A 72,089-nucleotide genomic window follows, 5' to 3' on the forward strand; every position below is an offset into this window, starting at 1 on the left:
TAATTGCCAATAAAACTGACATATAATGTCTTATAAGATAGAAATAAGCAATTTTGAGACATTTTTTTGGCTAACGGAAGCCTCTATTTTGCTCATGAATATTCATAGCCTATGACGCTGCTGTGCTGAACCAGAGTCTATATGGCTCCTGTTGCTATTATCTGAAAATAATAAATTGGATCTTGCTGTTTCAAACTTCATTAATGTTATAACAGTATTTACAATAAATTGTATATGAAACTTTTATAAATTAAATCCAAACCTGATTTCTGTAACTATTTTGATAAAAACCATGCTTACAATTGGTTTTGAAACAATTTCAGGGATGTAGCATGGGGAGTTATTGCACTATCGAAAGCACGCATTGTCCCACGTGCAATATAAACATCTCTAATTCAGGTCAGTCGGCCAGCATAACAGGGGTCATTATTCATGACAATCCCTATGAACAAGTTTGGTAATTTGTTTCCTGATGATGAACAAGTTTGTTGATTTGTTTCAAACATTTTTGGATCGTCAGTGTGATATAACAGGTCACTTGAAAGCATTTGTACTTGTTGTGACTGTCCGCTGGTTCCGCCGGGATCGTAAATACTAAATGGCTATAAACAATCCAGAATTCGACAACTGCTATACATGCTGAGTGAATTGAATCAAGAAGCGAATGGCCTATCCAGTGAATTTAAACACTTGATTTATTTCCCTCACCATTTCAGCAGTAAAAAGAGAATATAATAATCCATGTAAAGTCTGCAGAAGTGTAGACAAAACTCGGGATACCACTATCGTTCTCCACGATATGCATAGGGCCTGCTATACATTTATGCTATGCATAAATCGCCGGCTAACTCACACCTTTGGTATCGGGTCGATGACTTCCGTGACTAGTGAGTATAAATTCATCCGGGGAAAATCATGCCTGTGCATGGACTGAATTTTCTTCAAAATTGGTTGGCATTGTGTGGATTGAAAGAAAGATGTGGTATTGGAAGATCAAGTTGTCCTTCTTACTAATTGCTCATTTCAACAACTTTATCAGTAAAAATGAAGTTGAAAAGTTCATAGGCAAGTTGTTTACATTCACAACTTCAGCACTCGCACGCAGTCCGACACTATAGTAGAAACACTGGCGTAGTCTTGTTTTAAGTCTTCCGATACCCTGAACAATATATTCAAAATTCCATTAATTTTATCCTATAAATACTTATTTTGACCTATTAAATGATATGATACTAATTATTTTGAATTATTTTTTGTCATTTTGGAGCAAATAAATTTAAATTAATCTTGGGAGTGGTTGGATGAAATGCTAGTCTTGATCAAGTCTCCGATAAATGAATCTGTTTTTGCGTAAGGTCAGTCCACTTTTGCCCGGCACTTTTGATCAAATATATTACTACTTTTTGCACAAAATAGCTGCAAATTACTGAAAAAATGGGATTTCAATCTTGATTTATAGAGTCAATTTATCACTTTTTGCATTGGGACTGCTCCTACATTTATTTTATGACTGCCATGCCATGGCAGTTCACCTTTCAGTCTCTCGAGCTCTCAGTGAAACTAGTATACAAACTCAACATGAGCATGATGAGCTCAAGGCCCTTTTAGCACAGTGACGTCATAATTCCATCCCATAATATTTGCCCCTATCCCATCAGCACCTTCGGCGGAAGTGGCAAATTTGAAATATTACCGGGCGAGGGAATGTTGTTTTTATTCATATTTTGCCTTAATACGATGAAAAACGCGTTTTTGAATAATCAGGCTATGCTTGATAAATATTTTAGAATCATTTGATATAAATTTGTTTCTTCACTGCAGTTCTCCTTTAAGGGTGTAGTTGCAAACAGCTTAGGGTACCAGCTTATTTGATGCATCTTGTTGTTCTGAGTAATTTGACACCAATTTTATTGAAATCGGCCAAAAATTGAGACAGTGCCGGCCAAATAACGACACACAAGGGGGGGGGGCAGATTTGACCCCTATTTTCTAGTTTTAAGGGAATTTTATCACATTAAGGATTATGTAATGCATTCTTGGTATCTACTTACATAGTTTTAGGTCCAGGAAGGTCATTTATGCACTTTGTGTCAAATGAAACTTTTTAGTGTCCTTAAAATTAACGGTTTTGGGTAAAATTAGGCTGTGAGGGCGCTTTACCTTTTAGCAACACCTTTCGCAACCATTTTTTATTTTTAAGTTAATTATACTAGAGATAATCATCAATCATCCATATTCTGAAATTTTCAGCCATTTATCACATTTGGTGTGGCCGTGGCGCTAATTTTTAATACAGGGGTAACCTGCCCATAGCAATATACAGGGGTCAACGAACTTTGTATCACGTGTAAGTCAATGGAAGCGTCTCTACACATTTTCAAATGGGTACCACGCACAAGTGAAATAATTTTGAGAGTTCAAATTTGGACAGATGCTGTTATTTATCAGTAACTTTGATTTGATAATAAGAAATGATAAAATTTTAGTAGGGGGGATACGTAACAGCTATTAGGCTGAACAGCGCCCTCGCATCCTAAAATGGCTCTTAAACTTGCATTAAAACATACGATTTGTGTAAAAATTGCATAAATATATCCAGGGGACCCAAAATCATGTTAATAATCATTAGAATCCAACAAACAGGCAAAGAAAATGCCCATAATTGTCAAAATAGTGAAAAATAGGGGGGGTCCCAAGAAATCCCCCTTATGCGTAGTTTTTGGCCGGCACTGTCTCATTTTTCAACCGATTTTTTTTAAAAGGTGTCAAAATGCTCAGGAGGATCAGCTGCTTCAATTCAGCTGGTACCCTAAGCTTTTTGAAACATCACCCTTTTTTTTGGGCTGTACAGCCTATTAATTATTGAATTACATAAGCTATGTCAATTTTGTGTTCATGTTAATTTTTATATGGATTTACCTGTGTTGATTTTAAACTGTTGTGAACGCGGAGCTACGCAAACTGGCAGGCGATTACCCACCATGCAATGCGAATACGAAAACGATCCAGTTTAGGATGCATCGCAGTTCCTATTGTGTAAACCAGGCGTAAACCGCCCATCCAACCTGATCGTGTGCACAGGATTTGTGCTGGAGGCTAGTTAATGCGCACAACCAATGCGCAGAAGAAGACCTTGATACTAGGCGGAGCTTACGTTTCACAAGAATGATTGACAGCTGTGAGTAAGTGAAATTCTGTTCTGTGATTGGTACAAAAATATGGTTCTCGTATAAATGAATATATTATCCATGGCTTCAAAATTAGGAACTGTTTCTTCCACAGAGCCCTATATATAGGGCTCTATGGTCTCTACTCATCATACACGACCGTCAGAGAAGATCTGGCAGCGACGACGCTTGCCAATCAGGCTAGCTATTTGTGCGGCGTGGCCTCTCATCCTTTTTATTATCTCTGGTCTTGTCACGCTGGTAGATTCGCCCACCTGTGATTACTGACCTGGATCTGACAGAAGATTGTGGAATTTACGATTTTCAGCAGCAGGATTTTATGAAACTGCCAATATTTGCAAGTATTCTGAAGGATCGGTAATAATTAAAATATTTTTCATGGTGTCGGTACTCGGTAGTGCAAGTTGAAGTTAGTGAATTTGTGGTTTTGTATGTTATGTGCAAGAGTGTTTTCAGGAAGCGTAAATAGGCAGGCCGTTATGCTAAGCTCTCCATCTTATATGTAAGTTCGGCGACGAACTGGACACATCACACGGTAGTGTGATGTGTCCAGCCTGGATATACTGTCTCCCTAACACCAATTTGTTGCAAATTGTTTGAGCATATTTTACACAGTAACATATATAATGCGCCATTTGGACAAACATAAGATCTTAACCAACAAACAACATGGATTTCGATCTAAACACTCGTGTGAATCCCAATTGATTCTCACAATTCATGATTTGGCTAAATCCCTGGACTGTCGAACGCCTTCGGATATGATCATCATGGATTTCTCGAAGGCGTTCGACACGGTCCCACACACAAGACTTCTCCATAAGATTCAGACTTATGGTGTTACAGGCAACACACACAAGTGGATCACAAATTTTCTCACCAAACGTACTCAGAGAGTTGTTGTCAACTGAGATCATTCAAAGTGGGTTCATGTAAAATCTGGTTCTGAATTCTGGTACAATACTCCAACAAAACGGGTTCCCGCATCACGTCAGCAGAGGTGGAATTTGATCGAAAAGTCTAACTTCGAATTTGCTATTATTTGGTGCACCTTAAACATGTAAAAATGAAAGGATGAAATCTCTAGATTGAACACTACAACTATTCTGACATAAGTAGCAAATTTGTTGGTTATATTTACCCGAAAATTGGCTGTAATTTTGGCTATTTCGTTGCTCCGTGTTCAACCGGAAGTGCTGTTTCTCACACGTTCGCGAGGGTCAAAGCTAGACTAAATCCTCCAAGTCCTTCAACATCTACGCACGGTCATCGGGTTGTGCTGATGGTGAGGACTGAATCGTTCAGCAATCCAATATTGGTGCAGTGAAAAATGCTAAAATATGAATATTTAGTAGATTTTGATTACGTCATTGCTTTTAGCTACTATTGTGCCCCATTCTTCGTTCATGATGCTACCATGGGAATATAAAGACAAACGGAGCCCTGATTAAAGCCCGACATTTGGCTGATTTGGGTAGCTTTTGTTCGCTACACATAAAGCGAGCTTGAAAATAAACAGCTGAGTACCGATGCAGGGAATAAACCTCTTTGCCAGCAAATTTGGTAGCTGATGTTTAAAAAAAAATTTCTGTTGCGTCCGCCATTAGTAGTTTTTACAATTTTCCCATTTTTAAACCAAAATAATCAACTTTGCACGATTTTTTAGTCATCATGGTGAAACTTTTGTGGTTTTGTAACATATTGAGTCCATTGCACACCGTCAGATCGCAATATTTAACTTGATTTTGAGAAGGAAAGACGGTCGCCACAGACCCCGCTCAGACCACAGTGACATGGATGCACTGACGTGCCTATGCACAGCCTCGGCGTTCACGGTGCGGTGCAGTGGCACTGGTGGTAAACAATGTAAGTATAAAAGCTGAAGTTATTTCAATTATTTTCACGTGTAGTGTGCATGGTTTTAATATAAGGCCATCTTTTACACCGTAAACAAGAGCAGTGTCGTGACTCATGACTGATTCACTCTTATATTGTAGGCTAGGGGCTAGGCCAGGCCGAGATCAGGCCACGAAAAACATCAACAACCTGTATCAATGACAATTGATTTGATATGGCATGCACGCAGTTGAGCGCCAGGCATTGCTGTCTAGATTTTAAAGCCGAGTGGTTGATGGTACGCGAATGATGGTACCAGGCCTGGAAATAAGTCGGTCTGAACCAGGAGCCAAACATTTGGAAAAGCGGCTCCTGGTCCTGTAATTTTCTAGTGAACCAGGAGCCATTTTCAAAGAGCCAGGAGTCATTTTTCTTAAAGTATCAAAATGCTTATTTTTGTTATTTCTACAGCTTTCGATGCTCACCTGAGACTTTTAGATCCATGTTATTTGTTATTTAACTTATTATATTATTAATTATTGTCACAAGTTAACAAATAACAAGTTATACAATGAATGTTATTATATCTGAACAGACCAGTTGAGTCTTATTTTATTATTTTATTTTATTTTATTTTATTTTATTTTATTTTATTAATTCATTTTATTTTATTTTATTTTATTTTATTTTATTTTATTTTATTTTATTAATTCATTTTATTTTATTTTATTTTATTTTATTTTATTTTATTTTATTTTATTTTATTAATTTATTTCATTTTATTTTATTTTATATTTTATTTTATTCATTTTTTTTTTAATTCATTTTTTTTTTTTTTATTCAATTTGGCCTTTTATTTCGTGATTTTAGGAAAATTTTAAATATCTAGAAACAATGTCGCCAAAATTCAAGATGGCCGCCTTCATGTTTAGCGATCGTGGTGATCACCTAACCTGAAAACAAGGCAAAATACTGCCAAAATTATGAGCCCTGAAGGCAAATATCAAGGAAAATTGGTGAAATATTAGGTAAAAGATAAGTTTTGGCACTGCATTTTGTTGAAAATACATTGAAATGGCTAATATTTTGAGCGGAAATGAACTTGCCTGACGAAGTTTTACTGGGCCATTTCCTGAGCACTGATACCGGGCGCAAAATACAGATTTTCTCTGGCGCCTGGGCATGTAATTTTGGTTGGATCCAGGCGTTAAAACTCAGTAACCGTAGGGTAAAAATCGCTCGGCGCCTGCTTGTTTCCAGGCTTGGATGGTACGCGAATGGTTGAATTTTCACAATACACTTATTGGGGTATATTCAAATAAGAGTTTCGGTTTTAAAATTCACGTTCAAATGCACGCGAAAGGCACTAATATTTGTACCTTTCTAAATCGTTTTAACACTTAATTCGCTGGCTGATTTTGTGAGATTCGCAGCTTAGTACCGTAATATTTAGTGTCCATGGCGCAGTGGAAAATCGCTCACTAGAAATTTTTGGGCGGCGGTGGCAGCGATCGCTCACCAAAAAAAAGTCAAACGGCAAGGCCTGGGGTTCAATAATTATAGGTAATTATGAATGCGTATTACTTACTGCTCGAAAAATAATGCATATGCGCTGATGCTGGTGCGTCTAATGCATGAGCCCCAAAGGGGAAGACAAAATTAGACGAATCGACATCAGCGCAAGTGCATTATTTTGCCTAATTTCTCGAGCAATAGGGCCTAAGTAATATGTGTTTATTAATCTATTTCATACAGTGGCGTAGGGCCTACCGTGGCGCCCCAACCCCGGGGCTGAAGAAAATTAAATTTTGCTGCCCCTTCCTCAACAGCCAGAAAAGGTTGACCCATTTTTTTCCGGTTGTTTGAAAAAGTGAAGAGCAAAAAAAAAAAAAAAGATTTCAGGTGCTAGCACCCTAAAAGCAACACATTTTGATGTATAGCAACATTTTTTCAAAAATTTGTATGCTTTATCAAATTTTTCTGCCTTTTTTATTTATTAATTCTTTTTGCCACCCCCTTTGTTTTTGTTTTTGCCGCCCTTCAATTTCGCTGCCCCCAAAGCCCCCCAAAATAAGCGCATGTCATACACGACAAGAAAAAAAACACATAATTTTAACTTTTTTATGTAACAAATTATCACTCAAAATGTTGGAAATTAGAACCAAATATAAACCCGCCCGAAAAATGAATCAATCCTATGTGACACGAACACGCATGAAACACTGCCGTAGACTACGCAGAATGCACAATATACACAATCAATGCATGTTTTATACTTTTCTGATTGGCTGCTTTGATAGGAGTGTATGAATGCTTTACGCTAGTTGTGCGTTGTGTAATGCAGGACTGGCGCATGATTATGTGCATTTACGCGAGAAGTCTAGAGGCCCCTCTTGTAAAACTTTTCTCCATTTTAAGATATTATTTCTTTAATTTCCCCAACTAGGTGATACTGATGTCAACTTGATGTGAACTGTACAGTTGCAGCAACTGCTTTCAGGAGATGGTGGCTTTTAATGAGAATGTATAGTGATGAACTCAACAGTACTACTGGTGCTGTGGTGCAACAAAAAGCTGGTATGTACAATGAGTAACCAGGGACTGCCTTTTGAGGAGAGTGACATTCATGCATTTAAATTGGGATGCAGACAACCCCGGGCGGACAACATGATCTTTGAGGGCACCTTAAGTTTGTTCGGTTTTTATAAGGTGGAACAAATAAGACTTGTAACAAGAAACAACATGGTATTGATATATGTGTATGTAGAATGGCATGCACGCACTGCCATGCAGGTGGTCGCAAGCAATGCTTAAATCAAATGCTATTTGTGCGAAATTGACAATCTCCAATGTTAAGGCGTAAGGCTTTTTTTGTGAAAATTTTTTATCGCAAAATTAAAAAAAAAAAAAAAAGCGGAATTTGACATTTGTAAAGCGGAAAATTTTGGGCTTTTTTTTATAGTTAGTCCTGACTCCCATCTCACACATGATGATGAGCTGATCATAGTTTAGCCTTTAGGCATGAATGGGCAAAATGCCAAATTGCAATACGTGTGCTACGTGACACTACGGATGCACCACCATTGATCTCCAACACAACTCGCATGCCATACAAGTCACACACAGATGCAATGATCAAATTTTTATCTAAAAGGTGCGCAGTAAATCCGCCGTTTACTTTTGTGTGCAAATAAATGGTAAAACAATTTCCATAAATATATTTTGAATTGGTACCGTGCTTAGGCCTCCCATATATGTAACTCTGGGGCTTGCAGCATGGAGCAGCCCAATTTCAGAAACCTGGAGGCACAGTGAAACATGCTTGTTCTTGTAAAACGTTTCTCCATTTTAATATTTTGTTTCTTGAATTTTCCCAACTAGGTGATACCAGTGATGTCAACTTGATGTGAACTGTACAGTTACGTTGCAGCAACTGTTTTCAGGAGGTGGTGGCTTTTAATCAGAATGTATAGTGATGAACTCAACAGTACTGGTACAACAAAAAGCTGGTATGTACATGTACTATGATTAACCAGGGACTGCCTTTTGAGGAGAGTGAGAGCATTGCTCTCTACTGCTCTCTTAAGAGTACTACACCCCTGCCCAATTCTGTGCATATTTTTTGCATTTTTCTCAAAATTATAGTGCATTTGTGACAAGTAAGATATGTATATTATAGGGGCAAGGACTACAACTACTGCACTGGAAATTTTATTTCAGCACAAACAACAGTTGTGGAGTTACAGTCAAAAATGAGGGAAAACCAGTATTTGATCAATAAATCAATAACTACTTGCCTTGAGTTGCTGAATTTTCAGTGCAGTACCGTAGTTGTACTCCTTGCCCCTATAATATACATATCTTACTTGTATCAAATGTGCTATAATTTTTGAGAAAAATGCAAAATTAGGCACTAAATTGGCCAGGGGTGTAGTACCCCCTTAAATCTGATATAGGAGAGTGATGTTTGACATGTGAAACGGCTCTCCTTGAAGGCCCATGAAGAGCTATTTATTGCTCTCCTTCAAGTTCCAAAAGACAGTCCATGAGTAACTGCTATATTGGTTGATGAAAGGATTAGGCCATAAGGCCTGGCTTAGTAACTCAGGCCCCAAGATAGTAACTTCAAGCCCCAGATAGTATCTGACTTAGTAGCATGGGCCCCTTATTAATAGTCAGGCCCAGGGTTGTCACCACGCTGGACTGGGCTGTCTGGCACTCACTAAATTGGGGTTTTTTTTAAGTTTTTTTTTTATATATATTTTTTTTATATTTCCGGAAGTGGATGATGATATTTCATCATAAAAAGAGGAAGAAATTTTTTTTTATGGGGGTGGTAACCTCAAAGCCTATTCCCCGATCCCTAGCGTTCAACTAAAAAGATAGTGCGAGGCGCGAGAGCTTCGCTCGCTATGCTAACCAGTACTATTTGGGTCCTGGTGACAACCCTGGTCAGGCCCGTGCTACTAATTCAGGCCCAAAGATATTTTTTCTTTCTATGTCACTTTTGGGGATCTGTAGGTTGTTCAATATTAAAATCTAAATATTTTAATTGATATTTTGGTTATTTTTCTTTACAGATGAAATATGAACTTATTGGAAGGAACCACCTGCAGCAACAAGCTTAAGCAAGAGACAGGTAAATGCTCCATAGCTTCAACGGCACTTCAACTAAAAATCAAGCGAATTTAACTTCGAGGGGAAAACTATCGACAGAAAAAGACATTGTCAACATATGGCTGTTACGGCCTACGCCTCCCTATCAATTAGGTTTAGTGGACTAGCTGGCTGGTAGCCACTAGCCATCACTGTTAATTTGGAACATGTTTTACCACACAGTGGAACTCATAATATATAATTATGATAATGTGGACTACAATTAAGTCAACAAATACTGGACACAGTGGTAACTACTAGGCGAGTTAAAAAAAGGCGAAGTTAAAAAAAAGGCGAGTTAAAGAAAAGGCAAGTTACCCCCCCCCCCAGAGATTAGGGTGTGGTTTTTTTCAATTACCCCACAAAGTAAGCTAAAGATGAGTTACGACAAAGCCATCAAAGTCCCACCAGCGAGTTACGGCAAAGCCATCAAGTCCAAATGGCGATTCACGACAACACGATCAAATCGGCGAGCTACAGCAACGCTATCAAGTCCTGTAAGAGAGTTACAGGAATGCCGTAATGATGAATGGAAAATGGCTTTCACTATAGAAAAATTATCAAATTTGTGTACATCGTGGAACATACTCTTTGCGTGGCTGTGCGTAGTAAGCAGTTGTACACAGATAGCCTCGCTAATATGGACGCGTAGAGTAGCATTGTATGCGCGTGTAGTTAGCATGATTAGTTGCGGAGTAACAAGCGTAGTTGAATGTTCCACGATGTACACAAATTTAATATTTTTTCTATATTTGAGGTTCATGATGATGAGAAAAAATCCATTTTACCCTAAATCAAATTGTAATCTTAACTTGCTGATAAGACTTGCCATAACTTGCTGATGGGACTTGCCGTGAATTTTAACTCATCGATGGGACTTGTCGTAACTTCGTCTGCCAAAAATCTTAACTCAATGGCGAGACTTCCCGTATTCTCAGCAGGATCAATCTTTAACCTCTGCAGGGACCAGGGGATATTAAACTTATCTGACTTGCCATTTTCTCTCGCTCTTACTCACCCATTTTTAACTTGCCAATAACTGTCCCCTTACCCTGTTAAGCTACGTATGACTTTTGTACATGTATGTACCCATTTTACAGACTATGAATTATAGTTATAGGATGTGGTGTAGGTTATACATGTACCTGTATGTATTAAACAGTGGACAATAATTAGATAATGTTAATTTTCAATTTTAGTGATCCTAGCATCCTCTTTTTATATCATTTTTAGGTAGATATCCCCCAAAAAAGGTTATTCCCAAAATTGCAGTTGATTCCGATTTTGCATTTGCGAGGTATGCATGATTATTTGTTGTAATTTTGTTCTGGTGTACCAGAACATAATTCAAATTTCATGATATTTCTGCTGAACAAATTAATCTGCAAGAAATTCTTTGTACATAAACATAATGTTGCCAGAGGTTTCCAGTGGTATAAAAATCCTTTTTTGAGAAAAGTGTGGGGGGGGGGGGTATGATGCTGTGGATCACAATCACAAAATGCCTTACTTCCAAAAGCAGCAATTTCAACTGCACTGACTACGGTACTACACCCCTGCCCAATTCCAAAAGCAGCAATTTCAACTGCACTGATTTTGTTCTGGTGTACCAGAACATAATTCAAATTTCATGATATTTCTGCTGAACAAATTAATCTGCAAGAAATTCTTTGTACATAAACATAATGTTGCCAGAGGTTTCCAGTGGTATAAAAATCTTTTTTGAGAAAAGTGTGGGGGGTATGATGCTGTGGATCACAATCACAAAATGCCTTACTTCCAAAAGCAGCAATTTCAACTGCACTGACTACGGTACTACACCCCTGCCCAATTCCAAAAGCAGCAATTTCAACTGCACTGACTACGGTACTACACCCCTGCCCAATTCTGTGCATATTTTTGCATTTTTCTCAAAAATTATAGTGCATTTGTGACAAGTAAGATATGTTTATTATAGGGGCAAGGACTACAACTACTGCACTGGAAATTTTTATTTGGTTTGCAAGAATCAAAATCCATCCTAGTCACTGCACTTACTGTATGATACAAAGAGAGATTTTGATTCTCGCACCCGACTCTTCCAAGAATCATTACGCGAATCGATTCTGTGATGCTCGTTGAAATCTAGGCCCTGACAGTGATGAGTGATGTACAATTTCATGAAAAGGTGTTCAGAATTGGCTAGGCCTCTTTGGTCATAGTTTATTAGGGTTGCAGATTGGACAAAAGTTGGGGACGTGGCAACTTTCAAAAATAAGTAAACTGAGTAATCTGGATATCAGGTACTTCATGTTAAAAGCAGTTTTATTTCCTCCAATTTTTATTGATTTTTATTAATGCAACTTTTCTTAGTGTATTTTTCAATTAAAATAAATTGATGTTTGTTTAAACATTATTGACCATATCAAGTTGTTATCCTTTTTGTATCAGTCATGTGTTAGAAAAATAAAATGAAAAGAAATATAACATGTGCCGGTATCTGTGTGTTTTCAGGACTAATCAATATTTGATGTATTCGGTGATACGTTTTCCAGTAAAAAACACAAACTTGTAAATGTTAGAATTTATAAAATGAAACACAATTTTTCATTAAAAGAATTAAAATGTGCATGCCTTCTGGTACATCTTACCCCGGACTTTTACCCTCAATTTTGTTACCCCGGCCTCCGCTATTAAGGACTGGTTTTATTCCCTTTTAGAACCCAATATTTTTGATCCCCCACATTTTACACCCCACCAAAGAAGTCATGAACACTCCCTAAGAACATAAGGTCATGAAGACGTGTTTACATGAAAAACTCTGCCAAAAAAAAAACATTTTTAAATGTCAAAATATTTGTATTTTTTTTTTTTTAAAGTTCAAAGTTGAATTTATTTATTAAAACGTTGAATGCCCTTTATATAAACCCGATTTTTTTGCGGTTGCTTTTGAGAAATCTTAATGAAGGCATAGGGCAAAATTCTGCAATCAGTTTTGTTGCAATATTTACAGACTGATATGAAACAACATCCCTGGACCCTGGTTGAAAGTAGTAGGACTACAGCGTGATTTTTTTTCTGGGTTTTTGGGGAATCAGTTAAAGTGAAAGTCGAGAGAACGGCATTTTGTGATTGGTTTTCTTTTTAACCAAAAAGTAAAAAATTAATTTTGCAAAAGTATAAAAAGAAAGTCCCCAAATATCACAATTTGTGAGCGTAACAAGCCAAAATTCAAGTTTTTAACTTTTGGTCTAAATAAGAAGGTCCAAATCCGGGGTCCAAATTTTAGGAAGAAAGTCCACTTTTCACAACCCCCCCCCCCCCCTTGGAAAAAGGTCTACTGATAATGGTAATAAGAAGAATATTAAAGAATAAGAATGATAATGATTTGTGGCAATGAAAGTAAATTGAAAACAAAAATATTAAACTTAAAAACTTAAACTGTTGCTTTTCCAAAAATCCCGCAAAAATCAATTAATGCTGTCTATACACCGCTGGCTGCAGTTATGATTGTCCAGATTTCGACAATATGCAAGCTATGACGCAAACTCATTACTTATTCATGACATAGTCTCCTCAACCCGGGCCTCAGCTGCAATGGTTTGAGCGGAACAAAACTGGCGGTGTTGGAGACTATGAGAAAAAGTTTCCTACTGCGCATGCTCGTGGAGCCAGAATTCTGGCTCCAGACGAAAAAAGTGCACCAAAATTTTTCATGTTACGAATTCAGGCCCTGAATAAGGCAACGTGAAGGATTGTGGGTAATATAAAGACGCCGCAATTCTGGGCCTGGAAGGATTCAGGCTAGGTCAAAGCCGTGGTCAAAGTTCATTGTCTTGTACTTGTATTCCAATAGTGACTTGCACTGTTGAATAAATATTTTATGACGTAACAGTGAAGGCCAACAAAAAAGAAAGTTATGTTATCCTCATCGTAGTCGGTAAAGAATTTCGAACCGGGTTTTTTTAATCGCTCCAATATTTTCAGTGTTCCGAAAAAAAATAGCCATGTTTCGGCCTAAGTGGATTGATTTTGACACATTTTGGAAGAAAATTTTTCAAAATAGCTTTGCAAAAATGTTTAAAGAAAACGATAATGAGTGGGGGAGAGTGGGGAGTGTTCGCCCTATTTTTTTTCTGACCAGCCTAGCGATGTCAATTTTAAGGTTAGGGATGACCTGATTAACCCATGTGAAAGCCCTATGTCTTAGCTATATACGGCCACAATCCCAGAACTATAGGGCTTACAATAGCAACAGGATAGAGCAAACAAAAAAGTTTTGCAAAGTGGCGAACTTGCCCCATATTGGGGCAGGTTCGCCCATATGGTGGGGTACGGTAAGTTCACCCTAATCCCCAAAAAAGGTTTAAACATTGCATAACAATAACATATTCAATGCAAACATTTAGCAAGGGTATACAGGGCATTCGTTCTCTTCTGGGGAGTCACTAAATTTGTTGCAGGGATCGGGTCAGGGTAAAATAGGGGTCCAAAGTGAGTTTAAACGTATCATGTTTACAACTTCGGGGAGATTATGGATTAGGAAATACTCCGGTGGTATGAGCAATACTGATACCACATAACTTTAAAAAACATGCTTTTCAGTTGTTTTACCTTGTTTAATGGTATAATTATCAATATTTTGCATAATACGCGGATGGGGCAGGTCCGCCCTCCAGTTTGGGGTAAGTCCGCCGGGGAAGATATAGGGCGAACATGCCCCATCCTCAAAAGGGCGAACGTGCCCCTTGTGCACATTTTTGTATTTTCTTAAGGGTATGCAAAATACAAATCGAATAAGGAGTTTATAACTGCATTTAATCTTTGACAAATCCCATATGTTCCCAATACAGATTTCCATTAAAACCATCTGTATTTATGTATCAATGATAATACAACATTATTAATGCAAGAAAAAGTTACGTTTTGGTGTAAATTTTTTGTTTTGGCTGCAGTTCGATGAACACGTCCCTATATATCACGTAGCTAATATGAGAAGTTTGTATGACCTTTGTCACCTAATTTTGCCATCACCAAATTCCCCGATAGCCGTAGTGCTGAGAAACAAGGGTGGGCGAACCTACCCCTAGGGCGAACACTCCCCGCTCTCCCCTGCTCATACAATATTGTTGAAGGTTGTGATTTTGAATAGCTTTGAATATTCACCAATCTTAAACTATAAAGTAGCCCCCGATAGAGTGCGGGCCTGGAGAATGAGGGAAACTCTATTGCACTCGGGAACTCGGCCCAAACTCCGAGGGGGGATTTACGCCAGATGGAATGGAGGAGGTGAGGCACATGTGAGGGAGAACACGAACAAAAATCTGTAAAGACAGGGGGAACATGAATTTTATTATTAACAGAAGGGTGGAACATGAATCTTCTTTTTCACCAAAAAAACCCTTTTTCATGATTTTTAACATAAAATATGCAAACTTCGGCCAAAATTTGAAGACATTTTCAGTGAATGCCCTTAGTTATGGAAGCCCGTCCAAAAAAAGTTTATGGAACTACCCCGAATGACCCCTTATCTATATTCCAGAAGGCACAAGTAGGCCCCATATGCCAAGGCCTCCATTGTCATATTTTAGTGCCACTTCCTGAGGTTTTTTCACTTCTAACTTTTCAATTTTCTCCTCACGCGGAAAACACATGTATTTTTCTTTGCCTAAATAGAAATAACGAATTAATGATCTATGTTAAGGATATCCATCCATGTGTCTAAGCTCCATAGCCAGGGGGAGGGGCATCCCGCGATCCCGGCCCTTTGGGCAACCCCCTATCCATATAAAATTCCAAATATTTTTCGGGGCGCATTTTGCAAATTAATAGTAGATTTATGAGTTTAAAAGTTGCCAATATCGCCAAAATTGCTCTATATTTTGTGAGCTCATTCCAAAAAGACATTTACTTAAATTGGTGAAACCGATACCAAATGATAAACATTTTCACTCCCCACACTCAAAACAAAACAAAACTTTTGAGGGCCAACCAGGAATCAAATTTATAGAAGAGAGTCCTTGATTTCCTGAAATCCACCCTCCCCCCTACCCAAGTATGGGCCAAATGCACCTATTTCTGCCATGAAGATATCGGGGCGATGACACTGTGCATCCCCGGTGTGCATCGCGGCATCGCATGATCAGTTAAAAGGGCATTTCGTGATCCACAGCCTCATCCTCCCACTTTTTTTTTTTTTAAGTTGAGATTTTTATACCACTGGAAACTTCTGACTACATGAATTATGTCAACAGACACACAAATGTTAGTGAAATGTGCCAGATTTCGACTAGACCATGTTTACGGGTAATTTTGTAATTACATCCTTATTTTAAGCAAAGGCTCTCTTGCCAGAAATGCCAGAACAGTGGTCTATCCTGAACATATAGTACCTATACCCAAGTCTGGAGTCTACAGGGGAATCAGCTTAAGTTCGATAGTGGCAAAGACCTTCAATAGGATGATCCTCAATAGGATCAGACCAGAACTCGATGAACACCTAAGAAACAATCAAAATGGATTCCGAGTTGGAAGGACCACAGTCGGCCATATTCTTGCCCTACGGAGGCTCATCGAAGGGATCAAAGCTAACAACCTTCCAGCAATAATTACCTTTATTGACTTTCGAAAGGCTTTTGATACCATCCACAGGGGCAAAATGCTGAAAATCCTGAAAGCCTATGGGGTTCCTGAGCAGCTTGTTAAAGCCATTGGCAATATGTATGCAAAGACAAAAGCAAAAGTGATTTCACCTGACGGAGAAACAGACCTCTTCGAAATACTAGCCGGTGTACTGCAGGGCGACACTCTTGCTCCATATTTATTTGTAGTGGTACTGGATTATGCCCTGAGAACAGCAATAGAGGGTAAGGAAGAGGAACTTGGATTCCAACTGGAAAGAAGTAAAAGTAGGCGTATTGGTCCAGAGGTTGTCACTGACTTTGATTTTGCCGATGATATAGCATTACTGTCAGAGGAAATAGATCAGGCAAACGAGCTACTCAGCCAGGTGGAAACATCAGTTGGAAAAGTCGGACTGAGAATGAATGCTGGCAAAACCAAGTTCATGGCATTTAACTATAACAAAGGTATCACAATTAAGACAAACAGTGGAACACAGATTGAGGAGGTCCCAGATTTCAAGTACCTAGGAGCGTGGATGGAGAGCTCAGAAAAGGATGTTAAAATATGAAAAGCAGCAGCCTGGAGAGCTTGTAATGGGATGACCAAAATCTGGAAGTCGTCGCTTTCAGCAAGATTCAAACAGCGACTATTTACAGCAACAGTTGAATCGGTACTGCAATATGGGTGTGAGGCATGGACAGTCACTTCCAAACTGGCAAAGGAGCTGGATGGCTGCTATACCAGACTGTTGAGGTCAATGCGTAATGTCCACTGGAAACAGCATATGACAAACAAAGAGCTGTATGGCGACCTTCCAAAGTTATCGGACAAGATCAGAGAGAGAAGGACTCGGTTTGCTGGTCACTGCTATAGAAGCAAGACAGAACCTGTATCTCAACTGGTGCACTGGATTCCGAAGCATGGAAAAAGGAAACAAGGAAGGCCTGCCCTAACATATGTCGACATTTTGAAACAAGACACCGGACTTGAAACAACTGACATGACAACAGCAATGCAAGACAGGACGATATGGAGGGCCATCACAGTTCGAGGACACCACTCGACATAGGCAGGTAGGCAGGCATCTTGACGTGGAAATAAGATAAACAAATTATTGAACCACTCGATGATTTCTTCTCATATAAAACGTGTTTTAAATTCTACGAATGCTGCGTCATTTATATTTTAAGACAGCGATTATAGGGTTAGGGGCAGTGGCGGTGTCCCCCCAGTTTGCCCCCCCGGTTTTGAGGCAAACCCCAAATTACGTAAATTACCGCTTTTTGCGGCAATTTTGCGCAAAATTTGTCGATTTGCCCCCCCCAAGAAATTCACTCTGCCACCCCCGAAAGCATAAATTGCTGGCTATGTCCAAAAGAGGCTGATTTTTCATGTTTTTGGTACAATTGTGAATAATTATAATCAGGCGGCGGATGACATGATCGAGCCGGCAACTTGTGAAACCGCTTGGCCGTATGGCATTTTCCATATACTCGGTTAGTTTTGTGGGGTTCATTATCGAACCCCAACGGTTTTAGCTTGTATTTATATTATTTATCAACATAGGCCTATTTGTTTGTGATATTTCAAGCGTTTTAAAATTTCAAAATAATCCCATTCAATTACACGGTTGACGATGAAAATTTACTGAATTTAGGGAATGCATGTCATACACCACCTGATTATAATCACAATATAGTATAGTGCCCTCTGTTGACTGCAATTAAATGCTGTTATATGAAGGTTACATCCTGTTACATGAATGTAGTTGCAAGTCTTTTCAGTCAGCGATTAGGATTAGGGTTAAGGCTATATGTGTGTATTAATTAAGGTTATGGATTAGGGTTAGGGATAAGGGGTATGATTAGGGTTAGGGTTTAGGGTTAGGGATTAGAGATTCGGCCTAGGGTTAATGGTTAGAGTTAGGGATTAGGGTTAGGGATCATGAGGGTTAGGGTTGGGGATAGGGTTAAGGATTAGGGTTAGGGTTGGTGATTAGGGTTCAGGATTAGGGTTGGGGGTTAGGGTTAGATTTCAACAGCATGAAATCAAGGTAAATGGACTATTTTCCCATAAATTTCCGTCAATAACCTTAATATTTACCCCGTAATTTCCCTCATTCTTCACCTCTATCGGGGCTAATTTATAGTTTAAGCTTGTTGGATATCCATATTTCGCGGTTAGTGGTTCTTGTTTTAACAGTCTTTTAACACAGGTATGGGGGAGCCCTCAAATGATAATTGATTGATTGAAGTTGTGAGGTACGGTACAAAGTTACTCAGATTTCCCTAGCCCTCCGCATGCCAAAAATCGCGGAGTTATGTATAAATGGAAGTGGGAGGGAAATAACATGTTAACTGGGTGGTATTTGCCCACCCAGTAAATTAGTTTGCCCACCCAGTAAATTCAACTTGTCCGTTGCCCAAAAGTGCCCATGCACCCAGCAAATTATTTTGCCACAAAAAAACCATGGTAGGCTACATCTTTTGAAATCAACTTGCATTTTCAAAGTGATGTTGACTAATGAAAGTGATGTCTTTTCTTCACTTACGCTTTGCAGATGACATTGTCATAATATCAAGCAACCTAAATGAACTTGAGACAATGCTGCGGAGTTGGACGAGACAAGCAGGGTATTAAACCGGACTAAAAATGAATTTGAAGAAAACAAAGGTCATGACAGGAGAAACAGTCCCAAAGATAGTGAAAGTAAAAGGGTTGAAATCGAGCAGGTCGAGGAATATGTATATCTTGGACAACGCTTCTCTCTTCGACACAAAAACCAAGACTCTGAAATTCGAAGGAGAATTAAAGCCGGGCACAGTGTTAATACCCTGTATTATAAATGTTTTTTCCATACAGGTCCATACTCCGTTGAAATCAATATTCTATTATTGACACAGATAAAGAAAGTTTACATATGCATTGTGTTATAGGACTTGCACCTGGAACTTAACTGAATGGGCTAAACGTGTTCCTTTATACCTATAAAGTATAATTGTAATTCTCAAATTTAATATATCACAATTTTACTTTGGATTTCAAAATCTTTACTTATAAAATGCAGTAAAAGATATCCACAGCAAGCTGCAAGGCCCCGCTAATTATAGTGTATTGCTTTTCGAGTTAGTGTACTGGAAACAAAACCCCGGTTTTACCTGAAAACAAATCGATTTTTCTTGTAATAGAAACATCACATGGGGCAGTAGAGCATGCACAAATCGTAATAATGTGTAGAATATAGAAACTCTGTGGTATCTCATATGATAGTCATGGTATGCTTAGCCTGAGTCGCGCCTATCTCGAACAAAATCGCCATGCGTAGCTGTTGAAAAACGAGAGGATTCGCTGTACTATCACGGCAATTTTGACACTAAGATATAGGGATGATGACGATGTGCCGGGTGGCAAGCCTTTGGAAGATACAGCACCATCATGAAAGGCAATCTTGCCTTAAAAGATACAACCAATGCATTTGACCTAAATTTAATTTTGATGCGGAACGGCGAAGGTTACAAAACCTCCCATGATGCAGTCATGTCTATACAGTAGAATTCACCACGACCTTTGCAGGACTTAAACCCCATTAAAAGCTATTAAACCAAGATAACACTCATTGAAAACAGCTCAACTGATCAAATCAGATCTTCTCTGGTTAAATCTACACTACACATGTTTCTGTTTTACCTGTGCAATGAGCAATGAGCTGGTATTATAGTTTCAGTTGGGTGAACGATTATAAAGCGAGCGCAAGCTAATAATACTGTGTGGGCTTTTGTTTACGAAACGAGACAATAGTGTGCTTATTGTTAACCAGCGTTCTTGAAAATGAGAAGCATAATGGTTTGCAGACTTAACACGGTTTGGAAATAATTTCTTCATATTTTTTGGTGTTATCTGTCGTTTACATATCCTTCCTAAAAGACAAAAGTGTGAATATTTCAAAACACCTAACTTAGCTAAAAATTTAGAACATGTTACAAAACTATATTTTCTAGAATTTCAGAGAATACTTTAAATATTGGCCGGTTATTTTTCACACAGTGACGTTAACTAGGCAATGTCCTATTAGGCCTACCTATAACATACACTAAAACACCAAAGTGCGAATATTTCCAAACACCTAAATTAGCTTAAAATTTAGGACATGTTACAAACTATATTTTCTAGAATTTCAGAGAATACTTTAAATATTGGCCGGTTATTTTTCACACAGTGACGTTAACTAGGCATTTGCCTATACTTCTAACATACACTGTACGTGTCAATTGTGAGAGCTCTGTGTATTGTGTATAGGTAAACGGACAGTAACTGCAGTATGCTGGATTTTTAAACAAGACAAAACCATATTTAGGCCTATTGATGGAGACCCTGCTTCCTTGATCGACAAAGCAATTTTTTGGATCAAGAAATCAAGTTCTTTTAGATCAATACTCAAGGTTCTTCACCGAACCCAGTCTTCTCTGACAAAATACGTGCCCGATACGATGATACAAGTGAGCGGTTTTCCGGGCGGTTTTCCCGGGCGGTTTTGCCGTGTTATCCAGTAAATGCTGCCGCACACTACCTGGCTGGATCAAGACAGGCGGCATAGGACACGCAACACGGACGTACGAGGCTGGCGAAGATACAGGGCTGACAGCCCCATTCACAGTACACGGTTAGCGATTATAAATGGACAATTAACATACTTGCAGTGGGGTACTTTGCAGAACCCCAACGGTTTTAGAGTAAGATAATTTTGCTTTGACACCACATAACAAATTTAGAATTGTTTGTGAACATTTCATGATTATGTGTTAATCCAATGGCGACGTCAAAAATAGCGATATCGCATCCACCATCATCTGGATCAAGATAAAATCTTAACTTGCGCCATCTTTTGTTGACTCAACATACTAGTAGTTGAGAGTTGAGCAAATGTCTAAAAGCACGAAATGTGTACAGATGTCAGGAGCACGCCGTGTCAATTCAGTAAACACAACCGCTCATCACACAGGAGATGTGACTGAGGTATTTGTGTGTATGCCATCTGTCGTCTGCTACAATCGCAAACAACTTCACTGACATTACTTCGTTTGCCTGAGGAGCAGTCTTTACTACACGTGAATACTCATCATCATCATCATCAGTCAGCAGTTATCAGTAAGGATATTTTATACTTCGTGCACTTTGGACTTTGTGTTCATTATTTGGTAACATCTTTATCAGCGTTTGGTGGGTGAAAGTGTGTGGTTCAATCAGCTCATCGAAACAGGTGCATCATCAGTGTTATCAGTGTGTCTATGTTTACATCGACGTGACTGGTGTGTCGTGTGAATATAAATATTCTTGCCAGTTTTCTCCTATTTGGAAACTATACCTACCATATAAGCTCAATGAAGATGGCTCATGGACCTCCACGGGCTGATGGGGAATTATCCATGAAATTGGACGTAAAATTGCAACCTGCCCCACCGGGGGTTCCACGCGGTTTGCCACCAATGGGTATGAATATGAAAGTCCCAACTGGAATGGTAAATAATAATATTCGTGCAGGTAATCTTATGGTAACGATGGATCCACCAGGTTCCAGAATTACCCCAGTGGGTGTTCCGCCGGGTGCAAGTTGTGGCCCTAGACAGATGATGCAAGCGGTTAATGTTGCAAGAGGAGGAGCTGCGGATTTTAAATCAAACCCACCGTTCAAAGTTGTGTCCACAGGGTGTGAAACTAATAATAATAACAGCTTCAATGCTGTTTCGAGCTCTGCAAGTATGGGGAGCCTCGTCAAAGGAGTCCAGTCAGGAGTGCCCCCTACATCAACAAATGATAAGGTAAGCCTAACGGTGTAAAATGTTTCAGTAGGTTCATTTAGCCCAAGAACTTTAAATTTAAAAGAGTTGTAGACTCCATGCCTACATAAAACATAGATTTTTTGTGGAAGATGCTTCAGAGTCCTTGGGTTCATAAAAAAACATGTTAGGCCACACAAAAATAATGAAATACACAGTGAATATAAAACATAGGGCACATGTTGTCAACATGTAACCTGCAGGCCAGATTCAGCCTGTCGACCTATTGTGGTTGGCCCTGGAACAGGCCTGAAATGTACAGTAGGCCTAACCATAGTAAAACAAGGTGAATTTGACCCTCATCATGCTCATATGGCAGCAAGCAAACATAGAGATCCTGCAACAATAATTCAATCCATCCCGATACACCAGACCCAAACATGGTCCACTTTTCAGGGGGAAATGTAAAAATATACTCAAAAGGCAAAATTGTAATGAAAAATTAACAAAGGGACCCTTTTTCATGTTTTCAGTTCAAATTGGCCTGATGTTTCATCTAGAGAAAATCCACCTGTTGAATGTAATTTAGGATACATGTCCACTTTTGGAAAGACAGCACCCCTCAAAATAACCTGGCTGTGAGCCTATGTGATGTGAACTGTGAAAACCCTTCACTGCACATTGTGATGTTTTTAATTTTTGAGTTTTTTTAGAAAAAAAAAATGGAAATTTAGAAAGTCTCTTTTCATTTTGTATGAGAAGGAGTAAACAAAATAAAGAAATAGGTACGAGGGTTAGCCTTAATTTATTATCTTTATAAAACAAGCCCTGGATGACCCTTCCAAATATAGCATTTTTGTAGCACAAAATATGTGCAGTTTTGAAAGAACCCTCATTTGGGCAACAAAATTTGCAAAATCCATGCTTTTTACGGTATGCCTCATTCCTGCACGAATCAGCACTAATCGTATCACCTCAAGCACCTCATTGTTTCCAAATGCCACATGTCTGTGTACATATACCCGGTAAAATGGATATCCAATGCCTTGTGAGGAAGAAAAGAGTTACTGTTTATAATTTGCCCAAATATATTATTTTACGATAGGTTCAGATTTGAAAAATAAGACAAAAAAAAGAAATCAACAGTAATATTCAATAAAAAGGTATAAAAGTCAACTATATTTTGACATTGACTATTTGAGTGTAAATTATCAAATCAATTGTCCATGCCTTTTCAAGGGTTTCATGTCCACAACAGCTGTAGCGTGAGAAATAAAATGGATTGGAACAATAAGAGCCGCTAGCTATATCGATAAATTGATGTCACCATAGTACAACAACAGAACATCATGACTATGGTATTAGATGAGCTTATGTTAAAATTAAATAGGTAATATTTTGATAATTTAATTTTCACAGTTCAATATTCTTTTTAAAAAGAATTTTTTGTGTGAATGTTTAATTGCTCATATTTAAGCTCCTTAGCTGCATCAAAATCTACACACTGAAGTATGTTTATTTGCTTCCTCAATGTGTTTGAAAAGTGTGAAAATTACATATGAATATTCATTTTTTTACAAGATCTCATCAGTCAAATGTCAGATGTTAATTGGAACCTAATTTTTAGGAAAAGGAATAGCAGTAATGTAAGAAATATGTCTGTATGAGAGTCACAGCTGCCCTAAGTAAAAAATGGAGGCCAAAACCAGGTGCATATGGGGTAAACAGACAATTTTGGCAGACGTTAGAGGATTTAGAAGGAGGAGGTTTATGGAGGAGGGGTTGATGAGTAGTGGATCCATGGTTTTTTGTGACTATTTTCAAATCGTGGACCCACCATTGATGATTGTCCCTACCTGATAATGTTGAATTTAATCTACATGACATTTGAGAGGGTAGAAAAAAAAAACCAATCAAATTTTAACGACTCCGCACACTTTCTTTGCTCTAAAGTTTTGGTGCGCTTCTCGCCTTTCTTCCGCTATGAATAATTTGTCTTGAGTCTGTGTAGGCGGAAGGGGTGGTCATAAAAATTTTGAGGTCGTATTTTTGCCCTTGATGGGGGGGTCATAAATTTTTTAACTGTACAACACAAAACCACAGTTCAAAAAGCATAGACACAGGCAGGTATCCCACATGATATGATTGCGTCATCATGCGAACAGTCATATGGTCGCTGAAAGCTTGGCCAGGCAAAGTACACCCCGTGGCAAGGTAGGTCCGTGCATGTGTCTGGCACTCGCTGGCACCAGAGTGGTCTGTGGTTCAAAACCGCACCCGAGAAAAAAAGTTTTCTCTTCTTCTTTTCTTCCTTCCTCCTTTCCTTCCCCCTCACCAAAAAGCAGATATGGCGTTAGGGTTAAGAACACCTTAATTTTCCTCCTATGTGTATCTTAATTGCCTGTTCTGATGGCAGCTATTGTATGGCATGGTGGTTATGTATGCATAGAAGACAAATCAATAGCAAACATGTGCTTTGTTCTTCCAAGTATTAAACTGGATAACTGATAAATTATTTAATAACCAGGTCATTAGTCAGGCACAATGTCATTCATTTCATGTGCACCATTTTATGGAACATTGTCATTACGGTATATAAAGTGTGCAATATCACTATAAATTAATGCAGGGCAGTTCATATCAATTCATGCAATATTTTGCAGGACGGAGGTTAAAAATGTATGTAAACAATGTCATTTCTTGCAATTACCCCAGGAATTACATTATATCATGCAATATAATTTCACCTGTCTGCAAAGAATCCAGGGTAGCTTACATTAGGTATAGCCCCACAGCACACTATACTCTGAGAACTGCTAGCGCCCAATAACCGCTCCACCCAAGAAAAAAGGTAGCGGAAGCCGCAGTCACTGGGTTTAGCAGTTATTGGATTTTGCAGTTCTTTGGGATTGCCACGGTCAAAAGGCCCTTTATTTGGGCTATGTGATACTCAAGAAAAATGTACAGGTGACTGAGGTGAGAAAAAAATGATGTGTTGAAATAATCATAAATAATACTGTAGGAAAAGAAGACATGGATATGGGTAAAATAATAGGTATGAGATCTTTCATTGCTAATTTTGTATTTTCATTTTAATTGCCATATATATTTGCATAACTATTTGAAAAATATGTACCACAATATTTCAAAGTTTTGAAGCCAACACACAATTAAAACACAAAAAGTTTGTTTTTGATGTTTAATGCTACCCGATGTACTGATTATATTATGCAAATCAGTGTTGATTCACATAAATAGATGTCATTTCTTTTCAGAAAGTCTCTCAACCAGAACTATTGCTTTTACCAGTCCATGCAACATAAGTATGTGAGCTAAGTGCTCCATGAGAAAATCATCTTTTTCAGAGGAATATTATGATAATTCTTCTCAGAAAGTATTTTAAACAAAAGATCTTCAAAGTATAAGTATAGTCTCATATTTTTTGAGTGAAGTGTTCCCAGCGGACAATGATAATCAAAATACAGAAATGAATCTGAAGTGCATCTGATTACAGCTGCCATCATAATCACTCCATGCTATAGAGTTTTTCAATACCGGTATGTCCATTGGAAAAAATCTGAAGTAGCAGTTCTGTGTAGTATTTAGTGTTAGACACCTTGAATTAGTTCTCTATCACTCCATATTATAATGCATTTTGTTGTATTCTAATCCTATTTATAAATGCAATATAGAATCTGGTAGTAGTACAATGGGTGTTACCTCATCTATTGTATAAAGTGTGTACTTTATTTCTTTGAGCTTGTATGCAGTACAAATCACTGGTTTCTCAAGTGTGTTTAATCAGAAATGGGACATTATGTTTGTCACTTCCTAAGTTGATCAAGCAAAATGAGATGCTAAGGCTGCGTTCACATAGAAGTATACTATTCGGGTATACGGTGCACGTTTTGCAGGTTCACGCGTATAGCTTAAATCGAGCAAGGCAATTTCATAGTACCGGGTCGCATAAGGCTACGATCGCATAGAAGTATACTATTCGAATTATCGATGCACGTTTTGCAGGTGCACGCGTATAGCCTAAATCGAGCAAGGTAATTTCATAGTACCGGGTCACATAAGAGCTATTCGAAAAGACCGTATACCTGCGTTTAGTATAGTATAGTGGGAAACGAGAGTGTTAGATTTTAGTGCAGCGTATACAGAAAAAAAAAAAAAAACCTAAACCATATGTGGGTAAATTCATTTTTTTTAATAGATGCACTATCTAATTCTGCACATTATGACACCTCATTGAATGCAATGTGACCTCAAGAAGTAAAGTTACAAGCATTTGATAAGACGAAGAAAATGGGTAAACTGACATACTAAGCTGTTAAGCTATCATGAAATACGCTCATTCGATCAGGCTGAGTTCACATAGTATACTCCTATATGAACTCAGCCTGATCGAATGATAATATTCATATAGCTTAATACCGTGATACCGTATACTTCTATGTGAACTCAGCCTTAGGAAGTAAATCTTCCAATAAATCTATACTGAATTCATTTTAAAATCCATGAGGATTGTTTGTTTGTTTGTTTATTTCTTCTTTATACTGGGTCCATATTCAGGGGAAAATTTAAGTATTCCCCTGTTCTTCCATATGGCCCAGTTATTACATACAAAAATACAAATAAATAATTACAAAACACTTAGAATAATTTACTATATTAACTTAAATTATGTGAATTACCTAAATTAATTGGGTACAACAATAATATTAAAAGATAGGTAAAAAATAATACATAGCACACACTACATGTATATTGCATTAATTAGACTACATTTTCAAATACATTGACAAAATTAATATTATTATTATTTCTTATTGCACTATGAGAATTTAAATTTTAAAATGATAAAACATTATGCCAGCATAATAATTTAAAATCAGGATTTCAAAATACAACAAACTACATTCAAATAATCAAGGAAATGGATAAAAACTTAGTGGTTAGGATAGAACACAATTAATCAAACAGCAAATAGAAAAATCAATAAAAATTTAAACAAAAGAAATTTGGCAAAAGTTGATCCTGTAACAATCATTGCAATGCCTATTATTTAAAAATACTCAACAAAAGAGCCTAAAATTTGAGCCTAATGTTTGGTGGCAAGAGAAATTAATAGACCTACTATTTTGGATAGAATCTTGATTTAAAAACACCAGTACTGGTTGGTAACAGATAAATGATTGAATTGTGGAGTTGATTCCAAGCAAGAGCCCCCCTATATTGAAATGAGCACCTGCCATATTCAAGAAAAGGCCTAATGGGTCTAATTTTCCCGTGAGCACTCGAGCGAGTATTGAGAGTGTGTGAATTACCTACAAGTGAAAAATGATTGCACAAAGCATTTGGGACCAGCCCAGAAAGACATTTAAAAACAGCAAGATTGAGATGGTAATTTCTGTGCTTTTCCAAAGTTTCCCACCCCATCTTTTTACGAAGATACTCATTACTTGTGCGAATTGGTTTCCTTACAATAGCCCTGGCTGATCTTGTTTGGAGGCGCTCTATTCTGTCACATAAATGCTTGCTGCAGTTGCCCCATGCAATATCACAGTAATCAATTCTTGGCAATAAAAGGGAATTGTGTAAAATGGTAAGACTTTCCCGAGACAGATACTTTCTTATTCTGTAGAACAACCCAATATATTTCACCACAGATTTAATAACATTATCAACATGAACATTCCAGGATAGGGTTTGATCAAAATGTAAGCCAAGGTATTTAACTTGAGGTTAGAGAAATGATTATTCAGTGTCATGATGCTGCAAAATAGAAGCTAACTAGCCATGCGCGTATTTTTTTGGGGGGGCTTTGGGCGCCTAGCCCCCGGGTCAAAGTAGAAGGCGGCAAAAACAAAGGCGGCGGAAGAAGAAGAAGGCGGCAAAAGCGAGGCGGCAAAAACAAAGTGGCTGGCAAAGCGAATTAACAAAGAAAAAAGGGTGCAAAAAATTGAAAAAGCATAAAAATTTTTGAAAAAAGGTTGCTTTTAGGGCCCTAGCACATAAAATCCTTTTTTTTTTTTTTTTTTTTTTGCTCTTCACTTTTTCAAACGACCGTGAAAAAAATTGGGTCAATCTTTTCGGGCTGTTAAGGAAGGGGCGACAAAATTGTTTCTTCTTCAGCCCCCCGGGGTTGGGGCGGCCACGGTACGCCACTGCTAGCTAACCACTAAGTTTGACCAGCTTCATCTGTGATTTATGTACCTCAAAATTTTGGCACACATAATTGACATATGTTTGAATACAGGACATTTAGACCAATAAGGTGTTTTTTATTCGCTCTTGGTATTTGTTTTTTCATGGGGGTGAGGTGTGTAATTGATATCAGATCTGAGAAGTTATATTCCCCAAAGAAGTCCCTTAAAATAAAGTGTGTCTGGCAGACTGGCTGGTACTTCCATGATTCTAGAGCTTTACTCAATAATTATCAAACATAGTCTCAAGTACCCAAATGTTAATATTTGCCTTTCCAATTTCCCAATACAAATGAATGGTATTAAATACTGAATACCAAAAGCATCCTCTGCAGGACAGGACAGAATTTTCATGTTTCGTGGTTTTTTTTCAATTCTAAAATAGACATAGCCTAGGGAGAATGAAAAGATTATTTTAATCTACAAAGTTTTTCATTTTTGTTTCAAATGCTATCAGAATGGTCGACTGCAGATCCGTCGGATAACGCTTTTTCAATGGGAAATGAATTTTGCTGCTTGGATGATGTCACGATGAGGTTAGCATTTATTCCGTATTGAAAAACGTGTTCCGACGGATCTGCACTCGACTGGCCTCTATAGAGCCCAATTGTTGTACATAACAACATCAGGCAGTGTTGCAAATTTGCCATTAGCATTAACCATGCCCCGGAACCATGCTAAACAGGCTCTGCTAAACAGTAGCTAGCTAAGCTAGTATAATAATAATTGTGTCATCTACCGTGTAATATGATTATGATTAAAATGAAATTTGGTATTCTTCAAATCAGTAGGCACCTGAGCTCACCTGTTAAGATTATTGGAATTAAGAAACCATAATCCATTGAAATAGTGAAATCAAGGACTTAGACCCTGGATATCTGCATTATTGTCATCAGTGATTTCAAATAGAATTCCACAATATTTACTTTGATTTTTACTTCCTGGAACTCTCTGTCAAATTTTCTACTATTTTAATATAATATTCAGGGCTGGGGAGTAAGAAGTATCAAAGTGAGTTATTTACAGCAAAATCCATGTTGTTGTTTGATCAAATTATCAAAATAATAAAAAAAGTATAATAATGAATGTCCTCATAAAAAGGCCACAGTTTGACAATCTTCCCTGTAAACACAAAAATGTTTTAAAATGTCATAACTTGTTTTGGTTTTGGTCAAAACTTTTTAAAATAAGATTTAAATGATGGGTTATTTGAAGGTCGTGAAAATGTTTTTAAAATTTTTATATGAAAAAACACTAACACCTTTTTACAAATTTTTCAATACATAAAAATAACATAATTAGAATGTTTTGCAAGTTTTCACAAAATGTTATTAATATTATTATTAAAATGTTTTATACTCTTTATACACGCTGTATAATGTGTAAAACCCAACATTTAAATGTTTTCTGTAAATGTTTTATGTTTTCTGGGTTTTGTTATGCAAGATATTTTTATGAGTTATTCAAAAATATTTTTATTTCATATTAGAAAATGAGACCCTGATAAAAGGTGTGTCTGGCTAAAAAGCATGGGGAAATAAAAAGGGTGTGGGGGTTTGACCCACTGACAAAGATTGTTTATCATGGTATGAACATTAACGATAAACAAGTAAACAAATAAACAAACAAAGAAACACAATTACACATTTACAAGATACTTTTACCCTGGAATTTTAGTAACACTTCGCAGTGATGGGGGAACAGTTTTGAAAGTAAGGGTGCCAGGCAGTGGATATAGAAAATGTAAATAATCACAGCCACCATGTTCCGCTTGCAAAAGAGAAACTTTTGCAAAATAAGGCCCAATTGAAGCCATTTGTGGACCATTTTGGTACTATTATTAGTGCCCCCCTGACAAAAAATGAAAGAGAAAATCAGGAGGGCAAGCAAAAAGAAAAGGGCAAGGAGCCCTTTTCTACCACAATTCAGCCCGATCATGGTCAAAATAAGGTACGTGACATTGTAGAAAATGAAGCCATTTCCATCCTGATAATGGGCAACAAAATTTAAAATACCAAATTTTGTGCGATACGCACGCACATCTTCCTAACAAGACCTTTTTTGGAGGCTCGAAAACATGCATACAGTCTCTATGTACTGTATGATGCTACTTTTTTTTGTCTGTGCCCCGAAATTTTGTTCCCCCGACCAAAAAAGCTGGCTACGCCCCTGCTCCAAAGTTTAGTTTTGGTGGGTTTCTTGGGTAGAAAGCTAGGGGAAGACATGCTACAATATCTTCAAAAACGTTTTAAAATTGTTATTTCTTATAAACAATTTTGATATTCACCCAACACTTGCATTGTGAATAATTTAATACCATTTTTAATTGTTCATGCCATGGTGGCATCTTGGATGTGCAGGAAAGGGAAATCCCCAAATGCAGGCTTGTAACACCTTCTGGGGTTAGTTTTATAACATCATAAATATTTTTGTAACATCACATAGTTCAGATAGCTTCAGCTGGTACAATGGCAGAGGTACTAAGCCTTTTCCCATTCAGTATTCTGTAATTATTTAAGGAATCAGATAGCAACGTTTGCACAGGTTTTTTTGTGTGGGACAGGAGAGCACATGAAACACATCAAATTGCATTCTGAATGTAAGGAATGTCCTTCTGATATCAAATAATTTTGATTTCTTGAAATTTGTGATATATCTGATCCCTTAGAATATAACACTACAGTATTAATACTGTAATAGAAATAGCTATATAGGTTCTGTTGCACATAAATTCATGATGTGTTATGATAAAAATGATTAATATAGGCTTATATAGTTTTAGGAATTTTTTGTTTCCATGATAGTTGACCTTTTTCACACAGACTTGGATGCAACAAATTCAATAAAAAAGGGAAAATGTTTTGTTAAATTGTGCTATTTTACATCTATTGTAAATAGCATGCTTTGGAACAAAGTGCATAGATCATGCACTTATAGATATCAAAGACAACCATGTAGAATTGTGTATATTATGGATGTTAATTGCATTTAAATTGATTGTATTCATTGCCAGTGAGCAATTACACAGACAATTTAATTAGTAATTATGTTAAAATTGATGCAGTTGTAATTAGATAAGTCAAGTAAATATTAATGTTTACATTATCATCTTGGATTATTAATTGTTGGAATATCTAAATAGCTACCACACAGAAATGTTATGGATATATCAATTATTATGCTGGAGGGTGTAAATGGTCACAAAAGAGATGTCAGTTTAATTTAACAAATGTAAAATTTAGACAAATTCATGGACACAAATGTTGTGCCTCTATCACCTCGAGCTAGAACTCAATGACCTAAAAAAAAATCAAATGTTGTCCACAATAGGATTTTGTTCATCTCAAGCAATAATTTGGTATTTGTAGTTGCCCAGCAAACTTGAAACATTTTGAAAATGTTTTAAAAGGTTATATTTTGGGTTTTGGTTTTGGTAAAAAGGTTTTAATAATATTAAATATCTGGTTTTGTAAAGGTCATTTGGCAAAATGTGACCCGGCAGCACAAATGAGCCGTAAATTCCCTAAATTGTATTCTGAGTTACGGTGTAAAATGTGTACGAAGGTCATATTCATCGGTAACTTAAGCTGGCCCGACATCCGTCTCATTTTGATAGTCAAAAACTAATCAATAATCCTATTGTTGAAGTGGATAATAAGCTTCTACCTTAGATGGCTATAGAACTTTTAATAGCTCTGGTCTTTGTTTGCTTATATTGCTAAATCCTGTTCAAGTGGTGGGTTACCAGGCATTGTATTTTGTACACGTATGCATAACCAACAATTAACAATGAGAGAACTTTCTTAAACCTCGTTGACTTGGGGATGATTTGAAATGACCGCCAATTATGACTGTTTGATATTTATTGCCAACAATGTGGAAAAGAGACACATGTAAAAAACGTAAAAGCTATAATTTTGTTGAATGAGCAAAGTTTAACAAACCATAACCTCGCTTCTGGATATCGTTTGAAGTCAAATGATATACCATTTTTAAGTTTATGATGTTTATTTTTAAACACGAAATAAAACAAAATTGACCGGGAGGAATTTACGGCTCATTCGCCGTGGACGGTCACAAATATATTTTTGCCAAATATTTTTGGGTCTTCCCAAACCCTGTCCTGGGTTTCATGTTTCCATTCTTTGTGTTTTTTAATGAATAAAGAGTGATTGATATATATATATATATATATAAAATGTTAGAATATTTTGCAGGAAGTTTTCAAAAAATGTTTTTGAATGTTATATAGGCCTAAATGTTTCTACAGTCCTAACATTTAATCATTTTCTGGCGATTTTTTCTAACCTTTTGCAAATAACGTCAAAAATGCTTTGTTTGCTTGTTAATCTTTGCTTATTGTACTTGCTTGATATTAAAAGCGGTTAGAAAAAATGTTTAGGATAAACAGAACAATTTCTGCACAAGTTACTAATTTATATTTTATTATTGTATAAACAAAAGGAAAATAAATGATTTGGTTTGATCTTCTCTAAATCAAGCCCGTAGGCAGGATTTATTTTGGGCATGGAGAGCTAAAAAGTGGACTTTTTGTGGATTTTTTTCAAAAAAGGGCTAATTTTCAATATTTTTTTACAGAAAAAGGTGGTCTTTTTCCAGATTGTCATTTTGAGTGGGTGTGTCACACCTTGCACACCCTGGCTATGACTTTGTCTCTAATTATCGATAATAGCTTTTCAGTTATTTAGTAAAATTAGTTTTCACTTTTTATGATTTTGACCATTAGTTTGTATTATTTCAGCAACTTGCAATAATATTAGTTGAGTAAGTTGAGAATTTAGAAATCAAATAGTAGAAATGGTGCCATCCTTTCCACATTCTAGCACTTTACCATATTTACAAAGTGTAAAGAACCTGGGTAAAGAATTTCTTCTCAAAATACATCAATAGCTCTAATACTCCTCAATATTTTGCTTTGTTTTTAGTAACAAGAGAACTTTTAAAAAACTATAGTAAATTTCTTTCTATCTATGCTCTATCTATTTATAGATGATATTAGAATGATCATTAGGTAAACAGTGATAGATATGATAAAACCCTGAATGCATGCCAGCTGTATTTATTTCCCAGCCATAGACTACGTATCTTGTTTCATGAGTATTTCCGTAACGTGAATGCTGAATGGGAAACTCCTTCACAAAGCTCTTTGTTATTTTCCACATGTGAAGAAAAAAGTGACTATTTTTAATCAAAATGCATTTTCATAAGAAGCATGTGTCAAAATTGAAGATTTCTGTCTGTCAATTCATAAGTTGTGCTGAATTCAGGAGAACAAAATCACCACAAAATGCCATACAGTGATCTTAGGGAAAGTGTAACAAAAATAAAATTGTGTATAAATTGCTTAAAAGTCACGGATAACTCATTAAGGCAGCTGTGTACTCTCAGACATGCATGTAGTAAAAGTGCAATAACTTTGTAATTATTCGCGCAAGACATATAAAAGTATACATTTTTATTAAGGCAAGACATCAATAAATCTTAATATAAATACAGATTTGGGGTAAAAACAACAATTATGTCGAAAATCACAAAAAAGTGAGTTTTTGGCAATATTTGTTAGGTACATCATAACAAAAAAATATTCTTTCCAAAATATTTTATTTTGTTTTTAGCTTAATCTTGAGGCTCCATTCCAAAAACAGTTTTTTTATTTTTTTGATATTGGCCTTAGTTTTTGAGATATTGACCATATAAGGCATCAAAATGAACTTTTAAAATTCACAAACGCCTATTTGCACAAAATGATGCCTAAAATCGGAAATAGACCAAAATATAAAAAATGAGAAAACTGTTTCTTGAGTCGATCATGCTTTTTACGATGATCATATTTGCTTACCTATAGATGCTGTATTTATTGAGTCATCGTGTACCTAAATCGTCATTTTACAGAGAAAATGAACATTGAAATAATGGCCGTTGAAGTTTAAAGTGGTCACATTTTGCCCTTTCATCGAATCTCACAGGAGAATGCGGCAGTTTTGTTTTTCTACCTTATATTACGTGAACATCGGGTAAATCCACAGCCCGTTGAGAAGTTTGAGCGAAATCCATTCATAACTTGATATTCAAATCGAGGGAGAGAACTTGAAAAAACCCACATTTTATCAGCTAAAACGGAGCCATTTGACCACTTGAAATTAGTGTTCCAAAGGATGCTCCACGCATGCAGATAAGCGTCGCGTATGCGTAGCGTATCTGTGCGTTAACAAACTCCCCGCCGATCAGCCACATCTCGACTCGCGTGCTTATACCTCGCTGATACAACAAAGATTTTCTCTCTTTTAAAATTGCAAACACGAATGAAATAGTGAAATAAAATCCATAAAATAGCGCAGTTGGAGTTTATAAATCTGGATTTTCTTTCCTTGACCTTGTATTTATTAAAAAACATAACAAAGTAACAAATATCAAAAAAACTCAATTTTGCGAAAGAAACAACGTCTTGAGTACACAGCCGCGTTAAATTGTCATATGTTTTTTTTTCAAAAGAAAAATTTGGCAAAAAATGAGGGAAACAGCAGTATTGACAAAGTTGAAGCCCCATTCAAATACATTTATAGTGTGTCTTGTCTCAAGTTGAGAGTAACGCCATCATTGGATATCACAGTTACAAGTTGAGAGTAACGCCATGTTGGATATCACAGTGGAAAGTTGAGAGTAACGCCATGTTGGATATCACAGTTGCAAGTTAAGAGTAACGCCATGTTGGATATCACAGTGGCAAGTTGAGAGTAACGCCATGTTGGATATCACAGTGGCAAGTTGAGAGTAACGCCATGTTGGATATCACAGTGGAAAGTTGAGAGTAACGCCATGTTGGATATCACAGTTGCAAGTTGAGAGTAACGCCATGTTGAATATCACAGTGGCAAGTTGAGAGTAACGCCATCATTGGATATCACAGTTACAAGTTGAGAGTAACGCCATGTTGGATATCACAGTGGCAAGTTGAGAGTAACGCCATGTTGGATATCACAGTTACAAGTTGAGAGTAACGCCATGTTGGATATCACAGTGGAAAGTTGAGAGTAACGCCATGTTGGATATCACAGTTGCAAGTTGAGAGTAACGCCATGTTGAATATCACAGTGGCAAGTTGAGAGTAACGCCATGTTGGATATCACAGTGGCAAGTTGAGAGTAACGCCATCATTGGATATCACAGTTACAAGTTGAGAGTAACGCCATGTTGGATATCACAGTGGAAAGTTGAGAGTAACGCCATGTTGGATATCACAGTTGCAAGTTGAAAGTAACGCCATGTTGAATATCACAGTGGCAAGTTGAGAGTAACGCCATGTTGGATATCACAGTGGCAAGTTGAGAGTAACGCCATGTTGAATATCACAGTGGCAAGTTGAGAGTAACGCCATGTTGGATATCACAGTGGCAAGTTGAGAGTAACGCCATGTTGAATATCACAGTGGCAAGTTGAGAGTAACGCCATGTTGGATATCACAGTGGCACGTTGAGAGTAACGCCATGTTGGATATCACAGTGGCAAGTTGAGAGTAATGCCATGTTGAATATCACAGTGGCAAGTTGAGAGTAACGCCATGTTGGATATCACAGTGGCAAGTTGAGAGTAACGCCATGTTGAATATCACAGTGGCAAGTTGAGAGTAACGCCATGTTGGATATCACAGTTGCAAGTTGAGAGTAACGCCATGTTGGATATCACAGTGGCAAGTTGAGAGTAACGCCATGTTGAATATCACAGTGGCAAGTTGAGAGTAACGCCATGTTGGATATCACAGTGGCAAGTTGAGAGTAACGCCATGTTGGATATCACAGTTGCAAGTTGAGAGTAACGCCATGTTGGATATCACAGTGGCAAGTTGAGAGTAACGCCATGTTGGATATCACAGTGGCAAGTTGAGAGTAACGCCATGTTGGATATCACAGTTGCAAGTTGAGAGTAACGCCATGTTGGATATCACAGTGGCAAGTTGAGAGTAACGCCATGTTGGATATCACAGTTGCAAGTTGAGAGTAAGCGCCATGTTGGATATCACAGTGGCAAGTTGAGAGTAACGCCATGTTGGATATCACAGTTGCAAGTTGAGAGTAACGCCATGTTGGATATCACAGTGGCAAGTTGAGAGTAACGCCATGTTGGATATCACAGTTGCAAGTTGAGAGTAACGCCATGTTGGATATCACAGTTGCAAGTTGAGAGTAACGCCATGTTGGATATCACAGTGGCAAGTTGAGAGTAACGCCATGTTGGATATCACAGTGGCAAGTTGAGAGTAACTCCATGTTGGATATCACAGTTACAAGTTGAGAGTAACGCTATGTTGGATATCACAGTGGCAAGTTGAGAGTAACGCCATGTTGGATATCACAGTGGCAAGTTGAGAGTAACGCCATGTTGGATATCACAGTTGCAAGTTGAGAGTAACGCCATGTTGGATATCACAGTGGCAAGTTGAGAGTAACGCCATGTTGAATATCACAGTGGCAAGTTGAGAGTAACGCCATGTTGGATATCACAGTGGCAAGTTGAGAGTAACGCCATGTTGGATATCACAGTTGCAAGTTGAGAGTAACGCCATGTTGGATATCACAGTGGCAAGTTGAGAGTAACGCCATGTTGGATATCACAGTGGCAAGTTGAGAGTAACGCTATGTTGGATATCACAGTGGCAAGTTGAGAGTAACGCCATGTTGGATATCACAGTTGCAAGTTGAGAGTAATGCCATGTTGGATATCACAGTGGCAAGTTGAGAGTAACGCCATGTTGGATATCACAGTGGCAAGTTGAGAGTAACGCCATGTTGGATATCACAGTGGCAAGTTGAGAGTAATGCCATGTTGGATATCACAGTGGCAGATTTGAATTGTGTGCGCTAACCTATTCCCACGGGTAGTGTTTGTTTGTTTTAAATGATCTTCCCATAGGAACTCGACAATGACCCATAATAGGAGAGGGTTAATGGCTCAAACTACCCCCATCCCCGGTCTATGCCAAGCTGGCCCAAGTAGGCCAATTTCACATGCTAGCGACGCCAGTGCAAGATCCAACATGGCATTACCCTCAACTTGTGACAAGACACACTATAGCTAATTTCTTTACTAAGGACTCAGATATAGCGACATTTTCACATATTTTTTGTGGGACCTGAGAGCACATCAGACATATTGATGTCAACATTTTTTGGTATATTAATATGTGACATGATCAAGGGGAATGAGTCACATGTCGACCCTGGTCGAAAATGAGTTTAACATTTGTTACATCCGACTCACTCCCCTTGATCGTGTCACATATATACTGTAGTGTTATATTCTTAAGGGATCGGATATATTGAAAATTTAAAAAAAATTATTTGATATCAAAAGGACATTCCTTGTATTCAGAATGCAAATTGATATGTCTGATGTGCTCTCAGGATCCACAAGGTTGGTGACCGACACCTTAAGTAAATATCCTATTTTGTCTTTTGATATGGCTTTTGGCTTAACCTGCAGTTAGCACATCAATGCTAGTACTAACAAAGGTGCTAAAAACAGAATTGTGATTATTTTTATGATTTTCCGAATGAGCAAATCACTGAATATAGCTATAGGCCTTTCAATGTATAGGTTATTTTCATCATAATGATGGGCCTACTGCATTTTGAGCATTAGTTTTTCTAACTCAAGAGGGAAAGTAGTGGGAAGTAGTGGTGGGGACTGGTGGCATTACTGCTGGGCATGGGGTATTCTTCCCTCCTTCCCCAAAACAATTGTGCTCCCTCTGCGGTTGCCCCCAATTAGAACAAAACATTACAGAAATCCCACTATTTGGGCAAAATATGTCACTTCTGATTTTTGCCATCCCAATTTCAGTTTGCGTATTCCTTCCAGAAAAAAATCCTGGCACTGCTGATGTGAAAGTTGGTCAGCATAAAACATGTGCAGAATTTGACAAATTTTGTGTTAGCACTTTGCATTTGAGGAATCGTATACTAATTTTTCTAGTGATGTACAGGGTCAGATCAAGGTTTTTGAACGGGGACAAATTTTGAAACATTTTGCAATAAAGTTGTCAAAATCACCCTAAAATCTGCTCTTGGTGATATATACAAAAAATGATAATACTCAAAATTAAAAATTATCCCAATTGGTCAGAATTGTAAGATGGTCGGAATATAGTCGGACCATGGTACGGGGATAGCGTGTGACCGCAAGCAACTATGGTAGTAAGACCATCTTTCCCCAGTGATGCTAATTAGCATCGTTAGTGTCCAAGTTATTATGGTCGGACTATAGTTAGTACAAACAACCAACCATGTGACCCACACAATGCGTCATCCGATCATGCATTTCACTGTGAAAACAAGCAGTGGCGTACCCGGGTGGCGTAGCATCATAGGGACACGGGGAGGGGACGTGCTCCCCAATTGATTGCAAAATTTAGAAAATCCCATAGGAAAATTGCCAACAAATGGCTTGTGCCCCCCCCATCAGATCCGGTGCCCCCAATCGGATTGACCCACGCCACGCCACTGAAAACAAGCTCTTAACCATTATTCGATTATAGTACACCGTTACCGTGTGACCGTACCGTACATCGTTTAGTCTACTACTACGTTGGACTATGGTATAAAGAAAACTATGGTCGGATGATGCAATTATGTATGCCTGACCAGGGTCTTAGATTTGATTTGATTTGATTTGAGTTGAGTTGAGTTGATTTGATTTGATTTGATTTGATTTGATTTGATTTGATTTAAAGTCAAGTCAGCATGCTAAAAGGTTATATGTAAATCCAGCATCTTTCTCTATTTTGTCTGTCCAAATCATGAAATAAATTACTTTTTGTTATGTGTTTAGTTACTTTTCTTCAAATCAAGAAAAATTATATAGGAATTGACTTTCATATCAAGCCTTGTTAACAGTAAGAAAGAAGTTCATAGTACCATACTTGCATCTACATTGTTTAGAAATGCTGGGCATTCTGATAGCAAGGTGATGTATTTCCGATTGTGATAGACAAGATCCACTTGACTTTTCATCAACACTCAAGTGGAGTGCATGGATTGTTAAACAAATCACTTTTCAGGCAATAAATATATTAAGTTTTTTTTAGTATTAAATGATGCGTGTTGTATTTTAATTTGTATGACATATGAAGGGTGTTTTACACTTGTATTACATGGGTATTTTAAATTGGCTCTTTAGTTGACTGTAAATTGAAAGGTTGTCATTAGGGATTTTGGGGTGATTTAAGGGGATATTTTGGAACTTGGTGGATGGGGGAGGGGGAGGGAACAGGGTATCTGCTTCCTTTATACCCCTCACCTGGCTAAATGTCTGAATTCCTTGAAGAACTTGTACTATTCTGCCCAGATCCAGACTGTAGAACATAATAGTTTACCATATTCAGTCTGTGAATCATATTCGCAGTGTTGAGAAGTGAGCTTGGCGTTGACCCTGTCTCTGATAGGAATTTGAGACAAGAAAAACTTGAAGTAAATATTTTGACTGTGTAGACTACATGGGTCCTGAGGTTAATACAGAGACATGCAGAACTACACCAGTTTCATGAGGAGCCCTATCAGTCATAAACACATCACAAAAGTACTACCCCCCAAACAATGACTTAAAGTCCCCACTTTGGAAGTCGGCACCCACCAAATAAATCCTGCTACAGGGCCTGCCCCGAAAGGGCTATCTAACATCACTTTTGATTATGCCCATCCCAATTTCATCAGAAGACTTTTGAAGGGGCATGGTGGCTACCCTCTACATCATACAAGAACCATCTAAAACTAGGAAGCTGCTCTCTATCCACAAAGCTGGACCCTAGTGTTACTTGAACCAGCATTGATGGGATGCCTTTTTGGGGTGCTTATTGGGGGTTGCTTATAGTGGTGCTTATTCAAGGGGTCACTTATTAAGGCAGTCTGATTACCCATATTCAAACCAAATGTATCAGTGTCCCTTTAAGACTAATAAGGTGAGTAAGTAAGTAATGCTATTGTGGGCTGGACCTTATGGTCCCGCAAAATTAAAAAAAGTTTGTTATTTTATGTGTAGGCACTACTTTTATTACCATATGTCTCAGGTATACACAGCTCCTAAAAACATTTTCCAGTTTGATTACATACTTAGGATTGTTCACAATTTGAGTTACACCCGGCGTAAAGTTACGCTAACATTGATAAAAATTCCACCAATATTTTCCCTACTCCTACCGCGTGTCTACACCAAGCCTACTCCTAGCACTATGATGACCAGTTCGCATTCACTTCTGGCCAGCGTAAACATTGGCTACCACTTCCGGTGTTTCCATAACTTTTTTCAACCATGCCAAATGTAATTTCTTAATTCCGACAAAAAAAGATCAAACTTACACTGGGTCAGCATTCACATTGCATGCCTAGCGGACGTTACACCCAGCTTGCTACTCCTGACTTTTGTCAGGTGTAAATCATCAGACGTATGCCTGGCGGAACTTACGCTGACCATTGTTCACACTGCCACTACTCCTGGCAGTGCCTACTGCTACTCCTAGCAACTTGCACTGACAAAGTTCCGCTGGGCGTACGTCCAACAATGTGAACACAACTAGAGATGTTCAAAAGTAGGATTTGGTGTCAAGCCAAATCTGTCTTAAAGTTGAGAAACATTCTGGGAATAGGTTAAATATTGTTTATTGACCTCTTTGACCTGTATGTTTGTGATTCATGTCATTCATGATGTCATTAGGTATTGCACATTTTATTTCATGATGTTCCAGGCAGTGGGTGGTGAAAGATCACAGAAATGTTCTATTCTATAATAATAATAATAATAATAGCGACAAGGCACATATCCACTCAATTAAGAGCGCTCAAGGCACTAAAACAAAACAAACAAACAAAAACTAACAAGACAAAGAAAACTGGAACTAAATTAAGAAACATAACTTAAGAATTACAGAATGTCTCTGACATAAGATGAGTTTTTAACAACTTTTTAAACACAGTTACATTTTTAGCAGTTCTGATATAAATAGGCAGTTCATTCCATAGACGTGGAGCTGCGGTTGCAAATGATCTGTCACCCCATGTGCGGTTGGATTTTCTTTCTTGACGAAGTTGCATGTTTCCAGATCGAAGCGCACGGGTGGGAACATAATGTAAAAGGAGTTCAGATAAATATAACGGAGCAATATCATTAATACATTTATATACAATCAACATAAGTTTAAAAACAATTCTTTGTGTGACAGGAAGCCAATGCAGTTCCTTTAGGATTGGCGTGATATGGCAATATTTTCTGGTGAAAGTAAGAATTGACGGCAGTGTTTTGAATTTTCTGAAGGCGATAGAGTTGGTTTGCTGGTAATCCATAAAGAAGTGCATTGTTGTTATCCAAACGAGAAGAGATGAATGAGTGAATAATTTGTTCAGTAGCATCGCGACTTAGGTATTTGCGGATCCACTCTAGCCCCACCAGATTTGTATAAAAGGAAGATGAGGAAACAGAATTATTGGTTTTAAAATATACTAAATACACAACAGGTGAAGGATTGGGCATACACATGTTCAGGTTTGAAAGAATGATTAATGTAAGGGACATTTTGAGGGAAATGGCAGGATTTGGCAACCTTTTTGGGTCTCCTATTTTATCTGACACACATTTTCTGACACAAGTGAAGCAGTGGATGACTTGCTGCATGCCACTCTTGCACACCTTCCACTCAGGAGTTCATTTTTACACTATTTTTTTGAACTGTTAAATGTTAGTTTGGGCTTGGGTTTGGGTCCATAGATTCTCAGACCTAAGGGCATGAATGGCCCTTGAAAATTTGGGCTTACTGGCCAATTGTATTTTTCTGTATATCTATTGCAAACATAATTTCTTATATATTGCCATTGTATTTTGACAATTCATAACCTCATTAATATACGCGAAGCCTGTAATCCAATCAAAAGAAATTGATTGCCTGACCGCGCACTAATTGCGCGGTCATTAATAACTCACAATGACTCCGGACGCGCAACAATGACTTCTGAGCGGCGATGCGTGTATAAGCTACAGCGTTATGGCAACGCACACGCCTACACGATGCCGTCGCGCTTCTGTGATTGGTAGCTCTTGTTGTCGGCACGAATGTTATATTCGCCTGGTTGATTTTTTTGTAGGGTAGGTTACAACAATGATTAAAACTGGTTATATTTAACAGCGTTTTATGGCATAAAATAACATAAAATGCCATTTTGATTTGTTCAAAATATTAGATACTGACGTAATGAATGACAATAATAACTTTACCATCTATTTTGAGGTCATTGTGTGAAATTGTCGGGATTTGTTTTGGGCCTCTGTATTTTTCCTCGGGAGCTACCGCTCCCTCGGAAAAATACCTCAGCCCAAAACAAAACCCTCCGATTTCACACAATGACCTCAAAATAGATGGTGCGCAGTTATTATTGTCTAAATAAAGTACTTAAAAGCATACATAGGTCAAATGAATTCAATTAAATATTTACACAGCTAAAATTAAACACAAATACATTTAAATAAAAAAGAAGACGCAAAGTACACAACAGACAAAACATCTCTTGTACTGCAAAGAAAGACGCAAAAGGCCACAAGCAGCAGAGTCCAATTGAGAGTACTTAAAAATCATGATGAATTTCCACTCACAAACATGACAAACAACAATAACAGGGATGCATGTTTTCTTCTTGCCAGTGAAATAACAAACACTTATTACATTTGTATTGCAAGACATTTACATTGTACTAATTAAAAGAACATGTCACACTATATTGAATTCCTATCAAAATTAAAGGAAATAACTGTTTTGATACGATGAAATAATTGATACTTATTCATTTACCATTCATATGTTAATATGCTGTTCATTGTTTGGTAATTATTTGGTGAATTAGTGGTGTTTGTATGAAGGTGCACCATGGTTAAGGGGTAAGGGGTCCAGGTACAGGGTGTACTGCAATAATTGCTTTTCGACAGGGATGTGTGGCTCGAGCTGCAAAATCCTAATCCAGATAATTTTGCTGAAAATAAATAGGAATCCATATGGCCATATCTAAGTTTTTCGGTTAAGATTATTTTACATTTGTAGTATATATACACAAGTTTTGCATGAGACAAAAGAATTTTTGAGCTCTCGAATAGTTAACATATTGTGTTTTTAATGCACAGCACAGCAATTTGTTCACAAGATATTTCTTTTGAAAAAATTCCCTCTGGAGTGGTAGATCCCTGGTCCTGGTACAAGCTATCCCCTGAAGCTCTCATTGATAAATTACACAGATTATATCCCAAAAATATGGTACTTTCAAATTAAAATAATGTACACTTCTTGCATTTATACCATGCACATACTGTAAATGCATGTGAGTAATATAAATAAGAAATTTGGTTTACACAAACTGATAAACAAGTATGTAGTTTCTCAGGGACTGTCTTTTGGAATTTGCAGGAGAGCATTAAATAGCTCTTCCAAAGCCTTCAAGGAGAGCTGTTTAGAGCATTTACAATAGAATGTAATGAGAGAATGGTCAACTAAGGAAAGCTAAAAATCACTCTCCGATATCAGATTTAAGGAGAGTAGTAGGGAGCAATTGCTAATGCTCTCGCTCTTCTCAAAAGGCAGTCCCTGGTTTCTTTTGTCTTTCTATTGTAATTTTGTAAGTAACTCCATACAATCATATATCAGAAATTCATTTTCAGTGATAGCAACAATGTCATTATTTCAACTACTACTATAGACAAGACAAACTGGAATCTGGTTGACATGTTATCAAATAGGCTATTCCAGTTATGATGCATACACTTCTATGGAAGACATGTCCTTAATCTCCACAGAGGGTGTAGATTTCAGATAGAGTCACCCATTCAGATAACCCCATTTGAAATTCACCCTCCCTATGTGTAAGATTAATGTCCTGCCTTCTATAGGGGGTGTATGAATTTCAAGTGGAATAGCCCATATCAGACTGATTCACATTGTGAAGTGCACGCCTCACCTTAGGTTATCTTTACATGATTCCAAAATGTATCTATTATTAAATTAAATAGAAATATTGATATTATAAGCTTGTGAGTTGCAAGCTGAAATAACTGTACTATTTTTTTTTTACAATTGCATTACAATACTTAACTCCTTTTTTTCCTTTTGCCTGATTTTGCAATTGTATCACTCTTTCTTCTCGTTTGCACTCGCTTTATCTGATTAAATGGGATAGGAATAAACATGAAGGTGAAATTGAAAACTCTATCTCATTATAAGCTGTATCCATGACTATGAGATGATGGGTAAAGTAAGCAAACAAGGTGCAAACAAACAGTCTTGCCATAACAAGGTGCGGCAACTATGCTACAGCAAAAGCTATAAGTAGCCCAAAATTTATTGACACACTTTATGTGTGTAATTCCCCAAATTTTGATGTTTAGTTGGAAACTACTTAAAATCACCTAATTTGGTGGAAAAGCAATTAGTTAAGGAACTTTGGATAATAGCAAATAATCATCGTTGATTGTCTCATTTGTGTAATAAAAATGATGCATTCCGGTACTCTGCAAGCAAATATGCTGTCTGAATTGCCATAAAGCATAGACAGTAGAGAGAATGCATAAAGTAACCATAATTATCTGATGCGGAATTGTAAAAACTGGAAACCATTATATGGTAATTATGCAATAAAGGCTTGTTATTGCAACCTGGTAGCCCAATTGTAGGCAAGCTGCATCAGGATATTTTAAAGCCGTGGTGTACAGGTTCCAACCGGCCCAATTTGACAGTTATAAAGGGCGTCATTGGCAATTTGGCAAGAGCAAGGGAATAAGGGGGAAGAGCTTGTGCACTTGTGGTGTTTTTCCAATACATTTTTAATACCAATAACAATGTCGGAGACAACAATATTGACTTTGAAGTATAGGCAAGAGACCAATCCAGCAGGCCCATGAAAGTCAATTCACTCCTTGGCTCCTGTTTGAGGTACCATTTTGAATTTCCAAAGTCTCATTATTTTAATGACAAGTCATATTTCCTCGTTTTGAAGAAAAATGTGACAATCAATAACGCATAATGTCAGCTTCATTATACTGATCAATAGATCAGCTTTTTTAAGGGCTTTGATACTTAATTAATCATGAAAATATTATTATACATCACACCATCAAATTTCTAGTAGGTTTTGCAGGTTTTTAGTAGTTTGCATCAAAAGAGTTGCATCATAGGCCCTGTTTCAGTATGGTTATAAGCTCCAGGTAGGTAAGGTGGGTAGGTTAGGGTTAGGATTATACTAGTTAGAGTTTAGATTAAGGCAATCCTGGGATTAAGATTGACAGCCTCATCCCCAATTGTTCTTCATCAAAACTGAGATTTTGGTATCAGAAGAAACTTAAAGCTTTTATTTTACTCCAGTAAAATGCCAAGATTAGATTTTGTTTAGATGGTGTGAACTAAACCTTGGTGAATTGTGGTACCTACTACCAGGAGTATGGATTATCCCATGAGGCATTGTTATACACATTTTTGCTTCTCATATCAAAACTACAGGAGCAATACAACTCAAAATTTGGAAACATTGTTTTAATGGTAGGCCACAATGTATGATAGAAAATAGAACATTTAAAAATTGGACCACACCCCCTTTAATCTGAGATTTAAAAGTTTGATTCCTATTTCTCACATTTCAACTCAGAGCTAAAACTTTTGTTGTTCCAGTTCCCAATTACATGTAAAATGGTTCAAATTAGGTAGTTATAATGTACAATGGAATTAGAAAATATATATGTTACATATAGATTTGACCTGTTTTTGTCAAATATTTATGCGCAGATTTTATTATTCATAGCAGTATGACTTTTACCCTGCTTTTTCCTCCCATTATGATATGAAGCCAAAAACATATTGTGAATGATTTGTGAGTGAAAATGTTCAATGTTTAATTCTATAGTTATAGTATAGAGTTATACAGATAAATTGTCAAAAAAGTTTCAAAAATGAGGAATTTGTGGTGGTGCCCTGGAGAATCAGCAACTTAAATTTAAAATCTGAAAAGATGAAAATGTAGGATAATCTAATTATGCAAGTTGCATCATTAGATTATCCTAAATTTTACCGAGTGATCTTATTTATTGAAAATGATTGAATTGTTGCTCCTCTATATCATGTCTATACACCACATTTGTGATTTGTTCCTTGTATGCCCTAAAGTTACAGCTAAAAAAAATCTAGCAGATCTTTGTAATAATATTGTAGACAAAGTATGTATATAAAATAATTAATGGCGCAGTCTATCCTGCTGGATTTGTGTTGATATACAAAATATGATGGTACCATGTATAGATGGGGGTCAGTGACATGCTTCTCAGGACATTTGCCTGTAGTGTTTTGTTTTTTAAATCTCTAGGATTTCCCTGTTCATGCCAGTAAATTGCATTTGGTAGAGCAATTTTGTAGTTTATTATTTGGGATTTTTTACTGTAATACTGTTTCTTGACTTACTGAATGTAGAATGGAAACCATGTGCATGTAAATCACATAATTATGTGACTAAAGCAGTGCAATATAAAAATGCAACTTATAACTTAACACAAAATCTGAGACTAAAGGCTGAATCATACTCCATTTCAACAACTCCAAGCGTTGTTATTCGGTGATAAATCCACACTTTTCCTGAGCATATATGTGAATGCAAGTTAACGCATACGCGTTACGCGAGAGCGCGTAAAATTCGTCATGCCTAGAACTTTGCATGCTTAAACATGTTTGTTTAAACACGCTCTGTTGACTTGTGTATTTTTGGATGGAGCAGCTAAACATTGCTGCTTTATCCTTTAGTTTTATTGCCGATATCAAGAGAGATATACCTTATCTTCTTGTAAAGTTGAGTGGCAATGACTATATAATTTGGTTCATCTCAAGTTTGGTAGTGACATATGTGCGTATTTCCCGTGCAGCAGTATCAAATCGCACGGGTAAAGTTAAACGCCCTAAGTGTGTACGCACGTGTGCATGAGCGTTTTGTTGGCACGCTTGCAGCGCAAACGCGAAGAAGCATTGACGTCACTACCAAACTTGAGGTGAACCAAATTATAAGGGTTAGGTTTAGGACGATCTTTAGCTTGTTTTCGTTGTTGAAAGGGATTCAATCATGTTTCACCTTTGTTCATCACCATTTAACAACTCGTGTCCGGCACGTCTGCATGGTTTACTTCGCTCTGGCAGCTAAAGCTGCCCTTGCGAAGTAAACCACACAGACGACGCGGACGCATCTTTGTTAAACAGTGATGAACAACGGTGAAAAATGATTGAATCCCTATATATTGGACGTTGGATATTCAACGCAACAAGTATACTAGTAACTTGTTATTCAATTTGTTTTCATATATTAATGTTTGTTCAAAAAAATCAAGTATATTTTGGCCGTTGAATATCTGGTGAGATGATATCAATTGTATGTCAAGAAAAGTTACTGGAAATAGGTTGAATAACAAATTCAATTCAATTCAATTCAAAGTAGTTTATTCACATATACTTTTACATCTTACATAGCAACAAGGCACATGATAACATTATAATAGTATGTGAATAATAAAGTAAGATACAGTATAATAAGTGAAAACACTATACTTTGTAAGATTGAATTTTAAGCAGATACACTCAATATGAGTTGGATAATAAACTATAATTAATACAAAATGTATTTTATATCAGTATATCTGTATATATGAAGAATAAGCAAGTGAAAATTAAATACATTTAGACAGGTACACTCAATGAGGAGTTGAATATAAGTGATTGAAAAATAAATACAAAGAGTACCTGATATAGCAGAGCAAAAAAAATACAATACAGAAACTATTATAGGCCTATGTTATAAGGAGGCAGATGTGATGAAAAAAGGACTTGCTACCAAATGACAGTTGCCGTGGAAGGGGGGAAACATAAGAAGGAGAGGCCAAATAAGACAAAACAAGCTTAAGACTGGCCCACCTTTACATAATGAGGAATGATAGGGAGAGATGATGGGGGAGAACAAAACATAACAGAACAATACAGGAGAGGACAAGACACAAGACTGACTTTGTTGGATCAGGGACACATCAATTCATATCAGTTTGATAGCCAAAGAGCATATACTTGATGCATCAAATATTAGACTTCAAATAAAAAGTATAAACTGGGCCTAACACACAAAAATATAATGTGATGCAATTGCAAGACAATGAGTCATGTAGGCCTACGCATAAAATTGATTTGAGATTTGGCAAAAGTAAATTGTAGCTAACATCAAGTCTCACAAAAGCTCACATGTGAGCCCATATTTTTGTGAGATTTAGTTGCATATTTACCTATATTCAAGAGGACCTACATGTACTTAGTGATACTATATGAGATTTGATTAGTCATGATTGTGCCTTACATAGGTGAAGGGTTGTGCACTAGTGTCACTGTCACTTTATCTCAGACAATCTCACAATGAGGTGTTGTAAGATTTAATGGAAGTCACTTTATAGTTTTGTGAGTTTGCTTTGTTACAAACTTATATTTAACACACAAAAAAGGGGTCATTTTACCAAACACATTCACAAAATTTTAAGAAAGGTTGTTCTTCTGTGAAATAAGAAAAATAAATATTCAATTACTAGTATTCACCATGTCATAATATTGCATGAAATTCTTGTTTTGGGAAACAAAATTGGGCAAACCTTACTATATTTTGGGACTTGTTGTATATGTCTGTCAAAAAAGGTATCTTTGAAATATCGTTCATGTTTTAACTAAAAAAGGGGTATTGTTGAAGGGGAAAATATTCTTGAAATTGTCAACAAAATGGGTGTTTTTCCTCAAAAAAGTTCACCAAATGAGATACATAAGATAAGGAGGTTGTTTCAAAGTTTGAGTGCTGGGGCCGGGACCGGGTCTGACCTACACATCACTTGTCTAATGGATGTCTCTTTGTTTGTATATAACACATACCAAACTCCTTTCTCTGATTCATATTTAAGATGGCACATGATTGCACAATTTGCAGTCTGCAAAACCACTGTTGTGTTTATAGAGTTATTCCCAGTTGTGCCTGTGAGAGAGGTGTTCTTTACGTTCACTTTCTACAACGCCTTCCATGATCAAATTGTCTTTTTTCAATGTATCATTTGAGGATTGGGGAAGAAAAGATGTGATAGGAATAAGCAGTAACCATTCTTGCACACAGGCTACTTGAGTTGTTCATATTGTGTGCAAGGAATCACTTGCAAGGTGATAAAATTGGGTGTGCAAACCTTAGATGCTTGTGACAGATGTAGCTTTGTTGTGTACCCTGTGTTAGCATGCTGAAGCAGGGTACACAGAGGTAGATATCTTGCTAGGAAATTACTTATGACACCAAAGAACCTTCCTTTAATATTAAAAAATATATAAGATATCCCCATTCCCCAGCCATGGCACTCAAGGCACGTTTTCACAGTGTGTTTTATGTTAAAACAAAGAGTGTTTTTTAAAGGTGTCAAAACAAAGGATACACAATGTATAAAAACAACTAGAATTTAGAAGCGCCAAAATCATGATTTGCAAATAATATCACAGCCAGGACAACATCAATTTATCAAATTTCTTATATCTGATGCAAACCGATCACTAGATTTTCTCAAAGAACTCCTTTTCTTCAAATTTCACAGACGATGGGATCTTTTAGATTAAAATACACACCTTACTTTGATGATTTTGAAATCCTTATGGTAAAAAGTACCCTGTTTCAAAAGTTTTGAGTACCAGGAAGAGATAAAAAAAAAACCTGGCAAAAGAAGTCTGAATAAAGATACTAGTATATCTTTTTTTGCACATGAAAGTTAACCAAACCCCTTCATTTTACAAAATCTGCCTTGGAACTCTGCATCTCTAAATGAACATGACATGTTGAGATAAACAGGACTACCCACTACCTTTTATCGGATCAGACATAACCACTCCACACTGCCCATTGACAAGTTGTCTGTGTTAACTAAAGCAGGTCTTAAGTGCATAATATTAACAAAGCACATATGACCTTCTTGCATTCAAGTGCCCAAGTAACATTCATGTCCAGGCGTGAGATAATTAATCTCATTCTGCATAGTCCATGTTCAGGGTTTAAACCCTAGTGTCAAGCGGTGTCACAACATATTATCCACAGTGTTGTATGTCTGAGCCGTCTCAGCTGGCCAAAAACGAGCAACTCATTAAAGATGCAAAACAACGACACGTTGGATCTAGTGAGGAAATTAAAAAGAAGACTGATCGCTTTATGACTTGGAAGCGTGATCTCACAAATGCATTTGAACACTTCCCATAATGCACTACAGAGAGTTGCAAATAATTAATTTCCTTTATTCCATTTTTGTTGGACTTTTTTACATTCACAATTCCCCAAGTATACTAATTGCTAGCATGAACCAGCTTTCAAGATACCACTCAGGTAAAAAAGGGGCATTATCTGGACTGAAAATGTATAGGTCACAAATCATGTCCTGAGGAAGTCAGCCTGACCTCTGACAAAGCTTGACAATAAATTGTTAAAATGTTCTCATTAAAACCTTGGTCTTATATTCAAATTTCTGCAGTGCATGATGGGACATTGGTAATGCTCCAGTGTGGTAAACTGGTATGATTGTATGCATGAGCATGGACTGTAATGAGTTGAATGTCTAGTATGCATGAGGCCATATGGTCGGTCTACCAGAGGCCATGACTCAGAGGCTGGCTGGCTGGCACGAGATTTGAAAATACAGATGCATATACTGCAAAACAATTTTGCTGTAAGACAAGAACACTAGATATGGCACCTGCATGTGGGCAAATATGAATATCTGTGCCATTGAAAAGCTGTCTGAGGCAAACAAGTATTGGGACACTTTAGATATGTTGGTAAGATCCATATTGTTGGGCCCATCACCATTAGTTGGTGGGGCCTGGGGTGGGGAGGAATATGGTTTCAAGAAGGGTTAAAGCTGCATGTACAACATTGATTGAAAAACACAAAGTGTACAAATTACACAAATGGAGAAGAAAACAAAGAGAATGATACAGCAAGTGTCCCAACAAAATCTGTCCAGCAGAATATCAGCAGTAAAATTGAAAATAGTGAACTATCTTCAGTAGATAGCAGACCATAAACAGCCTCAAGAGAAAGCAAGAATTCTGTATCAGTGCCAACTGGTGTAGAACTGATCAGCTTTTTTAGTAGATAGCAAACCTTACTACTGTATAACCATAAAAGAAAGTGTTCAGGGGTGGCATCAACTGGCCTGGAAGTAATCAGCTATCTTCAGTAGATAAGAGACCTTAAGCATAGTATCACCACCATAGAGTGTTTTGTTATTGATACCAACTTGTGTGGAACTAGTCAGCTATCTTCAGTAGATAGCAAACTTTCTGTTGTATACACTGCAAATAATGTTGGTCAAAAAAATGACCAACAGTTTGGTCTATATACAACACATGAAACAGTTGGTCAAAATTTGACCAACAAGAGTTGTACAAAAATTGTGACCAACAGTTGGTTTACAAAAACTTGCTCAAATATTGGGCAAAGTATTTACCCAACACAGTTGGGCAATTTGTTTTACCAATTATTGTTCAAAATTTGAATAAACTGTTGGGCATTTTTACACGGTATTGGTTCATATGTTGGTTTATTTTTGCATAACTGTTAAGCAAAATATTTGACCAACATAGTTGGGTAAATATTTTTCACTAATTGTTGGGCAATATTTCATAAAACTGTTGGGCAAATAGTTGATTGTACCAATTGTTGGACAAAATTTGATTAAACTGTTGGGCATTTTACACATTATTGGTTCATATGTTGGTTTATTTTTTGCTTAATTATTAAGCAAAACATTTGCCAAATTAGTTGGGCAAATATTTTTCAATTGTGAGGTGAGTTTTCTCTAAATTAATTATAAATACATACAATATTACACGGTGTTACTTGCCTCATTTCATTCTGACCACTGTGTATGAAAAAATACTGAGAAATTTAGTGAAGTTATGCGTGCATATCACGAGTGTCTGACTCGTACATGTCGTAAAACAACTTCACTAAATTTCTCAGTATTTTTTCATACACAGTGTTACTTGCCTCATTTCATTCTGACCACTGTGTATGAAAAAATACTGAGAAATTTAGTGAAGTTATTTTCAAATACTTGATTGATTAATAAGAAACTGATACGTAAGCTTATTAACTGCTCAGTACAGACTGCCGGCCATCATGCATGCATGGCTATGCGTGCATATATTCATATTCATATTCATATTTTATTTCCATAAAAATCAAAGACATTACATAAAAAATAATATATAAACACGGTACATATGGAGGAAAAGGCTGGAAGACCAAAAAGGTCTGAACGTTAGCCTTTCCCTGAAATCAAATGAAATTAACAAAATAAATCAACATCACATAACATAACCAAAAGACAAGGGAAGGGGGGGGGTGCTCACGGAAAAGATTAATTATATATAGAGATCAGTTTTGTTTTGAATTGATTGCGGAAATGTTTAACAGATTTTGAATCTTTCAGATGTTTATCTAAAGAATTCCAAAGAATGGGACCTCTTGTACGTATGGCATGATCAGAAAAGACTTTCTTATTTTTGGTTAGATTTAGGTCATTTACATATCGTGTCTTGTAGTTATGTATGTCAGAACGTTTGGTAAAATAATTACGAGTGTCTGACTCGTACATGTCGTAAAACAACTTCACTAAATTTCTCAGTATTTTTTCATACACAGTGGTCAGAATGAAATGAGGCAAGTAACACCGTGTAATAATGTATGTATTTATAATTAATTTAGAGAAAACTCACTTTTAAAGGTGTCAATTAGCTGTGCCAGCCCCCACTCTGCCAGCACCCATGTCATCCGCCATTTTACGATAAGATCGAAAATGTGCTTTCCAGAACCGAACCGCGCGAATGTTGACCAACTGTTTGTTCAATGAAAAGACAACAGTACGCATGATCGAAAACTTTGCTCAACATTTTACATCTTTTTGCCCAACAACTTGTAATTCACGCAATTTACTACAAAGTTGCCCAACTGATGTGATTTATTTTGCACAACAGTCGTATATAAATTACGTGGCCAAAAACTTAACCAACTTTACTCCTCTCGTAGTAAAATAAAGATAAATAAATGGTCAAAATGAGAGGTTGCCCAATAAGAATTTAGATTTAACTATTATTGGGCAAGCCGTGACCAACAAATAAGTAAAAGAGTTTGCCCAACCAAATAGGTAGAAAGATTTGACCAACTTTTTTTGCAGTGTAGCCACAATACCAACTTGTCTGGAAGTAGTCAGCTATCTTCAGTAATAGCAAACCTTACCATTGCCTCGCCATGATAGAAAGTGTTCAGTATCAATACCAATACCAATTTGTGTGGAACTAGACAGCTGTCTTCAGTAGATAGCAAACCTTCCTGTTGTATAGCCATAAGAAAAAGTAGTGTTAAGTAATGGTACCAACTTGTCTGGATGTAGTCAGTTATATTCAGTAGTATAGATATCTATACGAGATACCGGTATGCATTGGTACTGACTGGTCTGGAACTTTTTACAGTGAAGAACTTGAAAGCAGAAACTAGAGGCATTGTTATGCAATGTGGAAAACTTGCATGTGAACCAGTGTGTACTGTGTAGACATATCAATGACACTGTCAATATTTGTGGACCATTCTGACGTGACTGTGCAACAAGTGTGTATGTGTGAGGGTGTTGCTCCACAGAGGCTAGCACTAATAGCTACTGAATAAATGGTATATAACAAAGAGGTTTTGTTTTGGATTTGGGTTAGTTCAAGGTTATTGTCTATGGTTAGGGTTAAACCTCCTTCCAGTACCTTGTAATACAACACTTACCGAATTGAAGTCATCAGTTTACGAAGTTAATCATTTAAGGTGTTGTTGTTTTATATTCAGGCCTACTTGTTCTATGTCTTATGATTAAACTGTTGTAATTTTGCACTGCATGTCAACTGGCATGTCCAAGTTGGCCTGTGACTTAGCCATATGATATAACCTGAATTGAATTTGGGACTTAAATATTTTTAGAATAACGCATAGATTTTTTTTATACCTGTGCTTTAGATCTGCAACCTCCCCCCCCCCCCCAACCAGGTCACGCCACTGGCTATTGGATGCGGTGTCACATGCCCTATTTTTACCATTTTCTCAAGATTGTTATTGATTTGTGTCAGAAAGGCAATGGGTCCAATTTACTGAAAAATTTTATCATTTTTAGCATGTCCACATCTTTAAGATTCAATCTCAAAACACCATGAAGGCGACAGATAAAATGCAGTTGTTGATACAAAATCTGTCTTGGAAAAACACTGATATGAAACTCAATGTTTGGATACTTGTCTAGGTTATTCAATTTCATCAGTAGACATAGCTATCCACATCCAATGCATTGCTTTTTGGGGCGCCCTCTACGGAGGCGTCCCACAATATTGGCATGTACTTGTGAGTAGCTTCTAATTTCAGTCTTACTAGATTTACTCCGCAATTGTTGTGCTATTTTGCTAAAATTATGCCCTTGCTCAGAAATAAATCCACAATATGCTTGGATTTTATTTTATTATTGTTTTCTGTTATGCACAGGATAAAATGGTGTGCGTATATTCTTTGTTTAAAAGACAAAATTAATGGATTTGTAAAAACACCAAATAAATCGAGACCTTTGACCTTTGTAACCACTTTGACCTTTGTAACCAGTTTACCGCCTCTTAGAACCCGATGAGACGGTGACCAACACTTTGGATTACAATAGCCTAATCTGAATGGCATAGTCCAATAAGCTCAAATAAACAATCATAGTGCAAAATTTGACCTAACTTGCAGAGTATGAGTTTTTGTACCCAAAGTTTCAAAGTCAGGCATCTTATCAAGATCAAGATAGTGATAGTGACATAACAATTAACACGCTTATCTTACCAAGGTCTTATCTATCTGCATGGGGTAATTGGAAATTATGGTGTAGCCTATTTGTTTTAAGGATGAAACAACTGGCTCCTTTTGCATGGAAATTAGAACAAATTACTATACAAGCTGTATCAAAAAGTTTGGTACCCAGCAGTTTTGATAGTAATTGAAAAGCCTGGTTCTTCCAAATGCAATATCGGGTCCCCCTTAAAATGATAAAATGATCAGACCATAAATCTTTTGTGACTGTTTATGACATTAATCAACAAATTATGCGGATCCTAGATGTGTCGAGGATGTTATGTTTATGAACAAAGCGTTACGTTTGTATTTTCAACATTGTTAATCATTGCTACGTGTGTATGTTAACAAATGAAAGTTCTGTAATTATTTTAATTCTTCAATGCTAAGTTAGTAAGTATTCTTTTGGATATCATCAAATTGTAAATCTCTAGTCAGATTTTCAGTGTGTTAACAACTATGTATCAAAGATGTTACGTTCATGTACAAAACATTAACGTTCTTATCTTGTAAACATTGTATACCCATATAGCTACTTTTGAAGAATGAATGTTCTGTAATTGTCTTTTATCCTTCATCTCTATTAGATTTTCAGTGTATTAGCAAGTAGATGATGTATATGTATCACAGACGTTATGATGTATATGTATCACAGACGTTATACATTCATAAAAACTTTTCTTTTGGTTAACATAGGAGTAAATCATCTTCTATACTATCCATCATATACCCCCTGCATAACGAAATTCAACAATATTCAATATCCAAAGCAATATCATCACTACAATATGCCCCAAAATTGAACTCCCCCACCCCACATAATCGCAAATTGACACGACAGCTTCATTCCAATTCAATTTATTTCATCCAAAACGGTCCTGTGATACACCTTCCCCAATCAAACACATTTGTCTTGCATTTGATCATCTTCTACTCTTCCCTAGAAAAAATCATTATGATACCAAATCCCCGGGACCAAATCTAAACACCATGCCATGGAATTCACCATATCACGTCCAAGCTCACATAATTTGGGCGCCCCATTCCTTTTTTAAAGGAATTTTTATTTAACATATCTATAGCTGTAGCTTTATATGTGACACAATCAATCAAGAGGAGCCGTTTGTTGACAAAATCAATTGTCAGTTATGAGCAAAAAGAAAGGTTGGATTCATGTGTATTTCATTGTTTTCCGTTATGTAAAAATATATATGTATCACAGCAATGGTATCTTTTATTTTGATGAAATTTTCATTGTGCTGTAGCACACTAAATGTGCAAGAGACTTATATGAAAAATAATACTGGAATTGATTTTGCACCACATACACAAAAGTCTGTCATTTTGTTGTGATAATAATTTGTCCCACCATTATTTAATGTATGGTGCCACTGCCCAGGGCAAATGATAGATGTGCATCAAGTGCATGCCGCTTTTGGTTGCATCAAGTGCATGCCATTTTGGTATGTTAAGAGAACGTCTGAATGATAATATTTGGAAATCCACACTTCTTTGTTGGTTCCTTCTTCAAGTGATATATTGGTCCTTTTTGTTTTGTTCTGTTTTATTTTGCTTTATTTTTTTCATTTCTAGTTCTGTTTTTGTGTTGTTGTTCTTTGTTTCAAAGTTCATGCAGAGAAATTCAGAGATGTCTTCTGACCATGAAACCAAAGAAAATTAATAGTTAAAATTTAACTACCCCCTCTGTGGCATAAGTGTTACCAGTACTTGCTGTTTATCAAAGTTTCTATTGCAAGTGTGGTAGCTAGCAGAGCGTAAAGTTTATTTGTTGTAAACTTTATGTGATATGAGTGCAGGTTGTTTATTCATATACTACAGACCCACCCCTGCATGCACCCCCCACATACACACGTATAGGCTACACAAATATGAAAATTAACCCATGTTGCAAGTTTTACATGCCAAAGAAGATTTTACCCACTTAACTTTTAGGCATAGCTTCAACATGCGTGGGTAGGGGAAGACAAAAATATTGCAATGAATCTCATGGTGATTTTGCCGTCCCATTCAGTCAGTATTGATTCATGTATCCACTAATTCATTAATTTGCATTTTTTCAAAACAAAATCTTGATGTGATTTGTTTTATATCACAATTAAAAGACACACCCTCAAATGCAAAGCTATTTGCAGCTGCACATACGGTACTAGAGAACTATGAATGTCCCCAGCCCTAGTGATATGTAAAATGTCCGCATTTGATGGTAATTGTATATGCACCATACAATGTGTGCCTATACACACATAAATATACATGTATACATTTTGGCCTGGACATTGAGAATAGCAAACCGATTTAATCCTGTGAAATGACACCAAGATTGTAACATCACACATTTTTCTTAATTAATGATGAAAAGTTTTTGAGTGATTTGTATTGATTTTGTTTTATTTTCTTTACTCTTTCAAAGAAAAATCACTGAAGTGTTTAAACTGACTTGTACATGTTTTCAATATAGCCAGATACATACACAAAAACATGTCAAGTGCAGGTTCAAAAAAAGTGTAATCATATTGTAAAAAATTGTCAAAATATATTAATTTTAATTTCTATTATTTTTGGCAATAACCCCCTCTGTGGTTCTATTCACCAATTTAACCATGCGTGCATTATTTCTTTCGGAAAAGGCACCGGCAATTTACAATTAAGTTGGCATGCTGTATAAAAATAGACTCCACTGTTTTGATTTGACTAATTGATGTTTTTATTGTAAAAGTAATTGAGTATATTAATATAATATATCTGTGGTGCACTAATATGGATCTGCCCATTATGCACCAGGCTTCAGCATCTTTAAAGGGATATTCAAAGAATGAATTAGCAAAAATGATCCAGTTGTGGAGAAAAAAAGGTAGATCCATGACTAAGTCAGAGGTCATACATACTATATTCCACTAAAGGCACAACTCAAGATACAAACTCATCTTTATTAAGCTATAGGCCAATGTGGCATGAAATGATTCAATCAAACTAAAGTCAGGAATAATGAACAATTATTTTGTTTATTTATTTATAACATTCGGCTGAAGCCATGCTAAGCCCAATAGTGCTCAGAGGCTACTAAATTCAAGGGATGCCATTCGGATATGACGGGACAGGGATGTGGGAAGAGGTCCGATTTTAGAAGCAGGAGGAAAACCGGAGCATCTGGAGAAAAACCTGTGAGGACGAGTATGGATCGGTAACCAAACTCACATGTGGCACTGCAGGGAATTGAACCCCGGCCACAGTGGTGAGAAGCGAATGAGAAGACTACTTACTACACTAACTCGCCCTATGGGTTATAGGCAGAAATAAGGAGCAAAACTACAATAAAAAAACATAAGAAAATGAGCGTATGGCCTATCTTGACCTAGGTATAGGTATAATATGCCCTATCTGAAACCTTTGGTTAGGCTAACTATACATTTTTGGAATCCTTATGAGTAATTTGGTATATTTCTTAAAACAAAATTGGGATAACTTATGATTTTTACCCCTGTTTGAGGTTAATTGACCCCTACTGCCTGACACTTTGAAGAAGGCAGCCCAAGTCATATTTGTTTTGTTTTTGTTTGTACCCTTCCAAAAACACTTTCAAACTTTTGTTCTAAAGATTTGGTCACAGAACGTTAGCATTGGTCTTCTACTAATAGACCATGATGATTAAAAGTACAAAGTAACTGACATGTGACAAATTTCTACCTTGACTATATACTTTTGTCAACTTGACCTTATTGTTACCTACTGGACATGACAGTAACACCATGAATCCCTTGCTCACTAATTATTATTTGATCAGATTGATTCACTTTTGTAATTAAAGGTTTATTATCCTACACAGATCCTTTCTATACCACTGTGACTTATGAATCCTGATTAATCTGGATCAATGAGCAGACAATGCATCTGTCGTTAATAGTTTCTGAATTACATTTCTTCCCGCATTTGTTCCATCAGAAATATGCCTATTCACAAAAGTGGGGTTCAGTATGCATATCTGGGACCGGGGTCACTCCCATCGCGATCATTAACTTTTGAAAAGCACCCTAAACCATATGTCTTCAGAGTCTATGCCTAAACAAGAATTTAACCCTTGGCTAAACCGATACACTAAACAAGTAACACATGCCTGTTTTCATACCCTAAACAGAGATTTTATTCCTTGCATCAAATTTCATACCCTCAATTTCATTTCTGCATATTAGCAATTGCAATTTTGCTACTCTTTTTTCCAATTGTTCATGTTTTTGACACCTTAAACACGATACGCGCGTATCTTGCCTACCCACAAAAAACTACCCTTTTTGCACGTTTTATTATCGCGGATGGTGTACAGGCCACAATGGGAGTGACACCCCGGATCTGGGAATATCATAGATTAAAGAGACACAGATGATGCACCAAGAAGTAAAGTCCAGTCCAGTATCATGACCACTGATCATTCCATGAAGTGTGAGAAACAAACCACTTTACTCCTCTGTGTCCACTTTGTGCTTGTTACAACACTAACTAGAGCGATAACCGCACCATAGCTGAACCATGTGGCTTTGGCAGTATATTGTGGTAGGCCTATACCACTGTCACCCGGAGTCTGTAATGGACATAACTCGAAATGCTACGAAGGTATGAACACCCGAATGGTGTTAATGAATTGGGAAAAGTAAAGAATATAAAATAAACTAGAGCAACTGTGCCCTTTGCAAGGGCACGAGGTGTTAGGCGGATGACTGTGACGATCTGATCAAGCAGCAATACTGTGCAGGATAGTATTAATTTTAATAAGACTGTTTCATTAATTGCCGTTTTAATATACCTTGATCGTGAGAAGCTGGCATTTTGAAAACTTGACTTTTGACCTCTGTATGACCCCCTTAATGACCGTAAATGAATTTTAAAATATTTAAAACATGTTAAGAATGTCATAAAGATCATTGCATTTAAATTTCAGGTCAATTGAGGCATTTTGAAAACTTGACCTTTGACCCCTTTATTGCCCCTTAATGACCTTAAATGAATTTTAAAATATTTTCAACATGTTTAGAATGTCATAAGGATCATTGCGTTTAAATTTCAGCTCAATCAGAGCATTTTGGAAAACTTGACCTTTGACCCTTTTAATGACTTTAAATGAATCTTAAAATATTTTTTAAATGTTTAGAATATCATAAGGATCATTGCATTTAAATTTCAGCTCAATTGGAGCATTTTGAGAACCTTGACCTTTGACCCCTTTATGACCCCTTAATGACCTTAAATACATTTTTAAATGTTTGAAACATGTTTAGAATGTCACAAGGATCATTACATTTAAATTTAAGCTCAATCTGAGCATTTTCAGTTAAAATGACCTTTTTTGACCCCTGTGACCCCTGGATGACCTCCGACGTTTGGAAATATATTTATTATATTCTTTATGTTTTCCTCTTTCATATGACACCACTCATGGGGTCATACCTTCGTGGCATTTAGAGATATGTCCATTTCAGACCAAATGGTTAGTTAGTAAGCTAGTAACTTAGTAAGTAAGCTAGTAACTTAGTAAGTAAGCTAGTAAGTAAGCTAGTAAGTAAGCTAGTAACATACACTCTTATAGGCTGATACCATTTCATGGTTCAGCAAAAATGTTTATATCTTTCACTTGAACGCAAATTCATGCAACGCCGTACATAATTTGTTATAGACACTGGTAATAGAATAATCAGCCCTCATGAAAAATGTGAGAATCCTCTGGTTCTGGTTCTGGTTGGATACTGCCTAACGCCCTGAAAGGGGACAAACAAGCAGTTGGTGCTAGGCTGCTGTTCTTAGTTGTTGGTTGCTTTTCTTGTGTAATGCTGTAATGCTGCTTCTTTAAACTTTTTCTTGTCCGGATTTGATGTTATAGTTGGAGGTAAATTATTCCAGTCGACAGTGGTACCTCGTATAAATGAGTACTTCAGGCAGTTTTTTGATGTTTGAAATTGTATGAATTTGCTGTGTCTGTATGAGTGTCCTCATTGCATTCAAAGCACAGGGACTTTGCTTGTTGGGGCTTCATCGGTTTCTCTTCTATCTATGGTGAATACACCCAGGGCACCCATAATAGTATGAACAAGGGAGGGAATCGTATTCAAATCTTTAATAATAATAGTGATGAGGATGGTGATGGTGACGAGAAGTGCATATATAGGAGCAAATTGGTACATGCCCCATAAAATTTCCAAAAAAGAGAAAAAGGGAAAGAAATGGAGGAAGAGAAAGAAATGTTACATCCCTCTTAACTTCAAATCCTGGATCCCCAATCAATATGTCCCTTGCTAAAAAAACACTCATATCAAGGGAAACAGTACATTATAAATTGTCTGGGTATCTTGAGAGAAGGTATGAGACAATATTGTGTCCAAGTCAGGTTATTGTACACTTAATCTGCCTTTTGGTAGTCCAGATATATCTGGATCTTAACTGGATTCAAAAGCATCATGAGATAATCCATACTGACTTGATCCAACCTGCCGACTGCTCTCTCTCTCTCTCTCTCTCTCTGAGAATGGGAACAGTCAAGACTAATATCAATAATAGAGAATATCATGGTCACTGAAATGCAGCTAAACTGGCGTCCTGTTTTATTTACTTGAGATTGTAAAATCTATACTATATGTCTGTCTTTATGAATATGGTTTTGATGGTTCTCTCTGCCAGTTTAAGTCTGTATGTTTATGCATGAGTATATTGCTTTTTGTTAGTTGAGCATGTAGGTTTGGCTTTTCTTTGAAATTTAGTCATTGTGTTTATGGGATATTTACTGAATTGGTCTCAGTTGCAAAAGCAGTTTTTCACGAGGGGGGGGGGGCAAATGTAACAAATAGCCCAAAAAAACACGAAACGATTGTAATTATTTGAACATGTCCTCATAAAACTCTGTAATATGGCATTGCCTGTGATTACTTACTGCGACTTTACATATCTCTCAGTTACAATTAGAAATTCTAAATCAGGTTGTAATATCCTGTGCTATGTTAATTGCAACCGTAATCTCATTAATATTTATACAAATTAAATGTTTCAATTCCACACTATCTACTACTGCAGATACACATGTCTTGAATCACGGCATGTATATGCATATCAGCAGGAACCTTGTACAAGGAATACGATGAAAGCAGTATTTGGATATTCCTTATAAAATCCACACTCCCCCTGTGGAAGATGTTAGAAATTTCTTCCACAGGGAGTATCAATTTCAAATGGAATGGACAGAATAGGCTGTTCCATATTTCATACACCCTCTGAAAATGATTAACCTGAATTTTCCAAAGAGGGAAGGAAAGTTTTAATAGAGTTAGTTAATGTGCTAATTTTCCATTTGAAATTCATACTCCTCCTGTGGAAGATATTACCCAAATCTTCCACAGGGGAGTGTGAACTTAAAATGGATTATCATATTGTAGCCATCCATTAAATTTTTTAAATGAAGACATGCAAGAGCTTTAAATAAATGATTGTTTATATGATAGTATCAGTATATCCAGGTAGGTATATACAAAATGAATGAGGACTTTTGTATGTCATCACATGAAAATATGTGGGGCAGTTGCTAATGTGTATAGTGAATATTATAGTTGAGATAGCTTAAAGCTAGCAATAAACTAAATATTGAAGTACTTAGGAAAAGACAATTAATACAAGGCTCCAACTCTTTACTGTGGGCTATGATCTGCTTTTGCTTTATATTTTATAGGGCTTCTATGTGACCTGATAACCCATTCCAAATAATTTTGTTTTAGACATTCCTCAATACTCTCAAAATAATATGTTCAATCATTAAGGGCTTGGCCACCCACCTTTGTACAGCATTTATTGTAGGACATGAGAGCACATCAGACACGCCAAATGCATTCTGAACACACAAATTATTTAGATTTTTTGAAATTTGTGATATAATATTTTATGGCAAATTATTAAACATTGACATTTTTGACATTTAACAGTAATTGAAGTAAACTAGGTAGACTTTGTAAATCATTTTTTGTATTCATAATGTAATTTGGTGTGTCTGATGTACTCTCAGGTCCCACAAAATACTGAGCAAAGGAGGATTACAGAGCCCTTAAAGCCACAGTGTGTGCTTTGCTCCACAGCAAAGCCCTCTATTTTTCTTGAATTTCTACTTCTTGCACAATAGTAATGTCCAATGGTGTACTTAAAATATCATGTAAACAGGCTAAGCCAGGAGTGCTTTAATTGCAGTAAAATTTTAGTAAATAAGTTTATAATAAACCCAGGGATTGCCGATTTCATTTACCCTACCCGTAACACGATTGAATGATGGCTGAAACATCTCATGCATGTGTATTATTGAATCAGTGACGTATAACCTGTGTGTATATTGCTATTCGTCTTTAGTTATATGTCTTATTTATATGTCCCAGCTGCTTGAAGCTCCGTTCAATAACGATCAGCAAGCCATTACACTCATTGATGATAATTAAAGGCGCTGGAATGAAAAAGCATGGTTCTTTTGTTTTACTTCATTTGTTTGGAAATTAAATGGGGACATAATGTGATCAGTGAAAACTAACGTTATGTGTAAAACAAACAAGAATCCATTCTTTATAGAAATTGCACATTATTGCTTTAACCTGCAAGGGAATGAATGATTTTGTATTAACTAACAATGTGCATTTGGTATCAATACAATTATGTACAAAGTCCCTCAAGCACTGGTACTCTGACTTTGTCTTAATTGTATAAATCCACTCATTCAAAGTAGCTTGATGTTCCAGTATTATCTGATAATAGATTATTGTGTGATAATCATATGCTTTCCTCTCATTATAGAGTGCCATTTCACTTGCAAGATATTTTTGGTATGACCTTTAATTTGATTATTGAAACATCAAAGTAATGCAATGATTATAAATGTACATTTTAAAGATTCAATAATCTGGTAATTTTGGTTTGGATAAAAATAGCCACAAAGAAGTAATTCATTGAGAGCACAATCTACAGAGGACAGAATAATTACTATCTACAGAAGATAGCTGAATATTACTATCTATTAGAAGATAGCAGATATTACTATCTACAGGAGATAGCAGAATATTACTATCTACAGGAGATAGCAGAATATTACTATCTACAGGAGATAGCAGAATATTACTATCTACAAAAGATAGCAGATATTACTATCTACAGGAGATAGCAGAATATTACTATCTACAGGAGATAGCAGAATATTACTATCTACAAAAGATAGCAGATATTACTATCTACAGGAGATAGCAGAATATTACTATCTACAAAAGATAGCAGATATTACTATCTACAGGAGATAGCAGAATATTACTATCTACAAAAGATAGCAGATATTACTATCTACAGGAGATAGCAGAATATTACTATCTACAGGAGATAGCAGAATATTACTATCTACAAAAGATAGCAACTTACTATCTACAGAAGATAGTAAAATATTACTATCTACAGAAGATAGCAGAATATTACTATCTATATAAGATAGCAGAATATTACTATCTACAGGAGGTAGCAGAATATTACTATCTACAAAAGATAGCAACTTACTACTATCTACTGAAGATAGTAAAATATTACTATCTACAGAAGACAGCAGAATATTACTAACTACAGGAGGTAGCAGAATATTACTATCTACAGAAGATAGCAACTTATTACTATCTACAGAAGATAGCAGAATATTACTATCTACAGAAGATAGCAGAATATTGCTATCTACAGGAGATAGCAGAATATTACTATCTACAGAAGATAGCAACTTATTACTATCTACAGAAGATAGCAGAATATTACTATCTACAGAAGATAGCAACTTATTACTATCGACAGAAGATATCAAAATATTAATATCAACAGAAGATAGTAAAATATTACTATCGACAGAAGATAGCAAAATATTGATATCCATACAAACTACTGTTTATGAAAGACAGCAAAATATGACAAAAATACTGGTAATAGGCAAGGTGATGCTGTATTTTACAAAATCTGACCATTTTGCTGCTGGAGCTCTGAATTTTTCACAGAGCTATACCACTTGGAAAATATCTTGGTCCAAGAACAACAAAATGTTATGATATATGATATAGTTGCCATTAACCTCTAAATTGTATAAAAATGACTGATTTTAGATAGCTCAAAGTTGGCATTTATATCCATTTAATTATTTACAAAGCACTTAAGCTCTGATTCTCATTTTTTGCCCTAAGTGTGTGAAATCCTCGCTTTCAAAGCAGCTAGATGTAACAATATTATTATAACCTACAATTTACCTACTTTATAAAAGATTAATAATTATTGTATGACAATCACATAATATGCTGTTAATGGGGCACTGGTAGACTTACAAGATGGTTTTGATATGACCTTTAATTTCATTACTGAAATATATCAATAATATACCATGTTTTACAATTACATTTAGTCTGGCCTTGTGAACATAAGTATAATATATTTATAATATTTATTACCCTGGTAATAATGGTTGTGTAACAATTGCTACATTGATTCTTTTGATATCTAAAAGGTAATTACTTGTTTAATACTGTGGTACTACATGTTACTGTCTACAGAAGATTACAAAATATTTGCCATCAATATCTATAGGAGATACAGTGGCATGTCCAGGGGGGCTTTGGGTGCTGAAGCCCCCCGCACTTTGTTAAAATTCATGCAAAATCAGCCATTTTTGTTGTTGCGATTTTAGCCACTAAGCCCCCCACATAACTCTGAAAGGGGGCTGAGCCCCCCGCAGGAAAAGATCCTGGACATGCCGGTCAGATATATATATATATATAGCAACATTTTACTCAAGACGATTGCCTTTCTAGGCATGAAACTCAGAGTAACGACTACCTATTCTGGAAGGTCTGTTCTTTGAATTTATATAGCCATATATTAGGGAACATACCAAAGGTTTGATAATGTCCTATACACAAAAGACCTTTTGTTAGGGGAGGGGGTCAAAAAGTTCTGTTACTTTTGTAAAAATATATTAAAATATCAGTCAACATTGAGTCTTTTGGGGTTGAAATGTACAAGGAGGGAGGGGCAGCCTCCTAATGAAAGTGCTTCTGTTTGTAGGACATCATCATACTTTTGCTTTGTTCCCTTACTATCTACAGAAGATGGCAAAATATTATATCTACAGAAGATGGCAAAATATTATATCTACAGAAGATGGCAAAATATTATATCTACAGAAGATGGCAAAATATTATATCTACAGAAGATGGCAAAATATTATATCTACAGAAGATAGCAAAATATTACTATCTACAGAAGATTGCAAAATATTACTATCTACAGAAGATAGCAAAATATTACTCTCTACAGAAGATAGCAGAATATTACTATCTACAGAAGATAGCAGAATATTACTATCTACAGAAGATAGCAAAATATTACTATCTACAGAAGATAGCAAAATATTACTATCTACAGAAGATAGCAAAATATTACTATCTACAGAAGATAGCAAAATATTACTATCTACAGAAGATAGCAGAATATTACTGACAGCAGCATATTACTAATTACAGAAGATTGCTATCTACAGAAGATAGCAAATATTACTTATAGATGATAGCAGCATATATTTACCAAAAGCAAACATTATAATCTACTGAAGATAGCAGCATAGCAACAAGATAGCAACATATTACTATCTTCAGTAGATAACAAAATTTTGCTATCTGCAGAAGATCACAAATAAACTCAACCCAGAAAGTATTGAAACGATTATAGATGGTCAGATATATTGGGAACTGAAATATATAGCAAAAATTTATTTAATGTATATAAAGCGCAGCTTTCTCCTGCGCATTTTGATACATCTTTTGTTGCTCTACGATATCATTTGGTCGAGTTATGGGCGCTTGAGTGACTTCAAGTCGTATTTTGAAAGTTGCACTTAGCTCCTATTTAAGCCAAATGCGTTGTACTGTTACCAATAAATGACCATTGCTTTTGTCCGCCGAATCCAGGCAGTGATAGACAGTGATGGTGGGCACACCAAGTATTGAGATGTCAGCAGAAAGGGTTCATGAGATAAGTCAGATATAAGTAAAGGGTAGCAAGTATTGAAGTTGGAAGTCGAAGGAGTAAAATAAAGTAAAGTTCATGGTTAAGTAAACAGAGCACATCGGTGTCCTTTATCTTGATTTTGTGCATGTGTGTGTACCTGACGAATGCATTTGGCTTGAATAGGAGCTAAGTGCAACTTTCAAAATCCGACTTGAAGCCACTCAAGCGCCCATAACTCGACCAAATGATATCGTATGAGTTTATTATATAATTTGGTTCACCTCAAGTTCGGTAGTGACGTCGATGCTTTTTCGCGGTTGCGCTGCAAGCATGCCAACAAACCACCTCTGTACGCGGGCGTGTAAACTCAGCGCATTTAACTTTATGCGCGCAATGCGATACTGCGGCAAGCAAAATACGCACATACGTCACTACCAAACTTGAGGTGAACCAAATTATATTACATAAGGTAACAAAATATTACTGTCTACGGAAGATAACAAAATATCAACTGAGAGTATCAAAGTATAACTATCTACAGAAGATTTTTGAAAATATTATTTGCTACAGAATGTATCAAAATATTAATAATTACGGATGATAGATATCTACAAGACATAGCAAGTATTACATATGTACATTAGAAAGCAACATCTGCTTAGGACCTCAAGGTGTTATTATCTACAGAGGACAATATTATGCAGTATCATTGCCTACTCTACACGCATAGAAAAAATACACCCTCATCACTGGTTCCATTTCTTCATCCTTCACCCTCTAAACACACTGGTGTCACTCAATATTAAGAACAAAAAATCCATTACACCTAATTGCAAGTCCTAATTCCATTAAGAATCTGTCAAGTAGGGTACATCGCCTGGAGGGAGCATCCTAAAACATGATCTTATAATGGACAGTGCATAAATGATCAGACCCCAAGAGCTTCCCTTTACCGGGTTTGTAGCTATTTCCTTACTGTACAACTAGTGATTTTGCCAGGGTTTTATTTTTGTGAATTTTGCAAATCCAGTCACAACCACAAAATTAAAGATGCACAAAATTGTCCGAAATGGATTGCATGTGTAAAGGACAGGATTGAATAACAGCAAAACTAACATATAACTAAATGTTCCTTTGCTTTAAACTGCGAAAATATCTTTATACAAAAATTATGACTTATAGTAACTGGACTCTTTGTAAAACAGTAAACATGCACTTTTCCCTATAGGGCCTACTGCATCACGTTCTATTGGGCTATTCTGTTTGAAATCCATACACCCCCTGTGGAAGATATGATCTTGATCTCCCACACAGGGGTGTAGAATTCAAATGGTGTCACCCATTCAGATAATCCCATTTGAAATTCACCTGTGTGGAAGATATGGTCATGTCTTCCATAAGGGTATATGGATTTCAACTGAAATAGCCAATTTCCTTGGCTATTTTGTTGACAAGGAAATGTGTGGACATGATTGCTTATTACAAATGGGGTGGAAAGCCTGCAAAACTTGTTTTGAGATAGGGTCTAATGAACATCTTAATAAACAATAGAAAACATTGGATGCACCACAGATTTTGTATACATGTTTACTTTGTTATATAGTTTTGATTAGGATCAAAATAAGTTCAAATATTCATTTTTAAATTTGTTGTATATTGGGCCAGAAAGATTTCTACATTCTGTAGATAATGTTAATGTATAACTTAGATTATTAACAAGGTGGAACAAACAAAATTTTATGACATATAATTATACAGTAAGTCAAAACACCCACAAAAAAACCACAAATTTGTTCCTGTAGGCTGCATACATTTTATTTTTAGAGTAATTTGAACACATTTACAGTTTTTTATTCGAGAAATCCAGGAAAAATTATATTTTAAACAAAAATTACATAATTTTTATATTTAAGCTTCTCAGCACTGATTTGACATAATATTTGTGATTTGAGGCACACATTACCATAAATTAAAAAAAAAAAAAAAAAAAATACGCATTCTGTAATTTCAGGCCACCTACATGAAATTTTTTTTTCCTAATTGAAGTAAACTGAATTGATTTGTTATTTATAAGAGTGGGAAACTATGAATGGCCTGATAAGAATTTGGAAGGATTTATTTTATACAGTACTCTAGAAGTTCATATAAATGTAAATACATACAACCATTTAGCCCTCATAAGGATAACATCAGGAAAGATGTGACATTTTGATAAGTAAGGTCTTTCGCTCCCCAGTCTCACTATTGTTGGTTAAATAGGTCGATTTTGACAAGTATATTGAACTTGAAATGCAAGATATTCACAAGTCTGTAATTGGTATAAATTAGATTTGTTGTTGGAAGATGGACAAATTTTCTCTGCCACTTGCTTTTTCAGTGTCATGTTTCTTTTAGTATAACTAAGTAATGATGTGCTCAATGGAGAGTTGTGATGACCAAATATTTTACACAAATGCATATGTTAAAGTTTTTAAATTTACCTGAATCTATGTAATTGATGTACAGATATTTTTAACAAACTATTAGATTAGTGCAGTGCAAGTTGATATTCTATTGTATCTTGAGCTTGAGATACCACATATATGCTGAGGAAATAGAATAAAAATGTAGATTAAATTTTCAGTAATGTAAATTTTAACCCTGACATTTACAGTCAGTAAATGGTTAAGAATTGGCTTTCTATGATAAGATTTGAAGATATTAAATTTCGGATAGTGTCTATATATAATATCACATAGATGGATGTTTGAATTTTACGCTGCTCCTTTATTAAAATGTGTCCAAAATATGAAACTTTTAATTGGGCATTAGTAAGATATGTGTGCATTAATAGCTTAATAGAATATAGCATGTAAATTGAGAGCATGACAGAGACATACATACAGAAAGACAGACAAAAATAAGAAAAGAGAGTGAAGAAATGAAGATAGGATTTGTGTGTGTTTTTAACATAAATCTTTAAAAAAAAGAAGCTTTTTTTTATTTAAAAAAAACCCAGTTGTTAGAAGTTTAATATTGGTGGTGGTGTGACATTTTGCTGCAGCCTGTGGAATTCAGGGGTCATGAGAGAGCTGAGACTATGCAATTCAGTCATATCTATAGGCTAATATCTATAGGCTAATATTCACATGCTAGATTGAAATCAGAATCAAGTGAACAGACTAAAATGGGCAAAGTTAATGAGGACTCACTACAGCCCTCAGAGATATTTTACAGTGCTGCAAAATAATAGATTTTTAAGGTATTTTTCACTATTTTATTAGGGAACAGGCACAATTAATATAATTTTGAGAGAAAAAAATGTCAACAATTTGATTTCCACTGTCAAGTGACTCAAACTAAGTGGAAATTAATCTCAGTATTTTATTATAGATGTTGGTCCATTGTATCTGTCTTGAAAATCCAAAGCCCAACACTAAACATAATTTATTCTGCCCCCATCAATTACAGATGATGTCACATGAACATGATGAATGATAGAGGAAAAGTTCATTTACATGGCTTACAAAGCTGGGAATTAATCACATAAATCTCGGATATGCCATCGCATAATACCTATCTCATAATGATAAGAAGTCTTTAAATTATGTGAAACAAATATTCTGCATTATAAATTTTCATTGGCAAATTTGAAGTCTGTATTAAGATACAGGGTGTCACAACAAGATGTGCCGATGAACTAAGGAGATTATTATTCATCTGGGAAACTGAATTATATTGAAAATTGTGAGACAATCTGGTCCATGGAAGCCAAAGGCGGCACCTTTGAAATTGAGATAAAGGCAAAATATTTGGATTAAAAAACAATAAAATACATAAAAAAATAGACATCACAAAACTTTTAGAACCAAGTATACCAGACCTTTGGTGTCTTCAGTATTATAGGGGCCTATGATAGCCTAATGTTTGTATAATGTAATAGTTATCGTAACTCAATTTTCAAAAATGCCTCCTTTGGCCTCCGTGGACCAGATCATGTCACAATTATAATTTACATAAAACCAGCTATCCAGCCATGGCTAGTGACATAGCAACGATGTTGTCTTCATTTCAACTGTTTGCGATTTGATGCAGGGCATCAATCAGATAATTCTTTTCCAAAATAGATGGAAGTTATATCATAAAAAATACTATGCTCTTTGCAAGTGCAATTGCCTGGTATGGTATGTTGGCTTAAGTGGTTTTATAGTACTAATGTTCATGAACACCTTTTTTGTTACTTTCTTACTTATGTTGGAGCTCTTGCAATCAACCATTTTCAAGCAAACCATGACATATGGGGATATGATAAACCTAAACAAAGCTGCTTTACATAATCATTATTTATTTTCTCAAATTAATATCATGTCAGAATGTCATTAAATTTTTTTGTAGGTGCTCCAAATTCTGTATTCATGTATTAATGCCCATTTGTTGCTTGTGCACCCTGTACGTCATTGCACACCTGGTAATAACGCCCCCGATTGAACTCTGTTCAGTTTCGGTATATTAGATTCCTCACACACACAAATCACTACTTTTTCTTTGTGTTATACTACAATGATTAACTTGGATGTGAAATTTGGAATTGAATCCAATCAATTGACTTGGATGATTGGTTTATTTAGAATTAGTTTGGATCAGAATCAGAAATAGGCCAGACTGACTCCATTAAGGATACGATACATGATTTACCGACAAGTGACTCATTTCGAATGCGATCATGAATTTTGAAGAAAAAAAGTTTCCACAGGCTTCGTTGGGATTTGAACCAGCGATTGAACTTCCTTTGATTACACGCCTAGCGCTTTACCGCTCGCCACGGTGGCAGTT

At 36.4% G+C, this 72,089-nt stretch overlaps 1 protein-coding gene and 1 long non-coding RNA gene across 3 annotated transcripts; both read left to right on the forward strand.

Annotated features, from left to right (window-relative positions):
* The first annotated feature begins 4,946 nt into the window (after window positions 1-4,946).
* Window positions 4,947-9,951, forward strand: LOC140164875 (uncharacterized). Of its 2 annotated transcripts, XR_011860597.1 has the most exons (4): window positions 4,947-5,054; window positions 7,471-7,601; window positions 8,406-8,533; window positions 9,605-9,951. It is a non-coding gene; the product is annotated as an uncharacterized lncRNA (long non-coding RNA). The 2 variants fall into 2 exon arrangements; XR_011860598.1 differs by lacking the exons at window positions 4,947-5,054; window positions 7,471-7,601 and adding an exon at window positions 8,102-8,178 and having other exon boundaries at window positions 9,605-9,950.
* A 6,930-nt stretch (window positions 9,952-16,881) lies between these two features.
* On the forward strand, window positions 16,882-17,352 carry LOC140163701 (uncharacterized). The gene has a single exon (XM_072187017.1). The coding sequence runs from the start codon at window positions 16,882-16,884 to the stop codon at window positions 17,350-17,352; it is 471 nt and encodes a 156-aa protein (XP_072043118.1).
* Window positions 17,353-72,089: the final 54,737 nt, after the last annotated feature.

This window comes from Amphiura filiformis, chromosome 11 (genome assembly GCF_039555335.1).
Source record: "Amphiura filiformis chromosome 11, Afil_fr2py, whole genome shotgun sequence".
In the NCBI taxonomy this organism is placed as follows: Eukaryota; Metazoa; Echinodermata; class Ophiuroidea; order Amphilepidida; family Amphiuridae; genus Amphiura; species Amphiura filiformis.

Coding starts and splice junctions, on each gene's coding strand:
- LOC140163701 (XM_072187017.1), top strand. CDS start 16,882: ATGACCAAAATCTGGAAGTCGTCGCTTTCAGCAAGATTCAAACAGCGA.